The sequence below is a fragment of the Mirounga angustirostris genome, unplaced genomic scaffold (assembly GCF_029215605.1).
Source record: "Mirounga angustirostris isolate CCGP_5_RB_7025 unplaced genomic scaffold, mMirAng1.0.hap1 SCAF_6, whole genome shotgun sequence".
Lineage (NCBI taxonomy): Eukaryota > Metazoa > Chordata > Mammalia > Carnivora > Phocidae > Mirounga > Mirounga angustirostris.
This window is the reverse complement of record NW_026991714.1, coordinates 136,736,798-136,808,886: the sequence shown is the minus strand read 5'-3', so window position 1 is coordinate 136,808,886 and position 72,089 is coordinate 136,736,798. Positions and strand designations below refer to the sequence as shown.

Genomic DNA, 72,089 nt, shown 5'->3' with positions numbered 1-72,089 from the left:
TTGATTCCTACATGGAAAAGAGGGTATTCCAAGCAGGGAGAAAACTGATAAGCATCGGGAGTTGGGAAGATTTTGACCTCTCAGGGAAATTCTTTCCTCGTCTCCTGTCCCATTTTCCATTGGTCAAGGTTCAGTTCACCAGGAGCTTGTAGATTTGGTCAACTGTTGCCCCTTCCCCCCACCAGCAACCATTCCAGAGGAAGAGTCCCTGCTCCACGGTATTGCATTTTATGCATTCTGGGACTCAGCCCTGGTGGGGTACTGACCAGGAGTGGAGGAGGGAACTGGGAGGACACCAAAGGAGTACAAAGCTGTACTTCGTCTTTCTTGTCTTCCTTTTCTTTTGTGAATACACTATTTTTAGTTAAGTATTGCATACATATGATCTTAATTGTGGAAGTATTCAAGAAGATAGATAAAAGTAAAGGTGCCATTATATATATCATATACATATAATATTACATATATGTATATAGTAAACATTCTATATATGCATAAAGAAAAATATGCCTTTGTGCCTTCTACATATTTTAATAAATGAGATTACTCCGTATTTACTGTCTTGTAGCTTGCTTTTTCTCCTTAGCTGTATATCTTACAGATTTTTCTATGTCAGTACTCAATCTTTTTCTTAGTATCATTGTTCCATAGTTTATTTAATTAGTCATCTACTAATGAAGATTTAAGATTGTTTTTATTTTTCTGTATTACAAAGAATGTCATAAAACATGAGTTGTTATACACAGATACTTGTTTTCCTCTAAGACTAAATACCTTGCAATAGAATTTCTGGGCCTTTAATTAAGTCTTATTTTGTACCTTTAAGTAAAGTTTTTATTTTCTTCATAAAGTTTTAGAACTTTTTGTGAGCATTATTCTTAGCTAATTTCATAATTTTATTTCTATTGTGAATAGAATCTATTATTCTATTATATTTTGTGATGTGTTAGCTTTGGTGTGTAGGATAGCTACTGATTTTTAAGTGCTGATATTCCTTTTGACCACTTTTTTAAAATTTATTTTTTGGCATTTACATGTTTTAATTTAAATTCAATGAATTAACATATAGTGTATTATTAGTTTCAGAGGTAGAATTCAGTGATTCATCAGTCTTATATAACACCCAGTGCTCATTACATCATGTGCTCTCCTTAATGCCCATCACCCTGTTACCCCATCCCTCCACTCCTCTCCCCTCCAGCAACCCTCAGTTGAGGGTTATTATTATCCTATGATTAAGAGTCTCTTATGGTTTGTCTCCCTCTCTGATTACATCTTGTTTTATTTTTTTTCCTCCCTTCCTCTATGCTCCTCTGTTTTGTTTCTAAAATTCCACATATGAGGGAAATCATATAATATTCTTTCTCTGATTAACTTATTTCACTCAGCATAATACCCTCCAGTTCCATCCACATTGTTGCAAATGGCAAGATTTCATTTTTTGATGGCTGAATAATATTCCATGTATATATATATATATATATATATATTCCAAGTATATTCGAATATAGATATATACACACACACACACGCACACATCTTCCTTATTCATTCATCTGCTGATGGACATCTGGGATCTTTCCAAAGTTTGGCTATTGTGGACATTGTTGCTATGAACATTGTGGTGCACGTGCCCCTTCGGATCACAACGTTTGTATCCTTTGGGTAATTACCTAGTAGTGCAATTGCTGGGTCATAGGGTAGAGCTACCCTAACTTTTTGAGGAACCTCCATACTGTTTTCCAGAGTGACTGTACCAGCTTGCATTCCCACCAGCAGTATAAGAGGGTTCCCCTTTCTCCGTATCCTTGCCAACATCTGTTGTTTCCTGACTTGTTGATTTTAGCCATTTTGACTGGTGTGGGGTGGTATCTCATTGTGGTTTGGATTTGTATTGCCCTAATGCTGAGTGGTGTTGAGCATTTTTTCATGTGTCTGTTAGCCATTTGTATGACTTCTTTGGAGAAATGTCTGTTCATGTCTCTGCCCATTTCTTTACTGAGTTATTTGTTCTTTGGGTGTTGAGTTTGATAAGTTCTTTATAGATTTTGGATACTCATTTTTTACCACTTTGATGGAACTACTTCTGAATCCTAAAATTCTGTTTGATTTTCTAGTTAAATCATCATATCATCTGCAAACAATATAGTTCTCTCTCTTCCTTTCTAATGTCTATATTGCATTTCTTTTTTCTTATCTTATTGCATTTGTGATACTATTTATATGATTTTGGGTAACTTTTCACACTCTTACCTCTTAGGTGAGGAGGATATAGATTTACTCCTCTTTCATGAAACTTCTGAGGAGCAGTTATTTCTGCCATGAGAAATGGCTTGGTGATTAGAAGAAAACACACAGGGCTAGATTCCAAGTGAGATGTAATGGGGAACAAAAAAGATCAGAATGTTCTTTGAGTTGACGAGCCATCTAAAGGTTATGTCAACAATATCCACTAACCAAAAATTAAGTGGCCCTTATGGATATGGATACAAGCTTTCTGCAAGTTTTCGTTCTGTGGCAAAGGGCTGTCTTAGACTTATGATTGGAAGGGAGGTTTCCAGACCTAATGTAGGCTCTCAGTAGATCACATCCAGATAGACCCAAGGCAACACCATTATTTAAACCTGTGAAGGTGACAGTGTGCCATACTCCTGACCTACCATGGTGAGACATATGTCTTTGTGGTATTGAGGACTAGCTCCCCTGATCCATCCACCTCCATTCTGATCAGTGGCCTCCATTGTAAGGTAATGTCAAAGGTTGACAGTCTCAACAATGGAACAAAATAAGCTAATTAGACATAGATTTAATCTACTAACTTTTGTTTCTTTAGCACAAATCTCTGAATTATGGATTTAACCAGGCTAGTTGTGTGTGGGTTGGAGTGGAAGCTGACCAGTGGGGAGTTACCAGAGACATACTATAGAAATCAATATAATGAGGACCAGAAATTCTTGACTATTGACGTGACTACATTCAGCGGTCTTTTTTCATCCAACCTTTGAGGGTTACTGTACCTCATACCTCCTTGTATTTCAGGGGTCACTAATTGCCTATTGCAAAATGCTTCAAATCACAGCTCCCTTTGCAAAGAAGTTTTAAAGTTGGTCTCCCTCTATACAAGTTGGATTCTAATTTAGTGCTTTAATTTTCGTACTTTGTTTAGAGTCCTCCCCTCCTCCCCTTAAAAAAAAATATTTCACATGAGAAATCCCACCCCTGGAGTTCAGTGATGCAAGGAAGTTGCCAAACTTCAAGTGAAAACCTTAGACTTTAATGAAGTAGATTTTTCTCATCTTCCTTCTTCTTCCCTCAAGAAAACTTCAAACTTTGGAACTCAGAGTGGAACTGAAGGGCCTTGGATAAATATGCACAAAGATGAAATGACAATGGATGCATCCTGGCTCCGGAACAGACAATCCTAATGATTTTGCTTCTGTGGGTTTTCCCCTCTCTCCCTCCTGTTCATTTCTTTCTGAGTAATGTTTTGGGCCCAGTGGAGAAGCTCATGATGTTTTCCGGTAGCTGAAATGAGGTTAAAGTAATGAAATTCTGCCAACTAAAGTTTGGGAGGAAAATGCTTAGTAGCTGCTGGGACACAGCCAGTTCCTGGGAAAGCAGTTGTGTAACCAGAAAAGGAACTCAGTGGTTTGTATAGCAGTGGGTGGTTCTCAAGTCCTAGCACTTGGATGGACACTGGGAAGATTGCAATTTAAAAACTGGGCAGAAATAAATTTCAACAGGATTGGAAGCTCCATGAGGGCAAAACTTGTGTCCTCTTTTTGCCGGGGCATCCCTAATGTCTAGGTCACAAATGTAGGCTTGGAAAAATCAATCAAGTGAGTCCAAAGGGGAGAAATCGGAGTGATACGGTAGATACTCCTGACACCTGTGTCACATGCCCTCTTCTCCCTCTGAATTATCTGCAGCTGCCTGGGAGAGTTTAGCCTCACTTCATGGTGCACCGTGTGCACAGCCATGATGTGTCTTCCTGCATTCTGCCTCGGGTCTGCTCTGAGGTCACAAGAGTTGGCATGGCCATGCCGTGCTGACTAGAAGTGGGGGGAATGTTAACATTTCTGGGGTGTTAGGAGGACTGAGGCTGGCCAGTGAGGTCTGGGAGCTGGGGGATAAAGTCTCCTGTGTTTTAGATGGACAACTGTGGGAGGCATCATGTGTGTGTGGGAGTGATTCCCTGTTGCTCAGGACAGTGACCTCAGTGATTGGCCATGACATTGGTTTTTCCACCTTCACTGTCCTGCTCTTCCATCTCTCTTAGTCCTGCCTCCTGAGATCATCTGCCCCCCAGAAACACTTGCACCCTAGGCTCTCACTCTGTTTTGGAGGAAACCCAAGCTAAGACAAATGTGTTGGAGCGGGGCATAAACTTTCGTTTTTCCAAATGGGTGTCCCCCTGATTTCAGTCTTGTTCAGGTTCCACCATGAGCCACACTGTTGCCATCCTAACTATTAGGGATTTAGAGGATTGGCCCCGGATCTGGCTGCTTGGGTTCACCAGTGATAAGCTGTATGACTCTGGGCATGGTCCTTAAAAAGATTAATGAAGTGCCTCATTTTCTTTTTTGGTAAAATGAAGATAATAGCAGCACATATCTACCATGGTGATTATTAAAATTTAAGGAGAGTGTGGTTATGAAACTCTTGGTACCACACTGGCCATGCTAAGGGCTCAATTCATGCTAGCTGCTGACAGGATGGCCACCTCTCGTGATGCTGCTTTCAATCTTCTATATACTGCGGCTGGCCGTGTCTATTATCCCTCCAACTCAGCTGTGAGCGTCTTAAGACTGGAACCTGTGGTTTTTCCATCTTTGTGTGCCTTGTTGTCCAGCATTGTGACTTTCACAGAGTGGGCATCCAAGGTGTTATGTGAATGAAAGAATGTCCTTGCTATTTTTTTTTTTTAAAGATTTTATTTATTTATTTGAGACAGAGAGAATGAGAGAGAGAGAGCACATGAAAGCGGGGAGGGTTAGAGGGAGAAGCAGGCTCCCTGCCGAGCAGGGAGCCCGATGCGGTACTCGATCCAGGGACTCCAGGATCATGACCTGAGCCGAAGGCAGTCACTTAACCAACTGAGCCACGCAGGTGCCCAGAATGTCCTTGCTATTATCGGCAGTGATTTCAATAGCAATAGCCTCTTCTCAGTATTTGGATGTCTGGAATCGCTGGACTGTCTTTTAGTAGCAAAGAACAGCCTCCCATGGCATGGACTTTTGCATCTATTTTCCAGAAATATCATCCTTATTGGATGGCATTTGTAATTGATTGAGTCACTTAGAGTAGGAATTTATTTTTTCCTCTCCACCTGTGCTCTCAAATAGAACTTTCTTTGATGTTGGGAATGTTTTTTTTCTGCTAATATAGTAGCCACTAGGCAACATGTGGCTCTTGAGCACTTGAAATGTGACAAATGTGACTGAGAATGTGAATTTTAAAGTTTATTTTGGTTTTAAAGCATTTAAACATAAAGAGCCACACACGATTAGGATCCACAGTCCTGGGCAGTACCATGCTCTGTGGGTCTAGCACCTAGCCCATGTCTGGGGTTAGCACAGATACGTCTGGGTGAATGTTAAACCCTTATCTTTCCACATCTATTCTTTTCTTTGCCCTCCCCATCCTGTGAGGAATCATAGCAGAGCAAATATGTTTTGTAGATGGTGATGATAATATTACTATTCAGACTCCTCCCACCACCACCACCACTATTAGTAACAATAGCAACAACTGATGGGTATTGAGAGTTACTCCAGGCATGTGCTAGTTACTTTAAAGATTTTATTTTATTTTTTTTATTTATTTGAGAGAGAGAGAATGAGAGAGAGAGAACACCTGAGAGGGGATAGGGTCAGAGGACGAAGCAGACTCCCTGCCGAGCAGGAAGCCCGATGTGGGACTCGATCCAGGGACTCCAGGATCATGACCTGAGCTGAAGGCAGTCGCTTAACCAACTGAGCCACCCAGGCGCCTGCTAGTTACTTTAGACATACTATCTTCTTATTTAGTCTTCATAATGACTCCATGAGGTGCCCTCTCATTTTGGACTTCCCATTATACTAGTCTTCTGGGGTTGCCATAATGCAATACCACAGACAGGGAGTGGGGAGGGGTGGCTCACACAACAGAAATTTATGTTCTCACAGTTCTAGAGGCTGGAAGTCCAAGACCGAGGTGTTGTTAGCAGGTTTGGTTTCTCCTGAGGCCTCTCTGCTTGGCTTGCTCATGAATGTGTTCTCACTTGTGTTTTTCCACGGCCCTTCCTGTGTGTGTGTACATCTCTGGGATCTCTTCGTCTTATAAGGACACCAGTCAGACTGGATTAGGGCTCAAGCTAACAACCTCATTTTAACTTAATCTCCTCTTGAAAGGCCCTATCTCCAAGTATAGTCACATTCTGAAGTACTGGGAGGTTAGGGCTTCAACATATGAATTTGGGGAAGATGCAGTTTAGCCCATAACACCCCAAAGAGGACTCTGAGACAAGGACTTGGGTGCAGGTAGCTCATTTGGAAAGCACAACTGAGTTTATTTAGGGGAAAGTGAAACATGTAGAAAAGTCACTGGAGGGTGCGCTAATGAGTATGTTGCTGGACCTCAATCCTGCCAGAGAACCCGTGTCAGAATAGCCTGACCAGACTCCGGAGAGAGGCTGGGGCATTTATCCATAGACTCCACATGGGGCATAACTCTCTCTGGAAAGTAGGCTTTTTGGGTGCAAGAGAAAGCCTCCAGCTGATAAGAAAGAGATCAGGTGTTTAAGGTGGGAAGCTGTCAGCTCCAGCTGGAAACTCAGCTGTGCCCAGGGGACATGGAGAGAGGGATGGGGAAACACCAGCTGCACCTGCTACAGGAAGATATGGTTATTATCCCTATTTTCTAGATGAGTAAACTGAGAGAGTTGAGTAACCAAAAGCAAATGACGGAATTTGAATTTGAATTCAGTTTATTCCGTGGCAAACCCCACAATCTTAGCTATCACATTAAGGAAACTCATTCACTGAAGAAACACTTCTTGGGCATCTTCTATATGCACACTTGCCAGTGCTAGGGATATAGCGATGGGCAAGACATAGATCTGCTCTCAGGGAGCTCATGGTCCAGGGGGGACTTACCCAGACTTAGTCAGTGGCAGACCTGGGATGCTAACCCAGGTCTTTGGATTCTGACACAGTGTTCTTTGCTCTCTCTGCGCTGAGCTATGGACCCACAGGTGAGTTGACCACCTCAGGCTATCCACAGTCCTAGTCGACTCTCCCTTCTCAGTCTGAGAGATCAGTCCCTTTGTCAGCATGAAACATTTCAGCTCTTTAGCTTTGTTCCAAAAAGAGGCTCCCTAGGAGATGAAGTAAGAGGTGCCTGTGGGGTTTATCACTAGGATTTGTTTTCTCCTACTCATCCACTTTGGCTCTCTCCCCTCAGACTGCCTCCCACACACGCAGGCCTTACCAGGTGCGGTGATCTTGACCCTCGGCGTTCTGTGACGTGGTCCAGGTGAACACAGTCAAGATGGCTGAGGTGCTCAGGAGACATGGGCCTCCACCTGTGATCCATTTGAAAGGATCCTGAGAATGAAGCAGAAAGGGATGGACTGAATCCAGGGGTCTCCGTGAATTACTCGGCAGGAAAAGGAAGCATCTCTTTCCAGGTTTGAGTTTTTTTTTTTAAATTCAAGTTTATTTATTCCAAGGTGGCAAGAATATGAAATCTATATTAGAACGTGTGTTCGCATAGCTCCTGACTCTGTAAGTCTAACAAAGATCAATATGTTGTGTTTCTGCCGACATTTCTGTCTCCAGCTGACAAATCCTTGTTTTTTGCCCTCCAACAGTCCTCATTTGAGTTTTACGAAAGCCTTATGAAGTAGGGAGTACAGACATTGTCTTCATTTTACAGTGTGGAATGTAAGGTTGAGAGAAACGAACACTTGCTCTGCTTTACAAGGTTTTGGGGAAGAAAAATTAAATTATAAATGTGAAAGGATGTGGGTAGAAGGTAAAGGTTCATGCAGATATTATTGTTCTCAAAATGGCAAATCTCTTTAGTGACAGAGCTGGAAACAGAAGGCATGCTTTTGACTTCTAGAACAGTGCAGTGATTCTGCAGCTATATGATGGTTGTTTTTGTTGAGGTCTCTCGGGATGTACGCCATAGGTCAATGCGGAAAACCTTGATGTTAAACGAGTCTGTGAGCTATCCTTACTAGGTGTTCTGGTTACTACTGCTGCAGAGTAGACCACGCCAAATTTAGTGGAGGAAAATGGCGATGATTTTATTAAGCTTATGGATCCTGTGGGTCAGGAATGGCGAAAGGGCACACAGGGGGACCCACTTGAATCAGCTTGAAGATGTCTGGGGCCTCAGTTGGGCGGGGGAGAGGGACTGTACTGCTGGAGGCTGGGAGGCTTGCACTCCCATGTCGGTGCTTGGACTGGGAAGACCGGGACTGCTGGGCTTACGTGTGGCTTCTCCCTGTGGCGGGCGCTTCCTCACAGACTGGGTGCTGGGGTGGTTTCTTCCATAGCAGCTCAGGGCTCCAAGCACAGGTATTTCACTAGACAAGCCAGAAGCTGAACTGCCTTTTTGCTTCTGCCATACTCTGTTGCTGACCAGGGAACCATGGGCCCACCCAACAAGGAAAGAGGACACAGACCTCCCTTCTGGATGACAGGAATGTTTAGGTCACATTGTAGGAGAACTTGCAGGATGGGAGAGAGTGTGGCATCCATTTTTATAAAATACAGTCTGCCATATCTGGTTTCAACTTACTATCTTATTTTTTTGCCCTTTATCTTAATTTGTTTTAAAAACTCTAGGGTCATGTGTTTATGTGGAACGTTTCCATCTTTGAAAAAAATGTATAAATACAAAAGATTAAAAAAGTATCAACATTAGCCTTCTGAGCAAGAGAGAAAACAGAAGCATAATTTACATTTTTCTGACTATACAAGTATGGCTTTTTCTATGAAGATTAATTGGACATTGGGTGAATAAGTAAGCCATTCCCCCTATTGCTGGTGGCATTTATTAATGAGACTATTCTTGATACCCGCCCCCCCCCCTTTAAAATAGTTTTACTTACTTGAGAGAGAGAGAGAGAGAGCAAGCACAAGTGGGTGGAGGAGCAGAGGGAGAAGCAGACTCCCTGCGGAGCGGGGAGCCTGACATGAGGCTCGATCCTAGGACCCTGGGATCATAACCTGAGCCAAAGGCAGACACTCCACCGACTGAGCCACCCAGGTGCCCCTATTTTTGATAGCCTTAAATGGTCTTCCAGAGTGCAGCTATGATGCAGATGCATGTCCAGCTGCATGTGTGCTAAATGCACATCTACCATCTCTTCCCCCTTGAGTTAATAATGCAAGTCAGGAACGTGTGCAACAGGTCGGTTGAAAACTATGTTTTTGTGGTAGCTGTATACACACGACAGAGGTTGCAGGGTGAGGGATTTGATGGGCAGTGGGTGTTTTAGAGTGACAGGATGAAAGCAGTGCATGGTGTTTCAGATACAAACAGCAACTGGATCAAGAACTTGTCAAAGCTTTGGTGCCAACGTGTGTGTGCGTGTGTGTGTGTGTGTGTGCATGTGCATACGAGTCTGACAAGAAACAGATTACCCAAGAATCTCTGGGAAGAGGTTTTATATGGGAAAAATCAAAGCGGTTTTCCAAAGTCCTGGTTGGTTTTTTCAAAGGAAATGCCGAGATGTCTTTGCCAGAGTGGCCCTCGCCTCTGTGTTCAGATTTTGAAGGCATGCTCCTGTTCCAGTTAGTGCATACACGCATGCACACAGGGGTGGGCACACGCAGGCCACGCTCAGTGTTTTGGAGTTAGGGTCACATTAGGTTTGTACCTAATTATGGTTTTGGTTTGCAGAATTGTTAGGCACATAGAGGTCTGATTATCACAGGATGCCTGCAAAATTTCTTCTCATTAAAAAACCGTAGGATAAAAAACCTTTCTCAAACAGCTATTGAATCCCTACTTATTTCAGGACTCTGGAAAGGACATAAAAATATTTAAGACATGAATCCTGCATTCTAGCTGGAGAGATAAGATATAAAATGTACAGTTTCGTATTGTTAACAGGATGTGTTTAAGAAACAAACTGAGTGTTGCAGACGCGGTTTGTTTTCGTTGGGAGGAAGATGTAGTCCCTGGGGATGAGGCTGTCAGGTAAATTTTCCCAGACGAGGTGGGGCCCAAAATGAAATTGGTGGGGTGGGTAGGATTCAAAAGATGGGAGGATGGGAGCATTCCCAATGAGCCCGAGGAAGCAGGGAGTGGAGAGTAACATGGGGACAGAGGTGTGGAGGCAAGAATGGTGTGTGTGGGCTCCCCGCCCCCCCATCCCCCGGCAACTGCAGCTAAGAATGACAGGTGAACTTGAAAAAGCAATCTCATGACAGCTTACCAAGTGACAGCACCGATTAGGACACTTGGGCCCTGGTATGAATTACTCAGGTCAAATTAAAATCATTAATGTCCAGGACAAGCCCAACAGAGGCTGGGCCTGCTTTTGAGTTTTACTCAGAGTAACTGAAGCTTCTGGAATGAGCCCAGCTGCTTGGAGAGCCGCTGTGTCCCGGGGGCCCAGTGCCCCAGCAAGTTTTGTGCTTTTTGTAGCCCACGAGGGAAGGGGACAGAGTTGGCTTCTACCTCCGCTTACTGCTGATCCTCTTTTAATCTAGAGGAATCCAGTTGGGGAATGCTACGGCAATGCTAGAAACACACATTGGAGAGAGCCCATGTGTGGGGCAACATCAGGTGACATCATGCTTGCCTCTCTCCTGCCTCCCTGCTTACTCTGGATGCTCAGGGGTGCTTGTTAGCCAATTGGAAAAGCACAGTGGCATTAGCACATCCTTAGTGTTGGCAATGCAAAACACCATCAAACTTTTATTTCTTTGAGCAAACAGCACAGAAGTGATGGGGAGTGAATGTTATTTTCAAGCAGCGACTGTAAGTTTTCTCCAGCAAAGCAAGGGAAGTTATCATTTATTCCTTTAATAACTATTTATTGAGCACCCACAGTGTGGCAGGCACTGGATTAGGTGCCAAAGGTATTGTGGGGAATGAGACAGTCTTGTGTTATGGAGCATAGATGGAGCAAGAAGTGGTTTGGATGGTCACATGGAGTGCCATGATAGAGGAACTAAGTAGGGAGCTGAGGCTGCCTGCTGGAAGGGGTGGGTGCTTCAGGAGGGCTTCCCGGAAGAGGTGTCATGTAATCCAAGACTTTAGGGTCCAAGCCAGACCAGCAAATAAGGGAGGAGGATTGTCAACAGAGCGAACTACATGTGCACATGCCCGTAACAAGACCTGATAGTTTCCAGAAATGAATGCAAACAAACAAAAATGTTACTTTTCCACCCTCTGCATTCTCATCTCAAACTCATTCTTCATTTATTTGTTTAGTCGTTCATCCCACAGTCAGATGTTACGATGTAAGAGCATGTAGAGAAAATGGTTGGCTGGGACAAGAACAGGACCCTGCTCCTTTTGCTCTCTTCATTGGTCTCCAGCCACATGGATTTTGGAGTTGAGCGCATTCGTGCTTGAATTCCGATTTACTCTTGAAATCGTGTACTAGCAACATGACCTTGGGCGTGTTACGAAACACGTTCAGTCTCAGTTTTCTCATCTATGAATTGGGGATACTGCTAAAGCCTACTGCACAGGGTGGCTTGGATAATTCAGTGGGATAACATATGTCTATAAAAGGAAGGTGCCCACTGCACACTGCCCTGGCTTGAGATTACCCCAGTGTATTTTGTTCAGCCCCAAAGTTCATGTTCAGAGACTCGCCCAGCTGCCTCCCTTCAATGTATCAATCAGTTGTTACAGGAGTGCTCTGTGGAGGTGTCCTTGGGGGTGAGCCGGATGGTGTGGGGTGGACTTATGGCAGGGGTGAGGCATCATGCCACTCCCAAACCAGTAGCCCCTGGTAGATGCACCCATGTGCTGGAGGATGAGGGAGTCAGCCAAGGAAGCTCTCTGCTCCAGAAATGCTCCCAGGGAGCACTCAAACAGTGCCCTGATGGGGGCCGTCTCTCTGCCCGCTCCTCTGCGACCTCCCAGGCTGCAGCCCTTGTCTGCAGCTCACTGCTAGCTTGGGCCCAGGCCGTGTGGGCTGTCCCGTCCTCCCCTCTTCCTCCAGGGCTTATAGTTCCATCATCAGAGGCTTTTTCTGTACTCTCCCAATAGTACTCAGTGCACCACTGGGAAGCATCTCATCACTAATGGAAAGTCTAGATTGGTAGCAACTGAAAAATGTTTGCATGTCACAACCTGCAAAGGGCACGGTTTCTGACCTCTACTCTGCCCCGAGCAGCAAAGGAAAAGACAAACAGAAGTTGTTTTTAAGAGCGGTTTGAATGCTGATTCCTGGCTCCTTAGCACCTGGTGTATAGCAGCCTTTTGATAAATGGAGGCTTCTTCCTACTTCCTTCCTCTTCCCCTTTTTTTGTTCCCTTATTTATCTTCTCTTTCCTTTCCAGGCTTTCCCACCAGGTACCACATTCCTACTGGGAATCACTGTCTTTGTGTAATGTGCTCCTCCTTCCCCGAGCAGCATCTGCTGATCCGAGTAGATGTGAGCCAGTGACTGTCCCTTACACTTTCCAAACCTGGGAATTTCATTTTGGCCACACTGTGGAGATCCTTCCCCCAGCGAGTAAAATTCTGCTATTCTCATTCCCAGAATGTTAATTTTCCAGATGCGTAGAAAGAGCACCGAAGTGCAGTAAGATACATCCACAGCCCCACCAGAATGTTTAAATCAATAGGAACAACAGTTTCAAGTGCTGGGGAGGGGTTGGAGCCAAGAGAAATGTCGCATATTGCTTGCGGGAGTGTCAATTGGTACTGCCACTTTGGAAACCTTTGGCAGTATTTACTAAACTTAAGTACCTGTCTATCCTGTAACCCAGTACTTCTATTCCTGAAGATATATCTAAGACAAAGGAGGGTCTACGTCCACCAGAACACATGTACATGAATGTTCGTAGCAAGCTTAATTGATAATAGTCCCAAACTGAGAGCAACCCTAATACCCTCAACAGGAGAGTACGTCAATAAATAATGGTGTATGCATAGAATGGAATAATATGCAGCAATGAAAAAGGATGAATTACTGCCACATGAAGCAAAACACTGAGTGGAAAAACGCCAGACTGAAAAAGAAGGACACGTTTTCATTTAGACAAGGTTTGTAACAAGCACACCTCGTCTATGGTGATGGAGGTCAGAACAGGGGTTTCCTTTGGGGGAGTATTGACAGGGCAAGGGTACAAAGGAGACAGTTGGGTTGCAGCCAATATTGGTTACCTCAATCTGGGTGGCCATTAATAGGTGTGCACATATGTAAAAATTAATTGAGCTGTACACTGAAGATTTATGTATTTTATTGTGTAACTTACTATGTGTAAGTTTTACTTTATTTCAAGAGGAAGAAAAGAAAAGGATTTGGATGAAAAGAGGGAGACATGGGCTCACCCAGCCCTGCCATTAAGTTAATGTGACCATGGCCCAGTCACTTCTGCTAGGGACCTCAGCATCAGCTCTGAAGAACCACACCTGGATTCCATGGTTCTTTGGACACTTTGTGATGAGATCCATGACAGCAGTGAAGCCTGGGATCCACTGTCCCCTTCTATCTCCACTAACAGACATCCCTCGTGCTCTGTCAGTCAAGGAAGCCAGCCTGTAGGCATCTCATAAACCTCATCCTTGGATGGGCAACTTCCAAATGCTTCTCCTAGCCCGTGGGAATGTGGGTTTCATTTCTTAAGACTCTGGGAAAGAATTCTCAATAAACCCAATTAGGTGATAGAGTTTCCTCTTGTCTTCTTAATTAATTTTAATAAACAAAATGGTGAAATAAACTTGGCAACAGTAGTCCCACTGTACAGAGTAATCAAAGATGTGGATATGTTTTTTTTTTTATTCTTATGTTAATCCCCATACACTACATCATTAGTTTTAGATGAAGTGTTCCATGATTCATTGTTTGTGCCTAACACCCAGTGCTCCATGCAGAATGTGCCCTCCTCAATACCCACCACCAGGCTAACCCATCCTCCCACCCCCCTCCCCTCTAGAACCCTGTTTGTTTTTCAGAGTCCATCGTCTCTCATGGTTCGTCTACCCCTCCGATTTCCCCCGCTTCATTCTTCCCCTCCCGCTACCTTCTTCTTCTTCTTTTTTTTTTCTTAACATATATTGCATTATTTGTTTCAGAGGTACAGATCTGAGATTCAACAGTCTTGCACAATTCACAGCGCTTACCAGAGCACATACCCTCCCCAGTGTCTATCACCCAGTCCCCCCATCCCTCCCACAGATGTGGATATGTTTTTAAATGACATCATCACCATCATTATTATTTTGCCTATAAAATAAGTAAAACAGGGTGCCTGGGTGGCTCAGTTGGTTAAGCAACTGCCTTCAGCTCAGGTCATGATCCTGGAGTCCCGGGATCGAGTCCCGCATCGGGCTCCCTGCTCAGCAGGGAGTCTGCTTCTCCCTCTGACCCTCCCCCCTCTCATGTGCTCTCTCTCAAATAAATAAATAAAAATCTTTAAAAAAAATTAAAATAAGTAAAACAAATTATTAATATTCAGTTCTGGTCATGAAAGTACTGGTATTCAGTACTCATATATGATAATGCTGTCATCAACTGGCCCAAACAGTTTGGAAAGCAATTTGGCAATAATTATCAGGAGCCATAAAGGTGTTTAGATCCTTTGGGTCAATGAATCCTGCTTCTGGAAATCTATTTTTAAGGGACAAAATTCAAAGTAAAGAACAAGGATACTGTGTTCACAGAATGAAGATGGGGTGTGTTCCCTTACAATGCTTCTCTCCACATTCTGAATCCCATAGCTGCTCCCTGGGTCACCCCAGCTCACTGGTTCTCCAAGTGTGGTCCCTGGACCAGAAGCCACAGCCTTACCTGGGGCCTTAACAGAAACACAGTTCCTGTGACCCAGTCCAGACCTACAGACCTACCAATTCAGAAATGCTGGGGGTGGAGCCCAGCAATGTGGGGTTTTAGCACACACCCCAGGGGATGGCTGTTGCCTGTTCAAGTCTGAGAACCATGACCGAACTTTTACTAGAGCCTCTGAGAACTTGACAAGAGCAGCTAATGGGAGGGAAGGAGGTGTATGTTCTGACTCTGCTCAGTCTGGACGTCCCCCCGCCCCCCTCAGCTTATCGCCTGGCACACAATTCATAAGGCACATGACTTCTTGATTTCTTTGGCCGATTTTCAGAGGTTTTCAGCTACTGCCAATCTGTATGACATCGACACAGGATGCTAGAGTGGACAAAATGGAGAGAAGAGACGGGAGAAACCTTTTAAGAAATTTGTCTCCTGTTCGAGTTGTAAACAGTGCAAGACAATAGGGATCATTCCTGGTCACCCTAAAAAGTGTCCTGAAAAACATCATAAAATGGTCATGCCTAAAGTGCCTTGAAAAGACAACCTCACTTGTTCCTCCCACTCCCCTGGGTGGTTATGTATTGGGGTGCATTACAGTTCTTTTCCCTATCTTGTTATCCAGAACTGATCCCACAAACAAATGGGAAGATTAAAGTCAGTAGAACAGTGCTTTGCAAACCAGACTATGTACACACATCACATGGAGATTGGTTAAAATGTAGATTTTAATTCAGTAGTTCTGGGATGGGGCCCAAGGTTCTGCATTTCTAAGAAGATGTCAGGTGATGCTGCTGCTGCTGGTCTGTGGACCACTATTTGAGTAGCAAGACTATAGAGCGGGGATGGCCAAGCGTATGTACACTGGAAACACATGGGGAACTTATACAAGTATTGACATGTTTCCTACCCAGCCCCTCCAGAGACCACAGTGATAACTGGCTTGGTGTGTGGCCTAGATTTTGGAACTTTGAAGATGCCAGGTGATTGCAATGTACATGTCAGTTGGAACCCACACTTGATAAAATAAACAGCTGACACCTAATAGACTCATCAGCTCAATTAGCAAGGGAAGCAGGTTGAGGGAGAGTGTAATATCCTCTGATGGGGTGACTTGGAGAGTCGGCTTCTCCTGGTTCCTGAAGCTGGTTGGGCATCCAAATCACCCAAGAACTTGTTAGAAAGTTGGAACACAGAGCACCATCCCAGATTTACTGAATCTGAAGTGGGGTCCTTGAAGGGTGTATTTTTTTAAATTTTTTTTTAAAAGGCAGTGTATTTTTTTTTTTTTAGACTTTATTTGACCATTTGAGAGAGACAGAGAGAACACAGAGGGAGAGGGAGAAGGAGAAGCAGGCTCCCCACTGAGCAGGGAGCCCGACGTGGGGCCCGATCCCAGGACCCCGAGACCATGACCCAAGCCGAAGGCAGACACCCAAAGACTGAGCCACCCAGGCACTCCTGAAAGGTGTATTTTTTTATTTGAGACAGAGAGAATGAGAGAGCGAGAGCACATGAGAGGGGGGAGGGCCAGAGGGAGAAGCAGGCTCCCTGCCGAGCAGGGAGCCCGATGTGGGACTCGATCCAGGGACTCCAGGATCATGACCTGAGCCGAAAGCAGTCGCTTAACCAACTGAGCCACCCAGGCGCCCTGAAAGGTGTATTTTTAACAGACTTCTCCGGTACGTGGGAACAGCCAGCCCAGCATGGGTTTGTGCCTGTCTGGCTGAGACAGTCTCTCCCAATGGCCTGCCACAGGGAGCATTTATTAGCTCCTCTAAGGCACCTGCTGCTGTACATTAGATAGATATGATTTGAAATACAGTCTATTCTGCTTCTATACGTCTTATAAAAAATTCCACGTGCTGTCATTCCTGTCCTATAATAGCTGTTGGTGGCTGGCCACAGGGCCTAAGACTGATGTGATTCATGATTCCAGAACTCTGGGATCTACCCAGCCATTGCTTCCTCTGGTGGACCATAGCATCACCTTGGTCTGACCTTTACAGAAATGTACACTGTGGTCCTGCCAGACAAAGCTGTGCCTGGAGTAGGGCTCTGGGCTCCTACCATAAGGCTCGGCCCTCATGAATTTCGTGCCTTGGAAAGAAAGTTTTCCTCTCTTTGAGTTACTTTTTCTGGCTTTGAGAGCTAAGGCCCTTAATTGCTTTTTGTAGCTAGAGATTTCTATGTCCTTTCTGTTCTTTTTATTTTTTTGTCCCTGTCAGAGACAGTCAGTATTTAGAATAAATACTCCCAGACTGTGGAGTAAGAATTGAGGAATTTTAGAGCAGACAAGTCTCTGGGGGTATCCCCATCTCCCCCAGGCCTTGTTCCAAGCAAATCGGGCCTCTTACCTTCCTGATTGCACCACCTTGAGCCTTTCTAGTCATGTGACATTTGCCCATGTCATTCGCCCTTACCTTTGAGAATCAACTTCGACTTCTATCTTTCTATTCAGATCCTTCCCATCCTTCAATATTATGCCAATTCCTGTTCCTCTGTGAAACTTGTCAATGTGAAGGATGGGTAGGATCTGGTATTGGAAATGTAAGATAGTTCATTGAATAACTAGCTGAGATGTCTGGATTTTTTTCTGCTAAGCATGGAGCACCAACGAGGTGGGAACTGATATGGTCAGAGCTCTGCATGAGAAATATTGAGAATAACAGACAAGAAATGGGAATCATTTATGAGGCTATTGCAAAAATCCAAGTGAGAGACAGCCTCTCTTAGGACAGTACAAATGGAGAAAAGGGAATAAAAATGGAAAAATAATACCTCATAAAGAGACAAGCAACTGTTTAGATATGTTCAGTGGTTGACTCCCCACTTCCTAGGGGATAATGCACATGAAAGTGCTTTCACAAACTCGGAAGTGCGATGTCCTAGAAGGATATTGCTATTACCAGCTTATTCCTTGTCAGTTTATCTAAATCTTGGAAAAGCTATTAAATTAAATGGTTATCTAATAAAAGTAAAAACCAAAGCCATGATATCTATGATAGGATGACATGATATTTCGTCAGAAGAAAGTTATCCAAATAACCTATTTACTTTGAAGGCAATACAAATTTTAAGTCTGGCACTTCTGCTTTGAAATGGCATAAAAATGGAAATTTCTCAAGTGAGTCATTCAATAGGACAGGCTGTTCCTTTTGGCTGTTCTATTCAAGTTTCTCTCCAATCTCAATAGTTTAAAAATACATGTCTGTCCCAGTGGAGTCATCTTCTGTGCCTTGGGAGCCCGACGTGGGGCCCGATCCCAGGACCCCGAGACCATGACCCAAGCCGAAGGCAGACACCCAAAGTCAATTTATGGTTTAGATCCAGGAAACAACTTGACTCACCTATGTCTCCACTGGGTTTTTAATAAAACATTTCTCAATGTAAACTTCTTTCAAATAGATGTCCATGTGTTATTTCCAATGGGAAAATGGGAGATGAGTAGAACAGGCTACCATTAAAATCTAATGGGTTTCTCTCAGAAGCCTGAGGAGTATAAATATTTTAAGGGAAGAGAATCATGTCTTAATTCTCTTAGAATCCTTTAAAGATCCCAGCCCAATATCTGGCCCAGAGTAGGTGATTGATACATATTTTTAAAATTAGAGGTCATTGCTATAGTTAAAAAGTATTTGTCGACTTGCTAATAAAGATACCAAAACATTCTGATTAACACATTCATACCTAAAATATGTATGAAATGACTATCATGGAGTTAGGGCTTAGTTGTGGGGTTGGATTGAAACTAACAGAAATCTAACTCAAGATGGCTGAAATTTTTTTTGAATTTATTGCTTTTTTAATAGGACAGGGATATGTTGGGAAAAAATTGTTTGCTTTTCATCTTTCAGCTGTGCTTGCTTCTGTGTTGGGTTTATTCTCTTGTCGGTGGTCTCCTGGTTATGGAAAAATCGCGCCAGAAGCCCCAGGCCTGCCTTCTATAGGTTTTACTAACCTGGGAGGAAAAAAAAAAAAAAAAATATATATATATATATATATATATTTCTTCCACTTGTTCCAGCAACAGTCTCAGACTGACTTGAATTTATAGCCCATTCCTTAACCAATCATTCTCACCAGGGGATATGAAAGTGACCCCTGGATCTGAGGGACAGGGCCAGTTGGGCCGAGTCCAGAGAGATAGTTCACAAAGACAATCGAAGTTCTGTTAGTAAAAAGTAGAATCGATTCTGGACAGGCAAAAATGTAGTAGACACCCATTTCAAGACTATTGACATATTTATTTGAAAAGAATCTCAGCCTTCAAGGAGCTTATGGTCTGGAACAGTTCTTACACAATTTACAGACTATACCACAAAATTAACCCACTTGTATTTCGTTTGTATTCCCGAATAGAATTCAGACATGCAAATCTACTTTCATGGGCTATTCAAATGCAAGGCATTTAGTATAAAACTTTGCATCAGGGACTCCTCAATAAATGTTTGATCAAGTTTAAACATAACTTCTCCAAGATTTAAAATACCTTTGCTTAAGCTTAACTTCATCTTGCCCTCAATTAAATGATTGAACTTTATCTTAAATTAAAAATCAGTAGTGCCTTCCTAAAAACTTAATGCAAATATATACATTCCTAAGGCATATTTTCCATGGGAATCATTCCTTAGAGCATGATCCTTGCTGGTTATATGGGTAAGTTTATGTGCCTATCAGGATACACCGAGCCTTTGAAGTCCAGGGATGCTCTTATTCTTTGATGCTGAAACAGCACCATGGAATGAAAATAAGAGACCTACACCTCCCAAGGAAGGGGCTACCACCATTGACATAAAGATGTGATTTCCTGTGCTTAGCCTTGCTCCTTATTCAGTGCCTTAAGTTGGGATTCCTAGGAACAGAGCCAGAGATAGGATTCCTGTGCAAGTGATTTCTTCAATGAGTACTCTTAGGTACATTCTGAAAGGAACAAAGGAAGCAGGAGAGGTCTGCAGAAAACTTAGACAAGGATGTGAGGATCTAGCTTCAGTATGATGGTACAGGGGGCTGTGGAGGATGGGTAACACCCCAGAGTTGTGCCAGCAGGAAAGAAAGGGGTCTGCCTTTAATATGGCATAGTATTCACTCATCGGCTGCAGGCTTCTTCCCCCCTCTGTGGAGGAGTGGGCCCTGAGTAACTTCCATGGCATTGCTGGGGAAAGCGGTTCCTGTTGATGAGGATAATTCTAATAGGAGGGTGGTGACTGTGTTTGCTGGAAGAAGGATGAGAGCACCAGCCTGTAGAGAGGATCTGGAGAAGGTTCCACAGCTATGGCTGTCACGATGGTAAATCATAAATGTGTGGATGCCGAGGTCAGTCCGGTAGGCAGTTCATTTTGTTGCAGTCACTTTGACAGAAGCAACAGATTTTGAACACACATACACACACACACACACACACATTTGTGGCTATACTCCCACTGTAGGAAACTGTAGAGCTTCCTGCCTCACTATGGTATCTGATTGGCAGTATTGTATGTAAGCTATTATCTTGCTAGGAGCAACGGAATCATTGCCATACTGCAACAAAAGTGCTTTCCCTCTTGGAAGGCTACTAGGACAGCCCAGAGATTTTCATCATCACTCTGTTTTACAAAGGAGCATTAGGTTGAAATTTGTTTTCTCAATTTGTTAAGGTCAATATGACTATCGGAAACAGTAGAGGTTATAATCCCCTGTTAGGTCTTACTGCTTTAGTGTGTCATTGGCATTTCTGAGCAGACAATGCAAGGAGGAAGGACAGCTTCCAGTTCTCATCTAAGACTAGCTCCAGCTGATGAACTGGAGGGCATCATTGTATAGAAGGGCAGTTCCTAAGGAGAACGGATGAAACCATGTTTCATTTGCAGGGAAAGATTAAACTGGGCCATAATGGAAACATAGCCAGGAAATAGAAATGCAAGTCTTTCTGACAAAGAATTCTAAACTGGCCCATGCTGGACTTAGGGCCTATGGGATACATAGTTCTTTCTGGCTCTTTCTGTCTGTGTCAATGGGAACTTCCAGAGACTTTCTCTAGTCGATTAAGCAGTTTTTTAAAAACCCTGTTCAACACCAGGCGTAAGTGCCTGCAATAGAGCACTATGGGCAGGAGTTTAGGGAGTGAAGACCAGTCTCTGCTGGTTTGGGGCTGGAGGCCACAGGCTGTGGATTGCTTACAAGATGAAGTTGCTCTCATTTGTAATTACTTCGGAAGCAGAGGAGGCTGTTCTGGTCTTTCTAAATTAGAAGGAAGCTTGAATGACCTAATAAAGGCTATTGCTTTTTATTCACAAATAGTTGTGCCAAAGAATGATAACCTGGGTTTTCTATATTAAGTGGCAACAACTAAGGCATCATTACCTTGTTTATGTGCAAAAGATGAGGGTTAAGTAAATGAAAATTTACTTTTATAAAGGCAAAATGCTTCTACCATTCTGTACCTACAACCCAACTGTCTCATGATCAAGTCATTCATGGAGTACAAGAGGCAAGCCAGTAACGAACCTGCCCATGTGTGCTCACACCTCCTAGATAAGACTTCGTTTCTTTCTTTGTATAAATGCTAGGCAGAGCAAATGGAAGGTGGGGATGCAGAAGCCAATGTCCCAGTGAAAAGGTGGCCTTGAGAAGAGCCAGGACAGAGGGAAAGAGGAAGTTTAGAGAGATGGGCTTACATTATGCTTGCCTAGTAGTGATGGTGGAGTCATGTTTTGCATCCCTACTCCCACCTTAACCCAAGAGAAAGTGACTTGTCTGAGATCCAACAACTAGTTAGTAGAGGCAGATCCCGGACCTCACTACTCATGTCCCACCTCCTAGGGCTTTCTACTAGACCTGACTCATGGCTATTTCCAAAGAAAAACCAGAGTGGTAAAAATAGATTTTACTCAGGAACTACGTGATAGGAGAAATGCGACTTCCATATAGAACCAAGCTCAACTCTGCCATACTGCATGGGCAAGTAGGGACTTAGAGCCAAGGAATGGGGTGGGGAGGTCAGTGGATGAAAAATTGCTAAGAGGAAACATCAGGGTTGAGGGGGGTTCTGACTAAACTGACCTGGTGGGATTCTTACTGAAGGCAGGTCAGAGGGATCAAACATCACCTAGGGCATTTGATTAGATATTAATGGTGGGGAATTCTGGCTAAACCAACCTCACAGGATTCTTGCTAAAACTGGACTCCCCAAGGACAGAGATGGAAGCCTATTTTGGGGCCTTGACAAGCAAAGGACTCAAAGGAGCCTAACTACAATTTGGTCAAGAAGAGAATCTTTGTCACTATGTAACCCGTCTCTCAAAAGCCCCTTAAATCATTTTCAGATTCTCTTCCAGAAGTGGGGATCCTACCATCACTCCTACCTACCTCACAGGGATTTTAGGACTGATAGGAGATACACAAATGCTTTGGAAACTTTAAGCCATTATTTAAATATAAGGACACCTAAGGATTGATCTCCACAGTACCACACTGCCTCCCAGACTTCTGAAAAATACTCCCTTTGCCAGGTTTCTCATCACTGTCTGGACTGCTCTTTGAAGAGAAGGTAGAACCAGCTCTTTCTGATGATTTGGAATGGAAGCATTTGGAAATAGTCTTTGCCCTGCTGAAAAAAAGGCGTCTCTCTTCAGAAAGCCAGGTGTTTATTTAATGATGCATCAAAGACTGTTTTTGGAGCGCATGAAGGCTTTTGCATTCTAAGGCGAAAGAGTGAGAAACATATTTTCAGCCATCAGCTTTCAATTCTTATGCCAGTGAGTAAGATATTACAAGAAAAAACCTGGATACATTACAATGGGCCAACATTTCTCTATGGTTTTCCCTGGCAGGGATGCAAGGCAGGAACAGCCCTGTGCAACCTATGCCTGATAAGGAACAGGATCACCTCCCTAGGTTATGGTTTCTATTTCCTTCTTGAGCTGTGAGTTAGCCAAAGACTAAAGAGCTCCAACCTCATAAATCAATAACTCTTCAGGAAATGACAGTTAGCTTTGAGCACCGTATTAGGCAGGATGGAACAGAGGAAAGAACACTGGAGAGAAGAGAAAGACTTCTCAACTGACTCACTGGGTTTTCCTTTCCCCTTTGGCTGCTGGAGAACTCAGAGCCAACTGTGTGGCTCTGAATTGGCACCACCTACAGAACTTTCAAAGTGGGCTTTTATTATTTGATTTTTGGGCTGTTTTTCAGGCTCCATATGTCCCTGCCCTTGCTTTTCTATCTTTTCCTCTACTAAATTATCTTGTATAACATATCCTGCTAAGCTGCCCTAAAGCTTCTTTGGAATAATGGCAGGTATAGGTCACAATAGCTGTGAGTTGAGCTGGCTATCCCTCCTCTCTGAGGCTGCTTAGAACTTGGCTGTCATCTCTTCCTGCCCTAAGATGCAATGAGGCCATGAGTTGATCAAATTAGGAAGATGATACTAATAGACAGCCTGAGAATACTACTCTCAAGGGCTGAAAAAAATGGAATGGGCCAAGGGCAGAAGCACTAGACTCAGAGACATGTTAGTGCTGGAAAGGAATCTGATATTCTGAGTCTTAACCATTTATTTTACAGATGAGGGACCTGAGGCCCAGAGAGAAGTGTGTTGCCAAAGTTCATAAAACTGGTTCTGGCAATTCTGGACCCTCATCCAGATTTGTGTATGTGGAGGGCAGGGTCCTCCCTTCCCCCCTTCCTATCTTCAGCCAAGGTGGACAGGATGTCACTTAACATAATCATCATCATCAAAGTTTGCAATGGGAGGTGATCCATATCAGCAAAAGACTTCTTTCTTTATAGATACTACATTAATGGATGTGACTATCCTAGATCAACCTATGCTTGCCAGGGCTAGTTCTTGGAGTTGCAGTGTGAGATAATACCTACAATTTGTTAAGAGTTAAGAAGAACTGTATACAAGTGGGGATTATGAGGCTCAGTACATGGGAAATCTCAGTATAACCCTTGGAGGGGGTTATCTAGTAAGGAAAAGAAGATGAAGGGGAAAAATTGAAGGGTCTTCAGGGCATTCATGTGGGCAGATTCTCAGCTCTAACCAGAAAGACACCCCAAAGGAGCAAGAAAAGGAATGTTTATTTTACCTTCTGTGCTCTGACTTGTGTTTTTCTTTGGTTAAGGATAAGCCTGGAATGTTCTGGGGATGAACCAAGCCTGTACGTCTTTTTGACCATGGCAGAGCATAGTGATCAAGATACTTTTAGGTTGTTCCTCCTTCCTCAGAGACTCTGCTGTGTATGTGTGCTCCTTGCATGCACTGGCTTGGATTTTGACAGCTCATCCAATCTGTCAATGCCAATTTGACTCTCCTCCCGGTGTAGTAAACCCCATTAGCTGGGGGTCATCTGAACATTTAATGAGTATACTTTCTATTACAGTCTATGAAAACAAAACCCATTATCTGAGAAGACTTTATAGAGAAGACAAGACTTCTGGGGGCCTAAATGGAATTTGGCATAACTGATAGAAAACATTATTTTTAGCATTAGTAATTACCACCAACCACCATTCAAAAGCATCTTTCTGTGATTAATACATTTGGAGACAGATTCCTTGGTTTCAGCGATTTCTCAGTAGAAATGTCAACTTTGTCATTTTCTTCATGATGTGTAGCGTCTCTAATTACAAAGTATTTTGGAGCTGAAAATTACAGATGCTCTTTTGGAGTGCAACTTTAAAGATGATTTGGATGAGATTCCAATGTTGCTTACCCTCCGTGACTGACCTTTTATGGTCTAAGTTTGACTCCATTTCCAGGTGGTGGGGCATCAGGAGCCAGAGGAAGTAAAGCAGCTAGTGCTGACCTGAGGTCTTTATCCTGCAGTAGTAGAACTCGCTGCCCCTGCCGCTGCTGCCTGGGTCCACAGATGAGGCTCCTGGAGAATTTAAGACATTGCTAGCAATGTTCTTCTTTACTTGCATTTTTCCTATTTTAAAAGCTTGGAGAGCTACTTTTTGGTATAGTGGTCAAAGATGTAACTGACCAGGACTTACGTAGACTGACCTTAACTCCAAATCCTGCCTGCTAGCTCACTTGGAATGTACAGAATGCATGAATTAATGACAAAAATCACACAGAAGGTAGAATTTATCCAATCTCATATTTTTATTTACATGGGAGATTTCATGTTTTATGTCAGCTCAATGGGAGAATGTAAACCTAAATGATAGGACCTATATTAACTATACTAACATAACCTATCCTCAACCTAACCTATTGATAGGTTTGTCCTAGAAATGAAATCCCCCAATGGTGATCTGCCTCCACCAGAAGAGCTCTCATCCAACCAGTGTCTGACTGGTGCCCTTTGTAGCAAGCAGGTGATTTCAGGGGATGATGTGCTCAAGAAGCTGCATGGAGCTCTTGAGGAATGTGGGGCAAACAGGTTGACGCCCTTGCCTAGGAATACCTGGACGGATATACTTGAAAAGTCGATGAGGGCTGCCAACTCCTTAGGGGTTACTTTTAATCCTGCCTGAACCACAGAGAGGATTCATGCCATCAGAAATGGAAATGGTTTCATTTGATGCATTTCTGAAACTTTGCCTTGTTAGCATTCTGGGTGAACCTTTTAGAGAAAAAGCTCTTAGTGGGAAAACAGAAAAGCTGTTATTATGATACTTTTAAACCTTTCTTCCTTTTCTGTTTCAATTTAGAGATTTAAAATGTCCTCTTATTTTCACCCCTTGGTTTGTTTCATTTTTATTCTTGCTAAAAGGAATAGCTGTTTAGAAAGTAAGAAATAAATCAATGGGTAATTTCTTAGGCATCTGACAGCTTCCTTAATGTAGATAAGAAATGGATTTTTTTTTTTAAAGATCTTGAGTGTGATTTTGCTTTGGGGTTTGCATTAAAGGTATAGGGTGTCTCTAATCTCAACAATAGAAAATGGAAGAGAATAGAAAGAAAATAGAAAAAAATTCATTTGATTTTAGACCTGGAGAGGCTTTAGAAATAATTTAATCAAATGGTCGTTTTTACAGATGAGCAACTTGCGTCTCAGAAAGGCAAAGGATTTTTTCCAAGGTCACACAGCTAGATGGTCATGGTGCTGGTCACAACTGATCAACTGATCAGTTGATCAACCCATGTACCCATTGGCTCCTGAGCATTAGTCATAAATATTCATGGTGGTTTAAGGTCCTATCCTCCATATTCCCCCTCCTACCCTCCTTGCCATTACTTTAGTCTCCTTTACCTATTCCTGGCCTTCTTGCTTCTGTTCCCATCTCTATCTGGTTCTATGATGTCCCCATCCCAGGCCTACTTCTGGCCTCTGATATTTGGGGTATTCTCTCTGGTCTTGGGAATTTGATACATGCCCTGTGATTCTCAGTGCTTGTGTTGCCTTATATGAGGTGCTCTGTTCCAGTTCTAGCCCTGCAGAACCTAAGCCTAATCTAGGCCACCTGGCTACCATCCTGGCATTAGTCAACCAGTCCTGGGTTCCTTCCATTACCCCCATTTGATTTGGTTGGAGTACATTTAATTGGTAGCTTCTGAGACTTTTCGGCCTACAAAAGACATTTTCCTCTCTCTCCTTCTCATGTTCTGGCATCCTTTATGACCTGCCATTTCTTTGAAAGTTCTATGAAAAGGGGCTGTGAACAGGGCTGTCCTGAGAGAAAACTCACCTTAAGAGCTGCTAATGTGTTCATGTGTTAAAATTCTCTGGCAAATGTGCAATTTTAAAGGCCTTCTGAAAATTCCTTTATCCCAAAGAGCAATGCTAGTGATGAAAATTTCAGGCAGTGTGGGAAGTTAGTGAAGTAAATGTATCCGTTCAATCTGAGCCATCTGAGAGCCCATCAAGTCACAACACTTAACACAACTCTTCCCTTACACTTGGGAGCAATGCTTGGTTAAAGAGCTTTGAACTTAAAGTGAGAGGACCCGGACTTGAGTCTTGCCTCCACTCCTTGCTTCCTGCATGGCTTTGGCAGGTCTTTTAGCTCCTCGGAGTGTTCATTTTCACATTTGTGAAATGGAGGTAAACATACTTGCTCTTTGTCTTCCTGAAGGGTGGTCCAGAAGATAAAATAGATCTAATCCCTCATCACTGGACACCCAAGACAATGAGTTCTTGTTTCTTATCCTTCTCTGGCTATCTCAGTTCTTCCTTCTATGTCTCTTTTTTTTATTACTTCTTATATATCGTAGGCTCCAATAATCAATACTTGAGAATAAAGGATCCCCTCTCATGGCCTTTAGGAAATTATTTCTGGCAGGTGACCATTCATTCATATTTCCAGCCTCAACTTCTTTTCTAAGCTTTGTACCTTGTCCCTATGCATTTAAATGTATTATAAGCAGATCTAATCCAACTTGCCCGTGGCCACACTTATACTCTCTTCCACCACCAGTTGGATGATGCTGATAGACAGACAGACAGGTAGACAGATAATAGGAATTGGCTCATGTGATTATGAAGATCTCCTACTGCAAGCTAGAGAATCAGGAAAGCCAGTGAGTAATTCAGTTCAAGTCTGAAAGCCTGAAAACCAGGAATGTTGAGGTGTAAGCCAGGAGAAGATGGATGTCCCAGGTCAGGGAGAGAGAGCAAACTCACCCTTCTTCTGCCTTTTTGTTATATGTAGTTCCTCAATGGATAATATGATGTCTACATACATTGGCGAGGGTGATCTTCCTTACTCAGTCTACAGATTCAAATGTTAATCTCTTCTGGAAACACCCTCACAGATATACCCAGAAATAATATTTTACCAGCAGTCTGGGTATCCCTTAGCCCAGTCAACTTGACACATGAAATTAATCATCACGTGGCCCTTAATAATACTGCCTTGTAAGATTATGTCTGACTCTTTCTTATGCTGAATTGTAAGATCCTTAAGAGCAAAGACTTTTCTTTTCATCCTTTCCCCCTAGAACATGACATATAGTAGGGCTCAGGAAATGCTTCCTGGCTGATGAGACAATTCATCCCATGGAGCTTTGCAAACCAGAAACTCTACACTCTAGTTAGAGATCAAAACCATTCAGAGATGTCTCATGAATGCATGCAAATGGACTATCTTAGACTTTTTCTATGAAGACAAAATAAACGATAAAATTAAAGTTATTATTCATGCAACAAACATTTATTTGAACACCTGCTCTGTGTCAGGTCTCTCGTCCTAGCAATACTAAGATGAATGAATAACCTGTCCTCTTTTTTCCCACTTACTGAACTCCAGGATCATAGTCAATTGAAGGAGCCACATTTTCAGGTTGTAAACAAGGCTTAAGGACAATATAATTGGATATACCAAAATCCAAGTTCCTTAAAATGTTCTGTACCCCTCCCCTCTTTTAACAATCTGAGGCCAGCAAGGTCATATAAAATGTATTAGAAAATTCATGAGCTCATGCACAGTATAATTTATTGATAAAAAGTTAGAGTAATGGTTCATTGTCCAATCAATGCATAAAAATTCATCATTGTGTTCAGATACCATCTCTTCATGTTTGGGTCCATAAACTATTTATTTATGTTCTTTGCTGCCAAATGAACCATTTCTGGCAAATTTCATAACTCTCTGAGAGAAAGAGGTGGCAATAATATTACAATGCCATAGGTCTTTAGAACCTGTTTGTATTGAAACATGTGCACCTTCTGGCCTCTACACCTCCCTAATGCTACTTATTTACTACTAGTTATATCATTACTCATGATACTGCATTATCCATGATGTTGCCTATGAATATTGGCTTCCAATGACTCTCTTTGAGATTGTCACTGTGTTTTGTTGATGATGACCACAAGTGCAAGTTATACCCAGTGTATATAGGAAAGGGTGAATGGTAATTCATTTCCTAGTCATGTTAAGCTCACTTTTCGGAATGATATCATAAAGAGAACAACGCAACCTGCAACTTGGTCTTCTCTTGAACTCTTCAGGTGTAATCACTACATTCCTAGAATGTGATCTCTTTCAGTGTTGACCATGTCCCAGTTGTCCACACACTTTTCCCAGTGGGAAGGATAGGTGAGGGACCATTGGTGGACTGAAAGGAGTGGCACCATTTGTGCAAGAAATGCCTGTTCCTTGTCTGGCATGACTTCAGACTGACTCAAGAGAGTCATCACTCCATCAATAGAGCAAGACAGGACATCACTTGGAACGATGCTATAAAATTTATGGAGCAAGAGTTTCAAAAGCCTTTCCAGGAGACTGACTGTCCTGTGGTGTGGGAGCACACAGAAGAAGGAGTGGGATGACTGTGGGTACCAGAAGTATACAGTGCTCATGGGAAAGGATGCCTGCCACCATCCCCACTACCCTTGGGTACTGTAGCCTGAAAGTGGCTCCCCTGGTGGAACGGGAGTAGCCAGCACCAGCCAGGCCACATGTTTAGCTCAAGCCTGATAGTTGGGAGTGGACCATAGGATAGTCTAGAGCCCTGAATGTGTCCTTTATTTTATGTGAGTGAGTCATCTCAAATTATATTGTCAGCACCATTCTAGTGGCCCAATTTTATGGTATCCTGTGAAAGAAATATGCCAACCAGTAGGAATGATTTGCTTTCCAGTCCTTCTAAAACTGGGGCCCAGTCCTAGACTGTGAAATGACCCTATAAGTGTGAGGGCATCTGGCAAATCCCACATGAGGACTCTCAAGGGGGATGACTAGGGCCCAAGTGGATCCTGGTTTGGGCTCAGGGCTCTCTACTTGGGGCAACATTGTTGGCTCATGCAAATTCCAGGCATCTGACTGGGGCTTAGACATTTTTGAGGAAGAGACTCCAAAGTATAGGGTCCCTGAGTAGAGTGCCTGCTTGTCAGCATAGGGCAGTGCTATCTGGAGAGCTGTCTCATCCCTCCACTCCTTCACTTTCTATGTAGACCCAAAGTTCTCAGCCCTGACTGTACATTACCATCACTTGGAAAGCCTATGAAAACTAACCTGGGAACCACCCCTAGAGATTCTGATTTCACTGATCTGGAATCAATGAGGCCTGGGCATAGAATATTTTTAAATCTGTCTATGTAATTCTAATGTGCTTCCAGGTTCGAAAGTCAGTAATAAGTCAAGACCTCAGATGTGATATTATCTTAGAAAGAAAGTGCCTCTTGTCGGGGTTGGGGGGTGGGGGGGTGGGAGGGCAGGCAGGACTGTCATGAAGGTACATGGGGAACTCTGCCTTCTGGGGAGGAAGGATTTCTCCATACCCAAGAAAATCCCTTACAGTTATTTGCCAGGAAGAGAATGCTGGTCTGGTTCAGTTATGTTTAATGTATAATTGTTACAAATCTCCTTTGAAGCAGACATTTTTGTCAGCTATTGACAATGAAGGGATAACAAAGGCAGATTCCCTTGCCCAAGTAGTTAATATTCAAGTGAAAGAAGCAGGCACATAAACAGACCATTTTATTTTTATTTTTTAAAAATATTTATTTAATTGAGAGAGAGAGAGAGAGAACACGCACAGAAGGAGAGGCAGAGGGAAAGGGAGAGAGAGAGAGAAACAGATTCCCTGCTGAGCGTGGAGCCTGCCACAGGGCTTGACCCTGAGATCATGACCTGAGCCAAAATCAAGAGTTGGACCCTCAACCAACTGAGCCACCCAGGGGCCCCTTAAACAGATCATTTTAATGTGCTATGGCAGGTGCTATAAGAGAGGTAAGGATAGGGGCAATAGGAACACTTAACTAAGTTTGGGGGTTCAGACTGGGGAGCACTGAAGGATGAATAGGAGGTGGCCAGATGAAAAAGTGTTTCTGCACTGTCTGTAGCAGATACCTAGCAAAGCATGGTACCTGTCTAGTATGCTGAATGATCTGTGGAGACGGGAGAATACATTTTGAGGAAACTGTGGAGAGAGATGAGGCTGGAGAGGGTTGTGTGTAAGGGTTGTAGAAGGCAGTGATTGCCATGCCAAGAGCTTAGATTGAGCCTTGGCCAATAGCATCCTTAGCCAATAGGAAATTATTGAACAGTTTTATTGACTAGAGTGCCGTGAGTGGATTTGCATTTCACATGGATGGGATGGGGAGCTATGTAAGAAGGGATTAGAGGTGGACAGTATGGAAATAGAAAGACAAGTTAGAAGACCCCTACAAGAGCCTAGGTGAGAAATGATGAGGAATGGAACCAGAGCTGTGTTAGTGGAGATAGACAGTGTAGAGGGGTTTGAGAAATTTCTTGGAGGCAAACCTTTCAGGGCTCAGTGTATGGCTGGTTGGGTGTTGAGGGAGAAGGGAGGGAAGCATCTAGAAGGACCAGTATTTAGCATGGACAACAAGGTTTGTGGTGCTGCAGGGAGCACAGCAGGAGGAACAGCTTCTAGAAGGGCTTTAGACCTGTGGTATTTGACGTGCTCATAGGACTTCTGGTTGGTTTCTAAAGTAACCTTCAAATGTATGCTGTGGCATGTGGGGAAGGGATGGTGATGGGAGGTTCAATCCTGTGACTTATGTGGTTCTCTCAAATTCAGCTATTGCATGAGGAAATTAAGAGTGAGAAATCTTGGAAGAAGATATTTGTAAATGACATATCCAATAAACAGTATCCAAAATATATAAAGAACACCAAAAAACCCAAATAATCCTATTAAAAATGGGCAGAAGAGAGGGAGCAGGAAGATGGTGGTAAAGTAGGAGGACCCTAGGCTCATCTTGTCCCGTGAACACAATTAGATAACTATCAAATAATCCTAAATACCCCAGAAATCAACCTGAAGACTGATAGAACAAACTCCACAACTAAAGGGAGAGCAGAGGCCATATCAAAGAAGATACCTGACACATGAAAAAGAGAAAAGGAAGAAGACATGAACAGACATTTCTCCTAAGAGGACATACAAATGGCCAGCAGACACATGAAAAGATGCTCATCATCATTTATCATCAGGGAAATGCAAAGCAAAGCCACAAAGTGATATCACTTCACACCTGTCAGAATGGCTAAAATTAACAACATGAGAAACAACAGGTGTTAGCAAAGGATGTGGCAAAAAGGAAACCTCGTGCACCATTGGTGGAAATGTGTGCTGGTGCCACCCCTGTGGAAAATAGTGTGGAGGTTCCTCAAAAAATTAAAAATAGAACTAGCCTATGATCCAGTAATTGCACTACTGGGAATTTACCTAAGAATACAAAAACACTGGGGCACCTGGGTGGCTCAGTCGTTAAGCGTCTGCCTTCGGCTCAGGTCATGATCCCAGGGTTCTGGGATCGAGTCCGGCATCGGGCTCCCTGCTCCGCGGGAAGCCTGCTTCTCCCTCTCCCACTCCCCCTGCTTGTGTTCCCTCTCTCGCTGTGTCTCCCTCTGTCAAATAAATAAATAAAATCTTAAAAAAAAAAGAATACAAAAACACTAATTAAAAAAGATGTGTATGCCCCTATGTTTATTGCAGTATTGTTTACAATAGCCAAATTGTGGAAGCAGCCAAAGTGTTCATCAATACATGAGTGGATAAAGAAGATGTCACACACACACACACACACACACACAGAAGAATATTATGCAGCCATAAAAAGAATGAAATCTTGCCATTTGCAGCAAATGGTTGGAGCTAGAGAGTATAATGCTAAGCAAAGTAAGCAAGTCAGAGAAAGACAATATCCTATAATTTCACTCATATGTAGAATTTAAGAAACAAAACAAATGAACAAAGGGGAAAAAAAAGGAAAGACAAACCAAGAAACAGACTCTTAACTCTAGAGAACAAACTGATGGTGGCCAGAGGGGAGGTTGGTGGGGGATGGGTGAACAAAAAAGAGTGAGAAATCCATTTCCTAACAGGATTTTTTCCCATTAAATTCCTTGGCATGAGAGAAAAAACATCACCTCATATTTTTTTTGTAAGCTCTCATGCTATTGGGGCTAACCCAAGACTAAGATTTTTCTTGTACTTCTATCCACCTGTGTGCATTTTTTTTTCAAATGCTATTTAAGAGGGAAACATGGCACTAAAGCCAATTTAGTACATTAGAACTCTTTACTATTTTTATTAGCAAATGGGAAATTCTACTTTTTGCCCAAGGCAATTACTTCAAGTTCCTGAAAGCATAATAATTTTGCAGGTTACACTGAGGATGGAATTCCTGATGAAAATGCTAAGTACCTATCCTGTGCCCCACTGAAATCTTATACACTTGTTCTCAACAGATCACATAGAACTCAGTGTAGAAGAGCAATGAATTAGTTTGGGCTGCAGCAACGTATCAACAGAAAAATAATCTTTAATGTAAAAACAGATAAGTGTGAAATAGAAGGGTTTTACTAAAATCACATGCACACAAAATGTTTTGCCTTTGAATACAACTAAAGAAGCAATATTTGTGATTGCAGAAGTAGAGATGGAGAGTAGTCTGTTAGAGTGAAAAAGATATAGGGCAAATTGGAACTCAAAGAAGGCAAAATAAGAATGTTTCCCTTGAGAAATATGTATTAACCACACCTTGTCTAGGTGCTGTATTAGTTACTGAGGAGCAGTGAGGAGACATCCCAGAATAGAGACCCTCCCCATCAGTCCAAGCCAGTACTTGGTCACAGCCATTTGCACTGCCATTCATATCTTTGCCTGTTTTATTTTACATTTGATTTTTTATAATTTTTATTCTTTTTTAGAAGATTTTATTTATTTATTAGAGAGAAAGAGTGCGTGCATAAGAGAGAGAGAGCAAGCGAGCAGGGGCAGGGGAAGAGGGAGAAGCAGATTCCCCGCAGAGCAGGGAGCCCAACGTGGGGCTTGATTCCAGGACCTTGGGATTATGACCTGAGCCAAAGGCAGACGCTTAACTGACTGAGCCACCCAGGCACCCCTAATTTTTATTAATTTTTAAGAGCATTTATTTTAGAAATATTAAATCCATTTTTGATAGTTATAATTTATATACATACAAGTATGTATATATATGTGTGTTCATATATGTATAGTAAATATTCTCTTTTGGCCTTTCACATTTTTTTATGATGTCATTAGCTGAAATTTAATTTGTTACATATAGATAGTAAAATATGACATGTCGATTTTCTTTTATGACTTTCAGTGCTTTATCATGCCAAGGAAGGTCCTGCTCATTTAAGTGTTATAAAACCTATTTTCCTGTAGTGTCCCCTTGGACCTGAATAGATCTTCCTTATCCAGTTAGATTTTTAAAAATAAACTTGTTATGTTATGTGTCTGTAATACACATGCAGAAAAATGCACAAATCATAAGCATGAGCTCTACAAATTATCTATGGTTAGCTTCTCTCAGAAGCATTAAAAAATATATACTTAAATTTAACAAAGGTGTAATATACAAATTTAGACATTAGAGTGTACCGAGCAATGGTTTTACTATATTTATAGGATTGTGTAACCCTCACTACCATCAATTTGAGGACATTTTCATCATCCCAAAGAGAAACTCCCTGTGTCTTAACAGTCACTCCCCATTTCCCAACAACCCCTCAGCCCCTGGCAACCACCAATCTGTCTTCTGTAGAACTGCCTATTCACTCCAGTTAGCTTTTTCATCCATCTGGAATCTATTTTCGTGTGTGATGTAGAGTTCTAACTTTTTTTTTTTTCTCTCAAATGGAAAAAATTATCAGTTGTCAATAATGGTCTAATTGAGTAAACGAATGAATAAGTAGCCCAGAGAATTATAGGAATTCAGAAGCAGAAGCAACTGCTTATGAGTGCATAGTGGAGAAGTCTGCATGAAATGGGAGGAGTTGCAGCCTGAGTCTGGTTTGGAAAGATGGAAGAGGGAGGAGAGAAGAGGAGTAGGGAAGGCAGGGGCAAGATACGGGAAGACCCACCAGGAGCTCAGAGCAGGTCCAGGAGTCCAGTCTCTCTGAGGCAGCTCATATGTGTAGGAAATATCACCACCTAGAAGGCCAAAAGAGGTAACCTGAGCACAGGCTGTGACATCCTTAAACACTAGGCTGAGAATTTCTCTTTAAAGCACAGAGCAATATGAAGGGTTTTACAATGGAAGTGAAGTAGGGAATGTGCTAGAGAATATGCAAAAGGTTTGAAACTCCTTTGCCCAGGTGGAAAATCAGCAGCAGCTTCTCTTGGTCCTCTTGAGTCTCCTTGTGTGGCCCTCACTGGTTGAGAAAACTTCACTGAATCATTGTCCCTTTGTTCCTCATTTGTGTTTGGGGGAGAGGGAGCTCTTTCTAGCTTTGGGGTCCAGGGATTTCTGGCATGGAAGGTCAGGTGCAGGCTTGACACAATAGTGACAACTAACATCTGTCAAGCTCTGCTTCCGTACCAGGTCCTGTTCTAAGCACTTCGTGTGTTTAGTCACGTCCTCTCGTCCTCTCGTCAATTCTAAGAGATAGTTGCTATTGCTATCAGCCCCTTCTACAAATGAGGGAACCAAGATCCAGCAGTTCGGTGACTTGCCCACAAGCACACAGCTGATAAGGGCGAAGGCAGGATAGGAACTCAGTATGTTCTCTTTCTCCTCCTCTTCCTCCAGCTCCTTCTCCTTCTTGCTTTCTCTTTCCCTATTCCTTCCTTCCTCCCTCCCTCCCTTCCTTCCCTCCCTCTTTCCCTCCCCCTCTTTCTCTCTCCTTTCCTCCCTCCTCCCTTTTTCCTTTCGTTTCCTTTCCTTTCGTTTCCTTTCCTTTCGTTTCCTTTCGTTTCCTTTCCTTTCGTTTCCTTTCCTTTCCCCCTTCCTTACTTCCTTCTCTTTCCCTCTCAATCTGGAGGAAGCAGCCACTAAGGAACTGCAGCCTACCAAAGAACACATGGGTGAACCTAGAAGCAGATTCTCCAGCTCCAGTCAAGCCTTGAAACGACTGGAGACCCAGCCAACAGCACAGCTGGACTGCAACCTGGTGGGACACCCTGAGTCAGAACGAGTCAGTGACATCACTCCTGCATTTCTGACCCTCAGAAGCTGCATGAGATAATAAATCTTATGGTTTTAGCCTGCTACATTTTGGGGATCATTTGTTACACAGCAATAGCTGACTAATCTCCTGAAAATGGCTTGACTAAAGTGAAATTTCATGTAAGAAATCATAGGACTCTTATAGAACCTAACTTTAGGAAAGAGTTGAGCTTCGCAGGAGTGGAGAGTTATTACCCCACAAAATCAGTCAGCCACTCTCTCTAGCTTTTTGGAGTGGCACAGCCTCTTGTGTCTGCTGCGTACTGTTTCCCATCTCTCATTCTGTATATTGATTTCTCATTCTTGTTTCTTGAGAACACTGGTTTGTGTGTCATATGGGGTTACTGTGGGACCAGAGCTGCCCTGACTCCATGTGTTTTTACCCTAGGGCCCAACACAGTCTAATTCAGTCCCTGGGCTCCAGAGTACATTCTCAAGAAAACCCAGCTTGAATCAGGTTGTCTATCATGACAATCCACTGTGACCTGGGCCAGGTCACATGGCACTGCAAGGTTCCTTTGCCCAGGCTGAGAATGGGCAGATTATACTAAAATAAAACATGACAGACAAATTGATTACCATTTTCCAAGCATACTGAGAAATTATTTATTAGCAATAATGAAATACATTAGGGCATTTATTCTAATCTTTTGTAAAAGGCAGAATCCTTTTGAGAGGTAAATATGTGCCCTTAATTTAGCTGATTGCAAAGTTTGTTTTCTCATTTTCAGCATTCATGAAGTAGAAACATACCTGCAATTTTATGCACCAATTGCTATGTTGGATGATGCTCTGCTAAAGAGAACCAGTTTCCTGGGGGAAGAGCCCTGTTTCTGTGTGGGTGCTTAAGTTAGCAAAATATGAAGTTGGTTAGTAAAAATTTTATGTCTCGGAAAGCAAAATAACACAGTCAACCAAAGAAGGTGGGGGAGAGTCAGATGGGCCCAAATTTGCATCCTGAACTTATAACGAAATGATGAAGGACTTCTCGGAGCCTTCATCTCTTCTCAGTAAAATGGACCTAGTCATTATCTCACAGATTCTTGGAAGAAGTAGATGCACTGGCATATATAATATGCATAACCCAGTACCCGACATGTATTAGGAACTTAATAAAAAAAAGGTCATTACTATGTTTGAGAAATAATTTTTTAGCCCACCCCCAAAATAGAGAGCTCTTTCAGAATCTATTGTATTCGTGGAGAAATGGTAAGAGTATCCAGTGCCTGCTATTTTTGCCTTGAAGGTTTAGGGCTGCTCTTGAGAAAAATAAGTGAGCATGGAGCCCTGAGGCTCATGGCAGTCCCAGACAAGACCTGGAGGCCTTTCCTCCTCCTGTTTGTCTACCTGCAAATTCTACCCATCCTTCTAGGGTACTTGTAAACACCACCTCCAGTAAGACCTCTCAGATTCTTCCTGGTTTCAAGGGTGGTCTTTCTCCTCTGGTCCCTTACATTTCCTCCATGCCCAGCATGGCACCTTCATTCAACACATGTCTAGCCCCTAGTGGGTCAGGCACTGCTGGCAATTGGGGCAATGGTGTGAGCTAGACCAGCCAGCTTCTTGATCTCCTAGAGACCCCATCACTGGCATTCTTACTCTCACCCCTGAGGACAGAAGGAGTTGCTCCCACAGGTTCTTGCACAAACCCTTGCTTCTGGTGTTAAGGGTAAGTGGTGCTTTGGGACTCATTTCTCTTTTCTTTTGCAGGCAATTTGCATTGCAGCAACTATAAAGGTTTAGGAGGCAACCTTCTATATTATAATTAAAAAGATAAAGGTTTTGGAGTCTATTTGAGTCTTGAGCACATCCTAACTGGAAAATTGCAGCATTTTGGTGGATCTTTATAACTCACTGTCTTCATCTGTAAAAGGAGGTGATGATCCCCACCTTTACAGATAATTGTGAGACCCAGAAATCGTAGTAGAGCACCGAGACCTAGTGTACATTGGCTAAGTGTGGCTAGTAGTTTTCATTTTACCTTATTTAGTCATATCATTTTATTTAGCCAAATATTTATTGAAAGCTGACTTCGTCACATTCCAGTCAATGTTGCAGGCACTAAAGGTACAGCAGTGAACAAAGAAGGTAAAGCCCCTGGTCACATGGAGTTTATATCTTCAGTGCTGGGAGACAGACAATCAACTGATATGTCAGTGGGTGGCAAACACAATGAAGGAAGGCAACCTGCAGGAAGGAACTGGGACAGAGGAAAGTGCTGGAGTGGGTGTTTTATAGCGAGCTATCCAGGAAGGCCTCTTGGGTGGGCTAGCATTGGAGCCAACCCTGGAATGAAGTGGGCGAGGAACCCAGATGGCTGTAGGGTCACGTAGGCTTCAGGGAGAGGGAATCATGATATGCAAAGGGCCCGGGGAGGAAAGCGTTGGAGTTTGAGGAACAGCAAGGAGACTAGCGAGGCTGGGGTGGAGTGAGAGAGAAGGAAGGTAGCAGGGGACCATACTAACGTATCATCTAGGGCCTGTCGAAGAAAAACCCCGACTTAGTAAGGAGAGCCTTACTCGAGAAGATTAATGCAAGGGAGGGAAGGGCTATCCTAACAGGGAGAATGTTAGGATCATAAAACCTGTTAGTGTCCCAAGCATAAGGCAAAGAGGGCTTTTCTTTCATAGAGGAGTAAACAAGGCTAGGAAGAGCCAGCTGTGGGGACGAGGACTGGAAGGATGGTGGGTCTGACAGCAGATCAGAGAATGTTTCACCCTGCGGGCAGCCTGTTCTAAGAACGGGCTGTGTACTGATTCACGCTGAGGGTGGGCCCGAGTTCAGGGGCCTAGAGGGGCTACAGAAGCATAACCAAAGCTTGGCTAATGAGCGTTTTCGCTCTAGTTGAGCAGTGGGGGCAAGCCGTTCAGTAAATAACGTATGAGGCAAAGACTAGGAATTTGGAGGGTCTGTGCCTGGTCTCGCCATAGATAAACAAGGGGCAGAGGGCATCCATGAGTCTTATCTAAGTCCTAGGGGGAGGCTAGTTCTTTGCAGTGCACTGTTTCTGGAACCCAGAGGGTCAGGCCATTTCTTAACCTTCACTGTTTTGCTGGATCACAGGGCTTACGTGAAATGCAACATCTTCAGGCCTTTAGATTTTGTCCATGTGAGAAATGAAGTGAATGATATATGGCAAATCAACACATGGCCTGTAATATCAGAGCGTCATCCTAAAAGACTCCATTCACAGAATGTTTAGCTGCCTATCATTCCTGGATCCCCAGCCTCCGGCTTCTCTTTCCTCCAGCCCACACAGCCCAATCCCGCTACGTAACCAATGGACTCCCCACCACCAGAGGCAGGAACTATGTTGATGACTTGCATCACCCACCAGATTTGGAGGTACCCTGAGGAGGGCCTAACATGGTACCTGCTATTCATTCAGTTTCCAAGATGCCATCAAATGAGCACAGTTTCTGATATATCTAGGATCCACTCAGCTCTTTCCTGAAATAATCACACAATTCACCAAATTCCAACTGGTGCCTTCACATGAGGAAGCGTGACCATGAGAAAAGCCACAAGAAAGCTACTTTTATTGCCACGCTTCAAGTCTTAGGGGATCAGCAAACTACGGCAAGCAGGCCCACCTAGCCCAGTTTTTAGAAGTATGATTTGAATTGGCATGCAGCCACACTCATTGACTTATGTACTGTGTCTGTCTGCTTTCACACTCCAGAGCAGGGTTGAATTGGTGCAATAGAGAGCATATGGCCTGCAAAGCCTAAAATATTTACTATCTGGCCCTTCGCAGAAAAAAAAAAAAAAAGGCAGCTGACTCCTATTTCAACGGTTGGCCCTTTGTGCCATTGCTTGCCTGCATTGTATATTAGAGGGAGCACTTTATTCTAGAAATGTCTAGGGCCTACTTCTTAGTTTGATTAAGATCACCAGAGACTGACAGAATCTGGTCCACCTGAGGGCAAGGAGGACTCTTCTGCGTTAAGAACTCTTCACACTGTCCATGGTCTGCCTGGTTTCTGCCTTGCTTACCTCTCACCCAAGACCACTTTTATTGGAGAGCTTTGCTCTTTTCTCAGGACTCTGGGTCCCTCCGTCTCTCCCCTGAGCGCTCTCTCAGTGGAAGCACAGTGAGTTTTCTGTGCATCTTTGGTACCCCACAAGCAGTGCTCATTTGGGGGTGCATTATCAAGGAGTCACTTTGCAGAATAAAGACTCCCTGTCAAAGGCCTCCATTTCTAATTTGTTTTACTTTGACCCAAAGAAATCATCATTTATGGAGCGCCTGGGTGGCTCAGTGGTTAAGCGTGTGCCTTCGGCTCAGGTCATGATCCCAGGGTCGTGGGATCAAGTCCCACATCGGGCTCCCTGCTCAGCGGGAGGCCTGCTTCTCCCTCTCCCACTCCCCCTGCCTGTGTTCCCTCTCTTGCTGTGTCTCTGTCAAATAAATAAGTAAAAAATCTTAAAAAAAAAAAAAATCATTTATGAAATTCTTTCCACAGCTTACCAAAGCACTTCAATCTTTTTGCTTTTCATTTGGTTTATGATTATAAATGCAAGGTATAGATTTTTAGAAAATTTTAAATGTACAGAAAAATATTTAAAAGAAAAATACCATATCAATATTTTGGCATGTCTTATTTGCATCTTTCTTTCTTAGATATTTAAAAAAATAGATATCATGATGAAGATGCCACTGGATAAGGCTTTCTGTTTTGATGTTTCAAGCACTTTCCCATATTAATATCTTGGTAAAAGAATTTTTAGTAAATGTATCCTCCTCTGTTTTTGCCTGATTGCAGCATCACTGTGGGTCTCTGCCATTGCGCTGGTCACCCTAACTCCCTGCTCCCTGACAGTTGTTCCTCCTCTTTATTTTCCAAAGCATCACCCCCCCAAGGCTGTTGTGTAATAGAATTTAACATAGGGAAAAGGGAAAGAGGGATTTTGGTACTTGAAAGCACACAAAATAGTTAAAAATTCAATAGATGTCATTAAAATTTCCTGGTCTATCCCCGGTCCCAGGGAATTTCTTCCTGAGTGTTCTTCTACTGAATTTCTGACTTTTCCAGATGCAGACAGGTTCTTTTTTCTTTTCTTCTACAGCAGGTGGTTTAAAACTCAGCCCTGTTGACATTTTGGGTGGGATAATTCGTTGCTGAAGCTGCCCTGTGTGCTGTAGGATATTTGGCAACATCCCTGGCTTCTACCCACTAGATGACAATTGTACCTTCCCCCCACCCCCATTGTGACTCCTGAAAATACCTCCAGATATTGCCAAATGTCCCCTGGGAGTCAAACCACACCTGGTTGAGAACTACTGCTTTAAAATTCTCTTTCCTTATGTCCCTCTTCTTTCTTTCTTGGGGGGGTGATGCTTTGGAAAATAAAGAGGAGGAACAATCGTCAGAGAGCAGGGAGTTAGGGTGACCAGGCAATGGCAGAGACCCACAGTGATGTTGCAACCAGGCAAAAACAGAGAAGGAGGATGCGGGGCAGGCTGACCTGTTTTCATCTCAGCAATTCTCACCTTCTTTCTTTCCTTACTCCTCCTTGCACCAAAAGAACACTGACAAAATTCTTGAGACTTCGTTATGTAGATAGAGCAGTGCCATTTCTAACATTGCCCTCAGGTTAGGCTCCTGCCTTGACTTTGTAGTTGCAAAGAAACTTCCCTGAGGTATTTATTTTGATTAAACACAAAGGCTCTCTGCTGAGCCTCTATACTTAGCAATACAAAGAATGTACAGGCTTTGAGATTATAGTCCTTTCTTTAATTTATCCTGGACCAAATTAATCATGGAAGGTCCTTAGCCACCGTACCAAGGTCATGGTTTTGTGTGTGTGTGTGTGTTTTCTTTTAAAGATTTTATTTATTTATTTGACAGAGACACACACAGCGAGAGAGGGAACACAAGCAGGGGGAGTAGAAGAGGGAGAAGCAGGCTTCCTGCAGAGCAGGGAGCCCGATGCGGGGCTCGATCCCAGGACCCTGGGATCATGACCTGAGCCGAAGGCAGACGCTTAACGACTGCGCCACCCAGGCGCCCCTGTGTGTATGTTTCTAGTCTTCTTCCGCCTTCTGGCTATTAAACAGAAGGGTTGATTAGAGGTTTCTGAGGGTCTTTTCAGCAACTCTATACTCTAACTGAAATGCAAAATTTGGTTTGGATATTTGCTATTTTCAGGAACATTTACTAAGCATCTGAAAGTCCCCCACACCTAAAAACTTACCCTTCTATAATCTGGCTCTTTCCTCTGAAGGTTGCAATTACATTCAGTATACTTCAATGGTAGGTCTCTGGGGGTCGTCCTTCCGAGGGCCCTGCAGCAGAGAATAGTGTCAGTAGTTCCTCTGCTTTGGACCCTAGAATCTGTTCTTCCATGCAGATTTCTGTATTTGGTTAATGTATTTCTGTGGGCAGGAATGATGAAAAATGTCAAGTCACGAGCTTTAGAGAGTGAATTTTCAGAATCAGCTACACGAATGAGAGGAAAGGCTGGGTGGGTAGTCAGAGCTGTAGGATGCTTCTTGACAATGGACAGCCCCTTTCCTTGGTCCTGCCTGAGCTTAGATAGCTGGAGTCAGGCTGCACCTGTAATTCCCTTGGAGAGACCCTGCAGCAAGCAAAGGCACATCAGACTGCGGGTGGCATTTTCCAATTCACAGGCGTTTGTCCTTTCCTCAATTTCACACCATTATTCTCACTGACAAAGCTTTCCCTTACATTATTATCATTCCATTTTTTAGAAAAGTGAATCTGTGCATTATGGACTTAATTCTGCCACCTTCCCCCAGATGGACTTAGACACGATGGGCTCTCTGACGGTCAGGGCGATAGGACTGAGGAGGGGCTATGTTTCAGGAGCTGTCTGTGCTTTCCACCCAGAGGTTCCTGTGGCCCGAGGCAGTCTCTTAGCTTTTGTTCTTTCCTTTCTATAAAAATGCAGACAAACACACCTTCTCTTTGCTGAATAAAGACTAGGAGGAAGGCGATGTTTAGTTCGAAAAGTGCGCAAGGTTGAAAGAGCAATGCTTTCTTTAGATTACCAGGGTAGCTTCTTAAGATTAATTGTGCATGTGCTGGGTGACCGTTGGCTGTGCTAAGCTCTTAATATGCAGTATTTCATTTATCACTGTAACACTCTATCAAATTGGTGCTATTATTCTTATCCCTATTTTATAGGTGAGGACACTGTGGCTTAAGAAAATAAGACTCATTTACCTACAGAGTAGACTGTTATTCACCAAAAAAAAGGTGGTGGGGGGGAGAAAAATCCTGATATTTGCTATGCTATGGGTGATGGGTAAGCCTCAAAGACATACTAAGTAAAAGAAGTCAGACACAAGAGACCTCATATTGCATGATTTCGTTTATGGAAGTGTCCAAAAAAGGCAAATTTATAAAGACTGGAAATAGATGTAGGTATAGGGACAGAAAATAGTGGCTACCCGGAGCTAAGAGTGGGAATGGGGAGTAACTGTAAACGGGAATGAAGGTTCTTATTGGAGAGATGAGAATGTTCTAGAACAGCTTTATGGTGAAGGCTGCACCTGTTAAAGTTACAGAGTAATTGATTTGTGCACTTGAAGTGTAATTTATGGCATATGTACTATAATTCAATAAAGTCTTTAAAACTGGAAAGAAGGGGAAGAAAGAAGGAAGGTAGGGAGGGAGGAGGAAGACAAGAAGTCTCACGGGAAGGAGCAGAACCCGTATCTAAACCTGGGTCTGTCTGTTTCCGGGGGCCCTGGTGCTTCACTTCTCTACTTGATTGTTTCTCCTCTTCTGTAGTGTCTCTTCCAGTCCCCCTTTCCTGTTTCCTTTCTTTCTTCTCTCTCCTGAACCTAAAGGTTTGTTGCCTTTTGTTCACCTGGAGTCTTTTTCCAGGCTGACCCCCATGCACCAGGCCACTTACAAGGAGGTTTGAGCATCCAGTACCATTTTGCATTATTATACTGGACTTCTTGACTCCGTCCCTTTGAATTAGGTTTTGCTGTGGACTAGCCTGGTCTCTTTCCCTGGACCTGCAGGTATATTTTGGTTTCCCAAGTTTGTCATTTGGCAATCTGTGGGATATGGGATGAACTTGTCGTGTGCCTCCATCTGCCCTTGGCTTATTCTGTGCAACCACTTGGCTCCCAGGGCACGGATGTGGCCTCAGCAGTGTTGGCGAGTGCCCGTGTATGGCCTGCCCAGGGCTGCTGGGGAGAGGGGCTGGGCACTCAGTGGTTCATATGCAGAGTTAACTCCTACGCCTCTTGTACATTTTCCTTTCCCCTCCATGGAGCCCATGTGAATTTCTTTCCACTGGATTATGGACCAATCTGGACAAATGCAGATTTCAGTCTGAGAAGTTTGGTCACAAGGGCCATTTCTTCTTTAAAGCTCAAGTTACTGAGGTTCAAGTATATTAAATCTAGTACCTTCCTGAGATGGAGATAAACACAAATAATGAACACTCTTCAGGGGCCTAAGATTCCTGCCTGTTGGTCAAGAATCATCTGGTTTTGAGTGACTAGAAACTAAACCTAAACAAGCATAAGCATAAAAGAAAATTTACTGGCTCTCATATGTGCTTCAGGAATGTCTGTATCCAGGGGTTCACATAATATTGTTGCTGTTCTCTCTTCTTCTGTGCCCCAATTTCCTTGATGTTGCCTCCAATCAAAGGTAGGCATTTCCTTTATGGTGTAAAAAAAAAAAAAAAGTCAGAAATTTGTTACTCAAGTCAGCATTTAGGGGAATTTCAAAATATTTTGAAGACAAATTAGCAGTCTTGATATACATTTTTCTTTTCATTTGTAATTCCTAAGCACAATCTTAAAACAGAAAGGATTTTAGGCATTACTGAGTCTAATCCCCTCAGGGAAGATCTAGATGCAGAGAGGAGGATATAAACCGCTCAGAGTAATAGCTCAAGTTGGTAGCAGACCCAGCACTATTCACTTTGGTGATACTTGCTTCTCATGGCTGATGTGGGTAACAGATGCTCTCATATTAGAGAATGGGAGAGTGTGCAGCCAGTTCTGACAGCATCTGATTCTAGTTCTTTAATCTGAGCTTAGACCAAAGCAATGTGTGGGAATCAAAAATAGATGTGAATGAGAGCTTTAACACTGCCGCTTGGAATTGAGCCCTTAGAGTCTGGTCCTGAGAGGGAGTTCAGCTGGCTTGGAGACATCCGCCATGGCAGCCTTCAACACTGGAGCTCAGCCTTGCAGAGCCCCGATGTGTCAATGCTGCAACCACGATTCTCAAGTAACACCATCAGATTGAAGAGCATTCGTAGAAATTAGCTGATGTCGGGGCACTTGCGTGGCTTAGTCGGTTAAGCATCTGACTCTTGACTTTAGCTCAGGTTATAATCTCAGGGTAGTGAGAGTGAGCCCCGCATCAGGCTCCCTGCTCAGTGTGGAGTCTCCTTGAAATTCTCTCTCCCTCTGCCCCTCCCCTGTTCCCTCTCTCTCTATATAAAATAAATAAATCTTTAAAAAAAAAAGTGGCTGATGTCCTCAGCAGGTGTCATGTTCCCTAGCGTGACTCAAACTGTTCCATGTGTCAGATAACAAGACACATTTTATATAGAGAAAGTAACAAGCTAAGTATTGTGGCATTCACTATTAGCACTGGTGATTAAACTGTGTTCATAGCATTGATTTTGACAGCATTTACTCTTCTCTTTATCCTGAAACTACCTATTTCTAAAGGGAAGGGGCGTCCACCTGCCACATCTTCATTTGTCAGGCTCTTTCCAGGAAATTTGAAAAAGATTTTACTTCCTCGACAGTGGGGGAATCCTGATGAATTTTTTGAAATGGTTGGCTAAAGATCTTCGGTGTTATAGACTTTAATTTTGAATGCCTGGGAGATAGCATTTATTTTCTATACCACTGGCATTGCATTTGGGCTTAATGTGAGTCTCTCCTGCAGAACCACAAGGTCAAATTGAAGTGAGATGAGATGGAGGAGTCCGCTGTGTTAGCAATATGTATGATGATGACAATAGTTTCCTGATTGGTATAGAGTGGTTCTGCAGAATGTGGCAGAAGTGCATTATCAAACCAATTCTCCTCTTAGGATGCATGCACCTGGGCTTTGAAAAAAGTCCTTTTGAGTCTCCTTCAGCCTGACCCCTTCTGAATTTTATTGGCTGCGTAACGGGCACGCTCCAGCGAGACAATTTTCTCTAAGCAGTATGTGCAACAATGAAAATACCATTGTAATTGATGGTTTTCCTGTTTTTTTATGTGTAGGTCCATTTTAGTTATTCCAACTACTCGCTATTTAAGTGACATAGCGATACTAGGTTTTATGATGGCTAAAATTCAGGCACATTCTGGCACCAAGCCCCGGTGTCCTACGTTCCTGTGTCTTAGCCAAGCTGACCTTGTCTCCTATAGAATAATCTTTCACTATTGGCTACAGTCCCAATGGTCAGTGCATCTGGAAGCTATAGTGAATTGGACTGCCACTGGCTTATTTTGGACTTTGATTAATGGGCTCTTTAATCTGCCATGATGGTCAAATGCAGGCTATAACGGGACGATCTCCCTGATGTCTTGTGGGGACTGAACATCCAGAGGATTCACAAGTTTACTGCTCCTTCCTCAGGGCTACTGGGCTCAGCCTGTTGCCAAGGGGAGCCAGAAGTTGGGAACACAGGCGATGAAAGCATGCCTTACAGAAAAATGCCGTAGCTTCCTTTCAGCGGGATTGGAGAGTGAGAGCATCCAGTTTTGCTCACTCAGCAGGTGCCTGGCTTGGTGCCTGGGTGTCAGCAGTGGTGGTGTGGAGAGGGCTGGAAGTATGGCCAGGCTGCTCCCAGCACATCGGATTCTTTCCGAGGTCTCAGAACCAAAGGAAGATTGCCGGCGTGTAGCCTGTTGATACGCTAAGCTTTGCACTGCGTAACATCCTGTGCTGAAAGGGTGTTCTTTGAAGTAACAACCTTTTAAAATTATGAGTGCTGTGCCCAAGCAGCTATCATTTTCTTAGAAATATCACTCCTCCCCTTTATTCAAATGACGCTGCACTTTCAATGATAAATGGCACAAAGCAGTCCAAGCAAAAAGGAAAAAAAAAAAAAAGAAAAGAAAAGAAAACTTTTTTTTTTTTAAGAGTGACCAGCTTAAAAAGAGACCTTTCTCCATTGAGGTGAAGGCTTTTCCAGGAATCTGGTGGGAGATGTAATTTGGAAGAAGCACCTGGACAGGTGCTCCGTAGAAAGAATTAATTTAGAAATGTGGATGACAACAAGATAACCAAGAAGAGGGAAGTCAGGAATTTGGGAGGCCCAGTCCTGCCAGCTGGTTACTCTGGTCTGTAATCTCTCATCTCCTGTGGTAGGATCATGTCTTTTGCACATCTACACCTGGGGTGACATAGTGTCTAGGGCCTACTAGATGCTCAGTGTTTGGTGTGTGAAGAAATGGAAGTTTCCAGTGGAGTGAAGGTACTTGACCTCATACAGTAAACAGTCCCCAGACCTCTGGTTGCCCTACAAAGACAAGCAAAGTTGAGTTGAGGAACATGATCCCAGCTGGGAAATAAATCGCTTTTATGTTACCACAAATAATGCCGCATATGAAAACACGCCAAACTTAGAGGCTTAACACAACAGGTGTTTGTTTAGTTAATGATTTGGAGGGTGGACAGTTTAAGTTGACCTCAGCGGGGCAGGTCATATGGTCTAGGCTGGGATCCCACAGGTGCTTGGTTTCCTCACCTGCAGGCCAGGTAGGCAGCTCTGCTTCTGGAGGTTAGCTAGATGTCAGCAGGGAGAGAGGGTTGACTGGGCCATGTGGCTTTCATCCTCCATCCTGCTTGCTTGTTCATGTGACAGCAATGCTATAGACTGACTGTGTCCTTCCCCAAATTCACTATGGTGAAATACTATCCCCCAGTGTGATGGTACTAGGAGAGGAGGCTTGTGGTCTGTGATTAGGTCATAGGGGCAGAGGCTTCATGAATGAGATGAATGCCCTTATAAAAGAGACCCCTTCCATGACGGGAGGACACAGTGAGAAAGTGCCTGTCTCTGAATCTGGAAGTGGACTCTAATCAGACACTGAGTCTGCCAATACCTTGACCGACTGTGAGAAACAAATGTCTGTTGTTTGAGCCACCCAGTCAATGGTATTCTGTTAGAGCAGCCCAAACAGACTAAGCGAGTAGGGAATAGACAAGTTTTTTAAGGCCTAGATCGGAATGGGCAGCAACATCACTTCTAGCACATTGTATTAGCCATCCCAGACTCAAAGGATGGAGAAATAGCCTTTATCTTTTGATGGGAATACCTGCAAACTTACACTGCAAAGGGACGTGGATGGAGGAAGGAAAATAATTATGGTTATTATTTTTAAAATCAGCTTTATTGAGGTATAGTTAGCATACCAACAAACAGCCTGTATTTAAAATGTACAGTCTGATATGTTTTGACATATCCGTATGCCTATAAAACTATCATCACAATCAAGGTTATGGACACACCCCTCATCCTCAAAAGTTTTCTCATGCTCCTTTGTAATCCTGTCCTCCTTCCCCTTCCCCCATCCCCAGGTAACCACTGATTTGCTTTCTGTCTCTGTAGATTGGCTTGCCTTTTTTAGAATTTTATATAAGTGGAATCATAAAGTAGGTAATTTTCTTGCCTTCCTTCTTCCCTCAGCATAATTATTTTGGGATTTATCCATGTTGAGTACTTATCCATAGTTCATTCCTTATTTGTGAGTGTTCATTTGTATAGATATAAGAATTTACACATTCATCTATTAATCAGTTTGGATTGTTTTTAGTTTGTGGTTATTGTAAATAAATCTGTTACGAATGTTCACATTCAAATCTTTGGAGAGATACTTTCCTTTCTCTTGGATAAACACCTAAGAGTAGAATGAGTGGATCGTAAAGTAGTTTTATGTTTAAATTTTTTGAGAAACTGTCAAACTGTTTTTCAAAGTGGTTGTAGCATTTTACACTTCCACCAGCAATGTATGAGGGTTCTAGTTCCTCTAAATCATAGCTATCCCTTGTAATTGGTAACATTTTAAATTTTTAGCTACTCTGATAGGTATGCACTGGTACTTCATTGAGGCTTTAATTTGAATTTCCCTAATGATTGACAATGTTGAGAATCTTTTCATGTGCTTATTTCCCTGTGGTATATCTTCTTTAGTGAAGTATCTATTCAAATCTTTTGCTCATTTTTGAAAATGGGTTTTTTGTTTTCTTTTTTTTTTTTTTAGATTGTATTTATTTGCGAGAGAGAGAATGAGAGACAGAGCATGAGAGGGAGGAGGGTCAGAGGGAGAAGCAGACTCCCTGCTGAGCAGGGAGCCCGATGTGGGACTCGATCCCGGGACTCCAGGATCATGACCTGAGCCGAAGGCAGTCGCTTAACCAACTGAGCCACCCAGGCGCCCGGTTTTTTGTTTTCTTATTATTGACTTTATTTATTATTGACTTTTAAGGGTTATTCATATATTCTGGATATAAATCTCCTTTCAGAAATACAATTTGTAAATATTTTCTCTCATTTTGTTGCTTTTCTTTTATTCTCTTAGCTATCTTTTAAAGAACAAAGGTTTTAAACTTTGTTGAAAACTAATTTATCATTTTTTTTCTTTTATGGATTATGCTTTTGATGCGGTATCTAAAAACTCTTAACCAAGTGCTCACTTTGGCAGCACATATACTATAACTGGAACCATACAGAGACAATTAGCACGGCCCCTGCGCAAGGATGGCATGCAAATACGTGAAGCATTCCATATTAAAGAAAACCAAAAAGCAAAAAAACAAAACTCCTAACACGAAGTCATTAAGGCTTTATGTTTTCTTCTGGACATTTTATAGTTTATAAAGTTTATTGTTTTAGATACTACATTCATGTTAACTTTTGTATATGGTGTGAGGTATGGATATCCAATTGTTTCAGTATCATTTGTTGTAAATATTATACTTTCTCCACTGAAATGCCTTCACATCTTTGTCAAAATGTTAGCTGTCCATGTGTGCATGCATCTGTTTCTGAATTCTGTTTTGTTCCATTGAAGTATTTGTTTGTCAGTGTGCTAATACCACACTGTCTTACTTACAGTTTTATAATAAGACTTGAAATCAGTCCTTTATCTTCATTCTTTTTCAGAGCTATTTTGGCTTTTTGGAACAATCACTGTTTAGCCACATGCTTGAGGAGACTTCTGCAGACCTCTGGGATGCTCTGTCAGTTCAGCTCTCTCCTCTCCTGTAGTCTGTCCCTTAACTCTAACCGCCTTGGTGTCCCCAGACTCTCAGCTTTGTCTCCTCAACTCAGCCCATTAGCTTCTGACAGGTGGCCTTGCCCTATGCCATGTCCTGGAAATGCTCTCAAGGCAGGAAGCGGGGGCAATCATAAGGCTCGCCTAATTTGTTTCTTGTCCCTCAAGGGTTATTTTTCTCTTTTGCCTGATATCCAGTGTCTTGTAAACCATTGCTTCATAGATTATGTTTGTTTTTTGGTTCAGGATGGCGGGTAAAATTGTTACTCCATCTTGGCTGGAGTGAAGCCTCAAATATGGCTATATTTGCAAGTAGTCTTCTACAGGAGATATAAAAAATCGAGATACTAATTACTCTTGCTTTTCTATTTTGGCTTTGATCATTGGGTGAGCATCTATACCTCAATGTGGAAATAGTCTTAAGACATTTGGCCCAGCAATGGCTGGGTCAAAACAACAAACTTTAATTGTTCAAATTCCCATGGAATTGAATGACAGCAAAATATTTGGTAACTTGTGGGCATAAGGTGTGTCTGATACAACAGACATAACAGTGCATTTCCTAGAAATGTGGCTTGCCAAGGTCAGTTCAATTCTACAAGGCAAAGGGGTGTGATATAGTCTGTTGTTTGGAAAACTGAAGTAGTTCAGCCTGGAGAAGCATATGTAGTATGTGTGGTGGGGAGGATGAAAGAGAACTGAAGGGATCAAGGGGAATTATTTAAAGAAAAGGCTAGAACAGTATGCAGAGTCTAGACATGGTAGTACAAGCACCCTTGTACACAGAGTTATGGAATTTGGATTACACTGAAGGCAATGGAGAATCTGATGGGTTTTAAGGAGTTTAGTGACATTCATACTTTAGAAACACTATTTTGGAAGAAGGGTATGGGCAATGCTTGAACAGGATTTGGGTATAATCATGCAATATGCAAGAGATTCATTAGGTGGATGTTGGAATGGTTCTACTGAGGATTGAGGAAAACTTCAGAGAAGCACTAACATGGGTTACAGAAAAGCAGATGAGTTTAAGAGATATTTAAGAGACAAAGTCAGTAGAACTTTGGAATGGTGTAAACATATTTAGGGACTGGAAGGTGATAGGGAGAGAGGAATCAAGGATGACTACTGGGTTTTTGACTTAAATAAATGGGAGAAGTTGGAACAATTGAACAAAGGGATGAGTGTGTGTGTGTCCACATATGTATCAACAGACCCTCATGTGATAATTTGCTTTTTCTTAGACATTTCAGTTATCAAGTCTCTCTCAGTTACATCACATACATCCAACTCATATTGGCTTAAGGAAAAAAGGAAATTTAGTGGCTCTCATAATCAAAAAGTCTGGGGTATCTTGCTTCATGTATATCTGAATCCAGGTGTTTAGTAATCTGAAATTGTTACTCTTCTTCTTTTGGCTCTGATTTTCTCTGTGTTGACTTTGTTCTCTGAGAGCCTATTTGTGTGTGTTTATGTGTGTGTGGTGGTGGCAACTGTGTCTTCCATTCTATCAGTTAAGTAACCTCAAAGGAAAGGGAATGGATCTTTATCAATGGTTCCAAGTAAGAGTGATGAAATGGACTTTCACTGCATCTCTCTGACCCATGTACCCAACCCTAAGTCAATCACTACGTCCAGGGAGATAGATTATTCTGATTGGCCAGAGTAGGAGCGCGTGACACCTCCAGAAATCTGGGTAGTGGGGTCAACCACACCAGAATCACATAGACTGAGTGTGATTCACCTTCCCACCCCTTCCAAGGAAAACTGAAGTGCTACCACAAGAATGTGACTAGGTGCTGAGCAGGCAAAAACAGCTTCTGTCTCCCATAATTTACTACTAGTTCTAGAGCAGCACCTGCACATCTGATGGATGAAATTAACTTCGGCCACTCTTGAGATCTGCCTCACATCTGTTTCTCCATCACAGTAGCCTGTTTCCTTGTCACTGGGAATTGTGACTTCTTTCAAAGAGGGAAGATTGATTGTGTACATTGTTACCATGCCTCCCTACAGTGGAGCTGGCTTCAAATGATTTTCAGACAACCAAGGAAAGAATCCATATCCCCAGTCTGTATTCATAGTGTGAACTCAATATGACTAATAAAATGCCTCCTGAATAACAATGCCATATTGGCAATTACATTTATGGGATGTGCATAGAAATAACAGAACTGCACAGTTTCCCTGAGACTGGAACTGTGAGAATTAGCAGGCACCTGAGGAATCATCCAACTCAGTGTTGTTCACACTTTCAAATTCTAGGACCGTTTTTAACATTGCTTTTTCTACCTCCACATGAGAGCATTTTATTCAGATGCTTGCATGGATTCAAGAACCTCTGATGATGGTTTTCTGCCACTTTGGGAACCCTTGATCTCATTCAGCCACCCTCATTTTAACAATTAAGGAAATTAAAAGAAATCGGTAATGAAGAGAAGTGATTTACACAAAGTCACATGGCAGAGCTAAAACAAGAACCTGTGTAACTTGGACTCTTCTAATTTTGAGGTTTTTCCACTACAGTTGACCCATGAACAATGCAGGAGTTAAGGAGTCCATCCCCCACCCCCCCACAGTTGAAAATCCACATATAACTTTGACTCCCCCAAAACTTAACTACCAGTAGCTTACTGTTGACTGGAAGTCTTACTGATAACATAAACAGTCAGTTAACTATTATAGGTATATGTATTGTGTACTGTTCTTACTGTAAAGTAAGCTAGGGAAAAGAAATTGTCATTAAGAAAATCATAAGGAAGAGAAAATACATTTACAGTACTGTACTGTGTTTATTGAAAAAAATCTGCATGTAAGTTGACCCACGCAGTTCAAACCCATGTTGTTCAAGGGTCAACTGTGTATCAAGCTAAACCTGTTGCATGTTCCATCAATAGAGAAAGACTTGGTGTCTTAAAACATACTGACATTGAGGAAGAATTGCTAGAGTAATTTTTAGGCAAGTTAGGCTTTTTCATTTTGTTTCTTTCCTTCCACTTTTCGGAAGAAACCCATCCTTGCTTTCTGTGTTTAATAAAAAGGGAAAGGGACCTGCCCTGTGTTCAACATTTACTCTGAAGTTCTTTAATCTTCCTGACAATTCTGTCAAGTAGCTAGTATGCTTGCCATTTTATAGATTATGGAAGGAAGCTCAGAGAGATTGGAAATTGCCCAGGTTTGCAGTCCACAGTGGGAGGCTTACCAATCATCAGGACTGTGCCCTGTCTGTTCTTTAATGAACATTTTTTTATGGGTAAGCAAGGACACCTCAAAGATGCTGAAAAGGTCATTGGCTATTTATTTAATAGACTGTCAAGGTGACATGTAAACAATAGTAACAACAACAACAACAATAAAATAATCTATAGCACTACATTCTTCAAGGTAAGAATATGCACCTAACCTTTCAGACCTTCAAAAAAAAGGAGAAGGAAGGGGAGGGGGAGAAGAGGGGGAGGGGGAGGAAGAGGAGGAGCATGTGCTGGCTTCTAGGGGCTGTTGACTTTCTAAGAACCTCATCCCCTTACAGCCAATGCAGAGATCAGCAATCTATAGTCTAAAGGTCAAATTCAGTCTACTACCTGTTTTTATAAATAAAGATTTATTGGAATACATCCATATTCATTCATTACCTATTGTCCATGGCTGCTTTTGTGCTACAATGGCAAATTTGAGTATTCGTGATGGAAACTGCATGGTTTACAAAGCCTAAAATATTTACTACCTTGCCCTTTGCAGAAAAGGTTTGCTGACCCCTGGGCTAAAGGAACAGTTTGCAAACTGTATTCTCGAGGGACTTATTAGTTCACCAAAATGGAACTCAAAAGTCTCTTTTACTAGGCTTGGGTGTCAGTGGACAAGGTTATTAGGGCCTAATTTACTTCAAACAGAACAGGTCTGCTTTCATCTCTATTACATATTGAGTTTTCACAGTTGAATCTGTGTTAGGTCAGGGTGATGGATGGACTGGAGACATTAGGTCAGATTCCTGGGGAGTCCTATAAATGTTCGTCTAACTGCTGACCCTGGGAGGAAAATCCAGGTGCCTGTGAAAAGTAAATTTGAGTATTTGGCACTTTTTTTTTTTCCATGACTATGAGAAACAGAAATTCTTCTGCCTACTGCAAAATTGTATTTACTTGAGAAGTCCGAGGCTTCCGAGTGTAATTGTCTTGGGGTTTTACTTAGGAAATATGCCCTGTAATGACCATAAAGTTTGGGTGGATGATAAAAACAGTCCACAGAAATAATATTTTAGAATTGATATTTTGGTTGTGGAGAGTTTGATGATGTAAGAAGTCCCTGAGGCATATTACCAAGGCATTGAAAGTCTGAGATCAAGTTCATAAGAGCAATAACAACCATGAGTACCATTTATGTAGCATTTACTCTATAAAGAGTTCTAGGCACCCTTCAAACACTTCACCTGGATTATTTCATTAAATCCTCAGCACAAACCTATGAGTTAAGTACTACAATTATTTCCACTTAACATATCAGAAGCCTGAGGCTCAAAGTCATACAGTAAAAGAAGGTGGACCTGGGACTATAATCAAGGCTGTCTGACCCTAGCACATGAACTTACCTGTATACTGCTGTCTCAGTAGAATGTTGAGGATTAAGAATGACTACGGCTAGGAGCTGACTCCAGTCCACTCTCAGAGTGTCCAGGACTCAGGAGTCAGAGAACATATTAAGGTCTTCAATCAAATGCCGATATCTGTGTCTATAGAGGCTGAGCCACTGCTTGCCTACTCCAAAATAATTGCAGCAGGAGACAGTGAAGTTTTGTTTTGGTTCCAAGTATGTATAAATTAAAAAATCTGTTTCTTTTGAAAATTTTACAAAAAATATATGACCATGTTTAATATATAGCCATGTAAACAAATAGCCAGAGTTCCTTCTAGGACCTTGGAAGGAGCCCATGAATGTGGGGGGCTCCTGAGGATTAAGCTTTTACAGTGACAGTTGGTTGCTAGCTGGGTATCTGGGGATCACATGATTTTATAGTTTATGAGACCTGTATTAATGTCTATCTTCTCATCTAGAAAGAAATTTTTTAAGTAGAGAATATGTGTAGCTTTGTTTGTTACTTTATTTTATTGTCACCTAGTATATATTCCTTTGTGTTTTCAGGTTCTAGGCTGAGCATTATTTTTTGCCTTCTGTTAGAATCATCTTTCTGAGATGGGGATGGAGCAATCACATCGTATAGGGAAACAAAAGATATTCTGTCTTTCAAACAGGAAAGTTAATGCAAGGAATTGGTTAGCTAAGTGATGGAAGAGCTAAGGTGCCAGAGGATGTTGAAGCACATCAGAATTTAGGAAACAAACTGAGGGTCTCAGAAGGGAGAGGGTTGGGGGGATGGGGTAAGTGGGTGATGGGCATTAAGGAGGGCACATGTTGTGATGAACACTGGGTGTTATATGTAGCTAATGAATCATTGAACAGTACATCAAAAACTAATGATGTACTATATGCTGGCTAACTGAACATAAAAAAAATAATGAAAAGGAAAAAAAGAAGTTAACTACAGAAAACTACTTCCACTCTTAGGGATGGAAGGTCAAAGGATGGAAATGGTTACTAGAGTCAGACTGTAGGATTATCTGACAGGAGACACAGCCATGGCAAGGACTGCCTAGTAGGAACGGGCACCACGAAGGAGGAGCTTCCTGGCTGGTGCTGGAACAATGGAGAAGAGTCATCCTCTGGCAGAGGAGCTGCTTGAGGCAGAGGGAGAAATGTGCTGGCTTCTTTCCTCCTCACACATTCAGTCTTCTCCCAGTGCCTTCTATCAACCCAGAGCCAGTTGGCAAGGGAGCCTTGGAAATATAGTTTTCTGCAATAGAGAACAGAGCAGAATAAAGGTTGGAAATAGAGATGAGAGGAAAAATCTCAGCACAAGTCACAATACACTTAAGGAATGTTATGGGCTAGATTGTGTCACACTCCCTACCCCCCAACACATACGTTGAAATCCTAATTCAGTACCTAGGAATGTGTTTGTATTTAGAGATAGGATTTTTTTAAATTTTATTTTATTATGTTATGTTAATCACCATACATTATATCATTAGTTTTTGATGTAGTGTTCCATGATTCATTGTTTGTGTATAACACCCAGTGCTCCATTCAATACGTGCCTTCTTTAATACCCATCACCAGGCTAACCCATTCCCCCAACCTCCTCCCCTCTAGAGCCCTCGGTTTGTTTCTCAGAGTCCATGGTCTCTCATGGTTCGTCTAGAGATAGGATTTTAAGCAGGTAATTAAGTTAAGATGAGGTCACTGGGGTGGCCCTAATCCAATACCACTGGTGTCCTTATAAGAAGAGGGGATTTGGATACAGATGAGCACAGAGGGAAGATCATGAAGAAGACAGGGAGAAGATGGCCATCTATAAACCAAAAAGAGACCAGAAGAAACCTGTAGCTTCTAGAATCATGAGAAATAAATTTTTGTGGTTTAAGACACCCAGTCTATGGTACTTTGTTATGGCAGCCCAGACAACTGCAACCTCTGGAATATTCCAGGTTACAGTATTCTGAGATATAGTATGGTCTATTATCACCCCTGGAGATTGTCTTTAACACTCAGTGGTTAAACTTGTTGTCCCCAGGGTTCTTTAGCTTCTGAGTTGCAGAAATCATTTGGGTCACTCCTGCAGATGGAAATCTCATCCATCACCATTTAATTCTCCTTCTCTTTCTTGAGGTTCCTAGAGATCTGTGATGTCTCACCCATGCACAAAGTACATCAGTTAGTTGTCTAATTTCAGAAAGTCCTCCCTTATCTGTGGGCCAGAAATCAAAGACATGGTAAAAATTTGCTTCTGAAACTGTCCAACTCCTCAAGGAAAAACAAAAATGCTTTTTGGAGCTACCTCAACTTCTACATGGGAATGGTTAAATGATAAATTCCTTCAGACCAGATGGCAATTTGATGCTTTAGAGGCAAACTGCTACCTTTTCATTTTCCCTTTGCTGCACCACAATTCATGTGGATCAGGACAACAGGAGCAGGAGGAAGAACGTTCTGCATTTTCTCCCCATCTGTTCCTATAAGGTCAGTGTGATAACAATATGGCATTCTCTGCGGGATGACAACACAAGACTTTAGATTCAAACCAGCAGAATCCTATTTCATTATAGGAATTTGTACTGCTAGACCCTGAAGGGAAATGTGGCCAATTCCAGAGCCTGAAAATATGATTACTGAGTCCAATTATGAAATAAAAAGAACATTGTATTTGGCCACAAAATACTAGGACTCAAGGCCTTGCTATGGGGCTTCCCATCTGTGTGACCTTAGGCAAATGACCTTTTCTATCTGGACATGAGGATCTCATCTGTCAAGTGGGAGCAGTACTTGCCCTATTGACAAATTTAAAAAGCTGAGCAAACTGCAAACCTGATAAACCCGAAGAAATCCTCACTGAGATACATAAGAAAACTTTTGAAAATTAAAGATAATGAGATAATATTGAAAGCAGAAAAAGAGAAACAATGCATTACCGACGGGGTGCATCAATTTGAATTACAGAAGATTTCTCATATGAAATCATGGAGGCTAAAAGAAAGCAGCACAATACTTTTCAATTGTCAAAAGAAAAGAACTGTAAATCATGAATTCTATTTCTGGCAAAATTATGCTTCAGGAATGAAGGGAACAAACATTCTCAGATGAAGGCAAACTAAAAGAATTTGTCATTAACAGACCTACCCTTATGACCGGCTAAAGCAACTTCTTCAAGCAGAAAGAAAGTGAGAAAAGAGGAAATCTTGGAGCATCCAGAAGGAGGAAGAGATCATGGAAAGGAGAGAAATAGGAGTACAAACAATAGATTATCCTTTTCCTCATGAGTTTCATAAGTCATATTTGATGACTAAAACAAAAATTACAACACGATCTGATACCCAAGACAATTTTTAAGAAGGTAAAAGGCTTTAAATGCATTTAGGTTTCTACACTACTCAAAATGGTAAGATACTGATACTAGTGGACTATTATGAATCACATACATATATTTGTAATGTTCAGAGCAACCACTAAATAAAATTTTACAGAGATATATTAAAAAATACTATAAATAAGATCGAATCCTAAAATATGTTCAAGTATTCTGAAGGAAGACAAGAAAAAGAAATGAAGAGTAGAGGAAACAAATAGAAAATACTACAACAACAAAAAAGGGCAGACTTAGGCACTAAGATATCAATAATTATATTAAATGGAAATGGTCTAAATATACCAATCAAAAGGCAGACATTGGCAGCATTGATTAAAAAAATTATGACTCAAGTATAAGCTGCTTATAAGAAACTTCAAATTCAATAATATACTTCGACTGAAAGTAAAAACATGAAAACAGAAATGCAAACATTAATCAAAAGAACAGGATTACCCATATCAATATCTGATAAAGTAGACTTCAGAGCAAAGAAAATTACTAGAGACAAAGAGGGACATAATGTGACAAAAGGATCAATTGCCAGGAAGCCATTACAGTCCTAAATATGTATTCACTGCACAACAGAGCTTCAAAATACATTAGACAAATACTGACAGAGCCAAAAAGAGAAATAGACAAATCCACAGTGATAGTGAGGACATCAATGCTCCCTTCAAGTAACTGATAGAATCAGTTAGATGAGATCAGCAACTAATAGAAAATCAACAAGGATATAGAAGATGAATAACACAATCAACCAATAGTATTTATGTAATGTATATAGAACACTTTACCAAACAACAGCAGAATACACTTTTTTTTCCCCCAAGTACCATTGTAACATTCAACAAGAACCTTATCTTAGGCCATAAAATGAATGTTGGCAAACTTAAAAATAATTCAAGTCATACGAAGGGTTCTCTCTGATCATAATAGAATCAAATTAGAAATCAATAAAAGAAAGACAACAGGAAATCTCTGAATGCATGGAAGTTAATGCCTTACTCAGAGGGAAAAACAACCTTAACTTGACAATGGCAAGGCCTTAAGTATCTTGTAGGTCATCTTTAGCATATGAAAATCTTTTGAAAACCTCGCCTTTTCCCTACCCTCAACTCCCAAGTATATAATCCATCACCCCTCACAACCTTGGTGCTCTTTCTGCCCACAGGTCCTGTCCCCTTGCTTTAATAAAGATTTTATTTATTTATTTGAGACAGAGAGAATGAGAGACAGAGAGCACGAGAGGGAGGAGGGTCAGAGGGAGAAGCAGACTCCCCGCCGAGCAGGGAGCCTGATGCGGGACTCGATCCCGGGACTCCAGGATCATGACCTGAGCCGAAGGCAGTCGCTTAACCAACTGAGCCACCCAGGCGCCCCCCTTGCTTTAATAAAAACCACCATTTTGCACCAAAAAATACATAAAATAAAATCTTCTAAATAATGCAGGAGTTAAAGAGGAAGTCTCAAGGGAAATTAAAAACAAAAACATAGAACTGAATTAAAGCAAAAACGTGACATATCGAAATTTGTGGGATGCAGCTACAACAATATTGAGAGGAAAATTTATAGCACCGAATGTTACATTAGAAATGAGGAAATGTCTCAAATCAATAATTTAAGTCCCAATCCCAAAATTTAAAAAGGGTAAAAAATGAGTAAATAGTAAAGTGCAGAAATCATTTAAATTGAAAATAGGAAAACAATAGAGAAAATCAGTGGGGAAAAACTAGTTCTTTGGAAAAATCAATTGATAAACTTCTAGCAAGACTGACAAAAATTAAAAAAAAGATGCAAGTCACCAAAATCATGAAGGAAATAGTGGATATTACTTCAAATCTTCCAGCCATCAAAAAAATGAGGGAATACTGTGAGCAATTTCACGCAAAAAATGCAATAATTTGGAAGAAATAAGCCATTCCTTGAAAGCCACAAACTACCAGAACTCAACCACGACAAAATGGACAATCTGAACGGCCTTATAACGATCCATGGAATTGAATGCTCAAGTAAAAATCAAAGAAATAAACAGGCTTGGATGGTTTTACTAGAGATTTACCAAACATTTAAATTAAAAATTAACAATGATTTTATACAATGCCCTCTAAAATATAGAAGATAAGGGAATACTTCCCTACTCATTTATGAGGCTGGTGCTGCCCTAATATCAAAACCACAGAAGATCGTACCAAACCAATTCAATACAAACCAAAGCAGAACTATAGACCAATATCTCTCATGCATGAACTGAGATGCAAAAAGCCCTTAACAAAATATTAACAAATCAAATCCAAACATTATAAAAAGAGTTATGTACCATGACCAAGTAGAAGTTATTCAAGTATCCAAGGTTGGTTCAACATTCAAAAATCAATCAATACAGTCCTCCATATTAATAGATTAAAGAAGGAAAATAATATACTCCTATCAATTGATAGAGAAAATGCATTTTACAAAATCCAACACTCATTCATGATGAATTCTTTCCGGAAAATTATGAGTAAAGAGAAACTACCTTACCTTGATAAAGAGCATCTACTTAAAACAGGAAACATCATACTTAACAGTAAGAGACCGACTGCTTTTTCCCCAAGATCAGGAAACAAGGCAAGGATGTCCACTTTCCCCACTCTTATTCAATATAGTACTGAAAATTCTAGTCACTGCAATAGGCAAGGAGAAGAATGAAAGTCACATATTAGAAATAAATAAATAAAACTATTTCTATTTGCAGATGATATGGTTTGCATATAAAATTCCAAGGAATCTACAAAAAAATTTCTTGAATTAATAAATGAGTTCATCCAGGTCCTTGGATACATAATCAATACACAAAAGTCAACCACATTTTTACAGACTTGCAATAAACATGCAGAAACCAAAATTAAAAATAAAATCCCATTTATAATCACTTCAAATAAAATTACTTAGGTGTACACTAAAGAAAAAAAAGTTCTTTATCTGCATGCTGAAAATTATAAAATGCTAATGAAAGAAAGAAGACCTAAATAAGTAGAGAAACATACGCATTTATGGATTGGAAGATACAATATAGTAAAAATATCAATACTTCCCAAACTGAACTACAGATTTAGTGCAACTCCTATCAAAATCCAAGCAAGATAATTTGTAAGCATAGACAAGTTTATTCTAAAGCTTATATGGAAAGGCACAAGCTACAAAATAGCTGAAATTATCTTGACAAATTGTCAAAGTGGGAGGAGTTACCTCATTTCAAGTCTTATGATATAGCTACATTAATCAAGACAATAAATGTAACAGCATAGAAGACCCAGAAATAGATTCATGTAAATAAGACCAACTGATTTTTGACAGAGTCACAGAAGCAATTTGACAGAGGAAGCCTTTTTGGGAAATGGTACTGGAGCAATTGGTCATCCATAAACAATAAACAAAAATCAATAAACGAAAAACCAGCCAAAACCTCTCAACCTAAACCTCACACCTTATACAAAAGAAATGACAGATCATGGACTTAAATATAAAACATAAAACTACAAAATAATAAAACTCTTTGACAAGAAAAACAGGAGAAAATCTTTAAAATATAGAATAAAGAGTTAATTTGGCACTAAAAGCACAATTCATAAAAGGGAAAATTAGTAAATTAGGCCTCAACAAATTAAAGACTTTTCTGGTACAAAACTTCATGTGAAGAGGATGAAAAGGCAAGCTGCAGGCTGGGAGAAAATATTTGCAAACCACATAATCCATAAATGACTAGTATCTAGAATACATAAAGAATTCCAAAAGCTGAACAGTTTTTACTCTAATTGGAAAATGAACAGAAGTCATGGAGAGACATTTCACTGGAGAAGGTATGCCCATGGAAAATAAGCACAGAAACAGATGTTCAACATCATTCACCACTACGGAAATTCAAATTAAAGCCGTGAAATATCACTACACACCTATCAGAGTGGCTAAACTCCACCACCACCACCACCAAAATCTGTAACAACAAATGCTGGTGAAGTTGCAGAGAAATCAGATCACTCATAACTTGCTGGTATTTTTACCAATGTAAATTGGTACTATCACTCTGGAAAATAGTTTGGCAGTTTCTTATAAAACTGAACATGCCATTACCATTTGACTCAGTATTTTCACTGTTAGACATTTATCCTAGAGAAATGAAAACTTATGTTCATACAAAAATCTATACTTGAATGTTCATAACAGCTTCTTCTGTAATAACCAAAAACTGGAATAAGCTCAGGTGTCCTTCAATGGGTGAAAGATTAAACAAACTGTGGGATTTCCATACAATGCCTAATGTTCTGAAAATACTGATCAGCAATAGAAAGGAATGAATGACTGATGGAGTCAACTACTTGGACAAATCTCCAAAGAAATACTTTAAGTGAAAAGAGCTAACCCCCAAAAGTTATATAGTATAGGATTCCATTTATATAACATTCTTGAACTGATAATGTTATAGAAATGGAGACCAGATTAGTGGTTTCCAGAGGTTGAGAGTTGGGGAGGGGTGTTAAGGATTGAATTCTGTGGCCCAAAAATTGTTATGTTGAAAACCTAAGTGCCAGTGCCTTAGAACACGACCTTAATTAGAATAGAGTTGTTGCAAATATAGTTAAGATGTGGTTAAACTGAGGTAGGGTGGGTCCCTGATTCAATATGACTGAATTCCTTATAAAAAGTGGAAACACACACACACACACACACACACAAAACACTGAGGGAAAATAAAGGCAGAGAATGCCAAGTCAAAGAACCCCAAAGATTATCAGCAAACCACCAGAAGCTAGGAGAGAGGGATGGGATAAATTCTGTCTCCTACCACTCAGAAGGAACCAAATCTGTCAATGCTTTGATACTGGACTTCTAGCCTCCAGAATTGTGAGACAATAGATTTCTGTTGTTTACGCTACCCAGTTGGTGGAACTTTGTTATATATTAGCCCTAGAAAACTAATAGCTGTGCTTATAAAAAGGCTACATAGAGATCTTTGTGCTATAAAAATATTCTGAATCTTGACTGTATCAAAGTCAGCATCCTGATTGTGATATCATACTATAGTTCTGCAATATGTTACCATTTAGAGCACTGCATAAAGAGCACATAGAATCTCTCTGCGTTATTTCTTACAATTGTATCTGAATCTACAATTAATTACTCAAAAATTTAATAAAAGCATACCTGATATGCTAAAGAAAACATACATGATATGCTTGAAATTCTGGGTGGTTTTTTTTTTTTACATCTATTTAACCTTAAAATTAAAAAAATAGTCATCATTTTTGCAAAGTATGTATTTTCTCAAAAACTTTTAGGGGTATATACAAGGGAAGAAGTTGGAGGACTACAGCGCAGACTTAAGCATGGTTGTTTCTCTAAGAAGCTGGCAGGTAGAAATTGATTCAGAACAGTCCCTTGGGGAGTAACAACAATGATTCCCTGAAAACAGGCTTCGGTTGGGAAGAAGAAATATTTAAAACTGGAGCGCAGATACACTTTATATTGATTTTCCTCTTTTCCCTGAAAGGGGCTTTGAATCTGTAGGGCATTGCCGCCTTTAGTTATCCTAATGTCTCTACCCTTGCCCCAGACCATGTTTAGAGACTTTCTTCATTTTCAGCCAAACACAAGCTCTGGAATTCTCCCCAAATATGGAACTGATCTTTTTGTTCATCAGCAAACAAAACACCAAATGAAGTTAGCTTGGGGAGGGAGTGTATATGTGTGGTTTGAGACCAACTAGAACTGGGAGTGAGGAGATATTTTTAAACAATTTCCTTCTGTATCTTTTCTGTCTCAAGGACAGGCACACTATCTATGCTCTTAGCGTCTGACGAGCTGTTTTCTTTCTTTAGTACACTGGACTTAATTAAATGAGATAAGGCAGAAAAACAGATGTCAAGGCGCTAGGCACAGAGTAGCTCCATCCTCCACAGTGTGGTTTGGGGGGAAAAGCATTAGCTTTACAGGCTGTGGGGGTCTGTGTCCAATCCTCAGCTCTGGTGCTCATCAGCTCACTCAATCTCTCTGGGATCCGTTTTCTTTTTTTTTTTTTTTTTAAGATTTTATTTATTTATTTATTTGAGAGAGAGAGAGTGAGCATGAGAGGGGGGAGGGTCAGAGGGAGAAGCAGACTCCCTGCCGAGCAGGGAGCCCAATGCGGGACTCGATCCAGGGACTCCAGGATCATGACCTGAGCCGAAGGCAGTCGCTTAACCAACTGAGCCACCCAGGTGCCCTGGGATCCGTTTTCTTATCTGTAAGGTGGGGATCACACTTGACTCTCAAAGGGTTGCTAGAAGGGTGAAAAAGAAATGAGATGTCATGTGTAGAACTCCTGGCAGATGGCTGGACACAGTAAACATTCAATAAGCCTTAGTTCCCTTTTGCCTTTAGTTAATTACTGAATGAGTAAAACCATCTGATAAACTAATTTATAAGAAGGCCATTGGAATGTCAGCAATTGATTTTTGTAGGTTTAATATAGCTCCAGTTAATGACTTATGGATTCCTGTGTGGTCAGGCTCCACTAGAGGTGTCTATTAATGTTGAAAAAGGCAGTGGGTGCCAGGCAACCTCAGCGCTAGATGCCAGACCTTCCTTGGGCCAAGATGAGCAGGGATGCTCGATCAAGGCATCAGAGTGTTTTGGTCTGAATCTATGAGCCCCTTCACATGGAACCTTCAGAGCTGAGTGGCAATGGCCTCTGGGAATGAAAATGTATTGTTTCCCCATCCTGAGACAATGATCTTGAGAGGAGATGAAGAATTGCACTGATGGAGAACAGCTTCTTGTGCCAGGCTGCCCAGGGTCGAATCTTAGTTTTACCACCCACTAGCTCTATGAACCTGGGCAAGTCCTTAACTTTTTTTTCTTTGCCTCATTTCCAATAGTAACAGTGTCCAACTCATGGGGTTGTCATGAAGATTAACGAGTTAATTTAAATAAAGCAATTAGAACCATGCCTGGTACAGAGGAAGCACTATATAAATGTTGACTATTATTATTATTTCAAGCTTGGGGGAGCTGCTCAAACAGATTTGGCTGCAGTCAGCCACCATGCCCCTGAGCAATCCTACTGAGGACAAGGGCAGGAGGTGCCTTTGGAATAGAAGTGGCTTATTATAATATATTTAATTATAATAGTTCCAATTTATTGAGCATAAATAGTACCAATATAATACCAATATAGTTGGAACATTATATAAATAAATGAATTCCAAGTTGAAATTCTACTAATTTGTAAGTCTCGTTTTGGTTGTACTCTAGAATAAATGGAGAGATTTAAAATATTGATGCAAATATTTCACCCATGGGCGTTCTGATTAAATCAGTCTGTGGGCTGGGTTTGGGCACTAGTATACTTTTTAAGTTCTCTAAGTGATTCTAATGAATTAATGGATTGGGAAGAATCAATTGTGGTACCTCCCTACTTCTATTATGTGCTTTGAAAATAGGTGAGCCTAGCCTCAGACCTGGGGTCAAGCGTGTAAGAGCTATGTGAACTTAGTCATTTAATTTCTCTGAGCCAGTGGCATGCCAAATGCGTGGGGAGTGGGGGGGCAGTTAGAAGAAGCAGCTTACCCCAGGTGTTGGTAATAAAGGGATACATTATCTGTAGAAAATTTAATGCAATAAAGCAAATTAAGGTCAGTCTGCTTTAGTAAAAAAATACTCCTCCCCACAGGGCCAACTCTTCTCACAGTTACATCTCCCCTACCACCCTGGTATGCCTCGCCACTAAGCTTAAGTTTCCTTATCTGTAAAGCTGAGTAAAATAGAGATAAAAGTACTTGCTTTTGTAGGCTTGTCTTTGCAGTTTAGAAGTCATATGTTTGGACTATCTCTTGATCAGTCTCCTAGAGTGGCTCTCTAACTATACTGCTTGGTTTAAATTCCGTCTTCATCATTGTAACTTTGAGCAAATTAATCTCTCTGCTTCAATTTTCCTTACCTATGAAATGGGGGTAAGAAGATATCTACCTCATGGGGCACCTGGGTGGCTCACTTGGTTAAGTGTCAGCCTTCGGCTCAGGTCATGATCCCAGAGTCCTGGGATTGAGCCCTGTGTCGGCTCCCTGCTCAGTGGGAGTCTATTTTTCCTTCTCCCTCTGCCCCTCCCCCCAGTTCATGCATACGTGCTCTCTCTCTCTCTCAAATAAATAAATAATATTAAAAAAAGAAGCTACTGACCTCATAGTATTGCCTCATCAATGAGATAATAAATACAAAATGCTTTGAATCATGCCTGGTACATAGTAAGCCCTCAATAAATATTAGCTATTGTTATCTGGCTTATACTTAGATGTTTATTTAGTAATGATTATTGTTTTATAGCTACTAAAGATTTGTTGAATGCCTATACCTCTAATAAGTATCATTTGTTTCTACACAAGATAGAAGGGTACTCATCCTCTAAAAATATCAAGAGAGTAGACTCATTCAGCCTCTCTCATTACCAGATTCCTTATCTACTCTAAAAATCTGTTTCTTCTGTCCCTTCAAATCATATTTATGCTGGAGATAGACAGGATCTCGTTGTCAGTGTTTCAAGTAAATAGTCATGGCAGGCCTCCAATTACCTGCCTCAAATATGGTAAGATAGATCATTTTTCTAAAGCAGAATCTGAGGAAAGAAAGTTGGAAGACAGTAGGCTAATAGGTGTGCAATTCTGGTTAAACAGGAAATTTTGATTTACCAATCCCAACATCACTTAATCTTACTTATTCTAATAACATTGTCATGACTAACAATAACATTCATGGTATATTAGCTCTGGGCTAAGAGCTTGACAGGTATCATCTCATTTAATGCTCTTTGCAACTCTATTATGTAGGTTCTATTTCTGTCCCTGTTCTACAGGTGAGAAAACTAAACCAAAGAAGGTAAATACTTCTCTGATAAGTACAGCTAATAAGTGGTAGCCTTGAACCCAGGTTTTTAGCTCCATGTTCTTAAAAATCACCACCATCAGTGTGGGGGGCACACAAACATATTGCTTCCTTACAGCACATATAACCTGTAGGGTCATTAGTTGGGAAGTGAACATTTTCAGAAGACATCTCAGCAGGTCTAGAGATAAAAGCTCCATCTGAGTTAATTCTGTGGATGGAATAAGCTAGGAAAGTTCTATGTTTGGAGTCTGTCTTACATGGAATTTAGAGTCTGCACATACCCCTCATAAGGTGCATAAGGAGTGTCTGGCTATAGTCTTGCCAACATGGTTGGGCAGGTTTGTGGTCTTCTCCCCATTTGGAAAGTCCCACCCCGCCACCATCTTCATCCCTGAAGCATCCAGACATCAGTTGGCATTGTAGGGCATCTTATATTTACTCTTCTTAGCTGGGTATGGTCCTGTGTAGTTCAGCCCAACCTATTCCATGGGAGAAGGCCCACTGGTTGGTGCTTCTGTTGCAGCCCTCTCTTTGCTGGCTCAGTGTTCTTGTAAGTTTCCATCTCCACGCACATAGACCCTCAGCTGTCACCGTATATTCTAGCCCCTTTCCTCATGAATCCATTTGCACACATTCATTTTTTAGCTCATTAGTGCAATGGCCATTACAATTACAACTGGCTTCTTAATTCATAGCTGTTCTGATCATCAAGACAATCATGGTTAATTCTCAGTAGCTCTAATTGTTATCTTTAGTATTCATTTATTCAGTTTCATTTTTAATATAATTATGGCTTAAGTCAGGGCATTCCAAGCCTGCAAGAGGTGAGGGCACACCACGCAGTGTGGTACAGTCAAAGTAGCATGAGTCTCCTTATTGCAAAAACAATATTAATAAAGGAAGTTGAAAGGGAAAAAAAAAATCTTAATTTCACCACTCTTGCAAAACTTTTTTAATTTTTTCCCATTTCTTTCTAAATTAGTTGAACACTTCCACTCCGTGGTAATTACAGTGTGAATATGATTTTGTATATATATTTTTTCTTTTAGTTAACACTATACCAAATACAGTTTTCCATGTTGTCTTACTGTTTGTATAAATTTTAGGTTGGATTAGAATCTGAGTCTCTAGCTGCATGACTGTCAGCTTGTCGACATAGCCTTTCGGAACTATACTGTTAAGGTATATCAATATACTGGTAAAGTAGTATATGATGCTCTTGAGGTTTTTGTGGGGAGTCAGTGAGAGGATGACTATGCAGATGATGCCAAGAGGACTCAGAACAAGGAGTTTCAATACTTGTTAGCTCGCATTTCATCTCCTCCCAAGATTTGGCTTTAAGGGCCTAGTTTGATCAATATCTTCCTCTTCAGGGCTGAAAAGCTTGGTTGCTGAGATTCCTTGGAGAATGCAGATACTTCTTGGAGTTACAAAGCCTAATAAATGAGCAGCTGAATTTACTGAGGCAGACCCCCTGGAAAGATAGCCTTGCGAAGTCATATTTAGCCATTTTGCTGGACCCATCAATAAAATTTCTTGAAGACCGCCATCTTCCTTCATCCTTTTTGTCCCCGGGGCCAAAAAACTTGATTCCTCTCTATTTTTAAACCTTCAATTCTCCAACTTTACAGCTTGTAAAAAAAATTATAAAATTTAAAATACATTTAAAAAATGTTAGCCATTCCCCATGACTTCGCCATCCTCGTACAACTGCCTTATTTTTAGATAGTAGTAATTGTGATCTATATGAAATTTGGTATGCCTTTGCACACTGCTGCTGAGAGTCACAACTTTCATTTTTCATTTCATGGCCTCTATTTTACTAGCTCGTCCCCCCGTGGTTGGGCATTCAGGTTGTTTTGAATGTCTTACTATTTATTATATGTAGTACTGCAATGAACAGCTTCATCTAATGATTGTTTTTTATCTTTAAAACACTTCTCCAGGACAAATCCCCAGGAGTGGGATTACAGAGTCCTAGGGAATAAACTTCCTAATAGTGCCTGGAACATACTGATTCAGCTTTCTGGAAGATTCACACCAATTTAACCCTCATATCTTTAATATAGCAAATACTTTGCTGATACTTACAATGGCCAATTCATACCAATTCTTTAAAATCATAGGAAAGTAGATTAAGAAGAATTTTGTAAAATGAAAGACTATCATGCCATTTTTTGAGTTAAGTGAATCATCATTCAGGGTTTCTCTTCTCTCTCTTTTTATTTTCCTTTTTTTTTTTTGGTCTCAGCCCTGTCCTAAGTTTGTGTTAGATGCCAGAAGAAGAGAGAAGTGAGAAGAGAGTGCAATCCGAAGGGAGATTGTTATCATTCATTATGATTTAAGGACAAATAATTCCAGCATGGGTTTTAACAACAACCTTATAAAGGCTAAGGGGCAAAGATCATTTCCTCTTTACAGATGACAGAACTGAGACTCAAGAAAGTGCAGAGTCTTGGCCAGAGTCCCCTGGCTGGTCAGCTCCCCGGCATAAACGTTGACTTTCATCTCTTGGTCTTCCGATGCCTAAATCAGTACTCTTTAGACGGCACAGTTTCTGTCACCCAAACATGGCTTACCTATGAAGTTGTGAGAGAATAAATCGGGACATATAGTTAGAGTGCTGCTTTCTTTGAGGATGATGATGATGACCAAAATAGCTAACATTTATTGTGTTTACTCTGTACCAGACATGTACATTGTCTTGTTTAATCTTCACGGCAATCCTGCAAGGTAGGTGTTTACCAGTATCTTTATAGATGATGTCAAAGAGTCAGGAAAAGGTGAAGTAACTTATGTAAGATCACAGAGCTAAGAAGTGACAGAGCCAAGATTTAAAGCCAGGAAGCCTGACAGAGATCCTGCTCGCAACACCTGCTCTGGGACCTTGATTACATTTCTTCACTTTGCTAAGTTCCTTCCTGGCCTGGAGAAAGGATCTCCTTCCACTTCTCCGGGTTGGAGAAGCAGCAGTCGGACTGCCTACAATGTCAAAATTGGCAGTGGGTATGCAGAAGAGCAGATCACTGGCACTTCTGAACCTAGACTGACTACTGAGTGGCCTGTGGCAAAACAAACAAACAAAAAAGAGGTTCTGAATTCCCTTTGTTCTCTGCTTTTATGTTGCCCAAAGGAAAACCAAAGCAAAAAAAAGCCCTTTGAAGCTGTCTTCTAGATGAAAAAATAAGCAGACCCCTTTGCAGTGAGAGACTCCAACCTGAGAGCAGAATTTCAGTGAAGTTGCCCTGATTGCCAATGCCCTGAGGGTGACTGCTCTGTGAGGAGGATAGACACAAGGCCCAGAGGCCACTCCTTACCTTTCTTCAACCCATTCATCAATTTCTGTTCCTGAGAATTTCCATTCTTTTAAGCCACATGAATGAGATGGTTTGAGCATCCTTTAAATAATAAAAAATCAATTAATATGCTAACTATTAATAAGCTTGATTCTTTTCCTATATTCAGAATGGCAATGGTTATGCTATGAATTGACGGACAGGGTATGGAGAGCAGGGAAGGAGATGATCTGGAAGAGTGATCTTTGCAGCATCCTTGAGGATCCTGGTGGAATCCTTCTTGCCCATCCATCCCCCTATTCCACTCACATGTGCATGTGTGCACACACACACACATTCCTTTGAGGACAAGAGCGCATTTGACTGTCGTGATCAGTAGTTACCTTAAAATAATGACTATAATAACAAAATATTCCTGTGACCAAGACTGGTCCTCAGTGAAATGTCAAGTCCTCACCCATGTATTTAGTGAACCCCTCCTTTTGGCTCTCTTGAATCTTGCAACTCATATTACCCTCTTTGGGAACCTACAACCTACGTCCTTCATCCTACTTTCTCCAACTCCCAACAAAGGGCCATGGGCCCCAGTTCCCATGGGCTTTGCTTTGGAGCTTTGTATGACTGATTCTGCAGTGAAAGGCTTTATGAAACAAAGGTCATATGCTGGTGGATCCACTGGAGCATTTTGTTTGGCCTGTGTAGTGTCTATGAAATATTAAACCTCATGAGATTTCACAAAAAGTTGAATGTGTTAGCTTTTTGGGGGGATATTGGGGATCTCACAATATGTCAATGGCCACCTTCCCATTTATCAGCGCTTGGTGGGCACTGAGCAGTGGCAGCCACTTCCTTGACTATAGTTTCTGTTTGCCCCTCTTGATGCACTTATGTTTCCAATTGGTTCCTTCGGGTTTGGGTTTTCCATGCCTGATTTAAAGGTCTGAGGGTGAAGGTAGAGCCTGGAGTCTTTCTGTCTCTGTGACCATAGCCCTACTGGCCTGCCAGACTATCTGGATCAACTGTCTGTCATTCCTACCTGACGGGTAACCAGTGGTTGGCCAGGGCAGGAGTGGTGTTGCTGGGGAGGTGGAGGCTACCTGTCAATCGATCTGTAGGTCATGCACTTGTGCTGTTCACTCTGCACACCATTATTGCCTAGTGCTGGGCCATGCTCAGTGGGTGAGGATGCAAAAATTATGGTCAACCTTCCCCTTTCTTAGAGCCCACAATTTGGCTGCTGAAATGGTTTGCTTCATTGATAAGATCATTACATGAATTGTTAAGGTAAAATGTTTTTATCTGGTGTCAGCCGTTCCTTTTACACCATCTCCCCCGCCTTGCTGTATAAGAATAGAGCTTTACCCAAACCCCCAGGAAAGCAGACGGTCCATCCATTTTGCATAGACACACACAAACCCTTTGCCTTACTCTTGCCTTCCCTAGGCCCAGCCCTTTTGTCCCAGGACAGGGGTTCAAATATAAAAGACTGAACTGTGAGGGGAACAGCTCCTGGCCCCTTCTCTCCCCACCCTCCAGGACCATTCACCCTCCAATTCAGGAGAGTAAACTTTTTCTTTCTTTTTTTTTTTTTTTCCCCTAATGGCATCAAAAAATATCCTCTCTGCTGCTCTGAGGCAATACTGAGATGTATTTGGTCATCTCATTAAAGATCTGATGCCCCTTTGCTCTAACGCTCTTACCTAAGTAATTATGTCCGCAGCCGCGTGTTTCTTTATCTGGAGTATTCAAATAGACAGTAGTATATATATCTCATTTTTTCCCCAGAAAACAAAGCAGGCTATTTTTTTTTTTTCTTCCTCCCTCAGCAGCTTTTGGTTCATTGAGAGGTTAACATCAAAAGACTTTGACCAATGACTCTGAGGCAGTTTGAATGCAGATGATTTCTCTGCGAACTGTCTCA

At 41.6% G+C, this 72,089-nt stretch overlaps 1 non-coding gene across 1 annotated transcript; it reads left to right on the top strand.

Moving 5' to 3' along the window:
• Positions 1–49,431: 49,431 nt before the first annotated feature.
• LOC123847201 (U6 spliceosomal RNA) lies at positions 49,432–49,538 on the top strand. The gene has a single exon (XR_006791453.1). It is a non-coding gene; the product is annotated as a U6 spliceosomal RNA (small nuclear RNA).
• The last annotated feature ends 22,551 nt before the right edge of the window (positions 49,539–72,089 follow it).